The sequence below is a fragment of the Ochotona curzoniae genome, unplaced genomic scaffold (assembly GCF_017591425.1).
Source record: "Ochotona curzoniae isolate NIBS_2020 unplaced genomic scaffold, NIBS_Ocur_1.0 contig_3190, whole genome shotgun sequence".
NCBI classification, from domain to species: Eukaryota; Metazoa; Chordata; class Mammalia; order Lagomorpha; family Ochotonidae; genus Ochotona; species Ochotona curzoniae.
Genome location: NW_024465751.1, coordinates 20,684,737 through 20,756,825, shown reverse-complemented (window position 1 = coordinate 20,756,825; position 72,089 = coordinate 20,684,737). Strand labels below are relative to the sequence as shown.

The following is a 72,089-nucleotide window of genomic DNA, read 5'->3' as shown; positions in this document are numbered from 1 at the left end:
GACATTGGTGGAACTTAAACCTAGGTGCTTTCATTTCAAATCTGATCTGTCTTAGGATTACACTGATGCAGAATCATAATAAATAGAGTTGACTTTTCTTTATGCATTTCCAGAGCTAGGGATTGAAGACGATGCTGTTTCTTTCGGAGGTTTAAAATACATCCATAAAGGACATGAGAAACAGCCATTGTAATACACTGAGTAAGAAAACCAGTAAGATATTTGTTTTGCACAAAAATGCCAAGAAAATTCAATGGGGATATAGTCTTCAAATAATTATATGATCAAGCAATCCTACGTGTAGGCATTTCATAAAGGCAATAAAACAAAATATATCTATCTTGGAAGTTTATCTTAGAATATTCAAAGCAGTTTTATTCATAACAGACACAAATTAGAAACAACCCAAATACCCAACTGTTGAAGGGAAAGCAAGCTCATGGTACATTCATGCATCTTAACATCACTCAGTAATAAAAAGACATTGATTAGTGACATGACATCAAAATGAATCTAGAAATATCAGGCTACAAGCCTTATGATTGTATGACAGACCAGAAAAGGCAAGATTATACTGCCAGAAATCAGATCACATACATGGGATGAGAATGCAGGGAAGAAAATGACTGCAAAGAGGGTGGATGAAATTTTGGGGAGCTATGAAATAATTCTGTTTTATTCTGGGAGTGGTTAGGTAATTGTATATAAATTTGTCAAAACTCTTAGAATGACAACCTTGAGATATAAGCGTGTTCTCAGAAATTTGTCACTAATTAATTGGTTTATGTCTACTGCAGGTTAGCACTTCAAAGTTGATAACAAAGTAGCAAAAATATTTTAATAACATTCTATAGATATCTCCGTAGGGCCCTTCTCTACTAATTCTGAAAAGATCTTCACTGCCATTTTACTTATAGATTTATACTATAAGAAGTCAATGAGTATAAAAGAGGAGAAAACTTTACAAGTAATTTTTGAGGGCTGTAGATCCAACATAGTCACAAAATTGCATTGCTTGGGCGGGTACTAGGTACAGAGTAGCACTATGGAAAAATACAGAGGAGCAAAGTGCTTCACACCAAAGGAATGTTGACTGCTTATTAGATTGTGCATATATTTTTTTAGAATACAGTTAAGAGATACACTCAGAAATAAAAGCAGGAGAAAGACAAGTCTGCTGTTCTGAAATTCAGCATGATAAATGGGGTACTAGAGGCATTTAAATAGTGATTAGGAAGCTCTTAAGGACACACAATTTTCACTGAGGGGCATGCAAGCAATGCTTCAGAGAAGAGATTCTTGGGGTGATGGAGAACTCAATGTTCTTAATTTCACATTTTGAGAAGAAATAGACAAGAGAGATTTCTCTAAAATCAAACCTATAATTATTTCCATGTCCTCCCAAGTCCAATTATTTCCAAAGTCCTATACGTCAAAACATATGAAAGATTTCATACATACGCTTGCTATCTTTTCCTAATACTAAAGCACATTACACATCTAAAGATTTCTAATAATAAAAGAGCTCTTTCTTTTTAATATCAAGGTTACATGGATGCTTCATTTATTTTGAATTTTTTAAAACTTTTATTTACATTTCAGAGAACTGCATCCCACATTGAAGCATGGGTCTGAACCACAGCTACTTTTGTTTGCCTTCCAGCACTCTGCTATTACCTAAGAAGACAGAATGGCCCAAGTGTTTTCATCCCTGATACCCACACTACAAACCTGGATGAAGTTCCTGGCTCTTGGCTTTGGCCTGGCCTACTCCCACCTGTTATAGGCATTTAGGGAATACCCCAGTGGGAAGAAAATCATTATTTCTGTCTGCCTCTTATATCAGTCATCTTTTTTGTTAAACTATAATAACTTCCCATTACTGCTTTGTGTGTTACCTCTAGAAGAGTATTAGCATAATATGTATGCATTTGTAACTCTTAGTAAATTTTGTTGTTCACATTATTCTAAGTCTTTTCTACTGTCCCCAAATGCCCATACGCATTCTCATTTCTCTCCTCTTTTAGCTGAAGACTTTTCTTCCTACTTTACCAACAAAATGATGACTTCCAACCTGAATGCCCTCATTCTCCCTCTGTGCCTCCTGAACTACTAGAAGATGCTCTCTCCTCTAAGAAGTTATTTCAGTGGTTTAAATGAAAGTGATTGGCTTTTCAGTACATTGGACAAAAAGCTGCAAAGTTCCCTGATCCTTTAGTACACAAACTGAATGTTAATTTAAAAGGTGAGCTGAACTTAGAACTTGAATTTGATTATAAAACTTTAGATGACTCCTAGTGGATGACAGACAGTGTGCATGGTAAACAAAAACTCTGTACTTCACTTTAGCACTGAAAATTAAAGGGCAGAGTATCACACTTCATAGAACAAGTGGCAAACAAATTTTATCCCCTCTTACACTCCTAGGACTTTCCCAAAACCCCATTCAAAAACCCATCATTCATCTTTATCAAATCAAGTGAAATATAATCTACTCACTGAGTGTGTGTTTATTGCCTAAAACTTGATAGCTCTGCCAATTGTGAAAGCCACTCTTTTTAAGTTTTATTTTTATCACTGTTTACATAGTTGCAAGGGACGTATTCCCATATGGGCCTCCATTTAGGATGGGAAAGTCCAGGTATGGAGGAAGTGGGTGAAACAAGTGTTTCAGTTTTGTTTAGTTTAGTTTTCCTTGTTTGTTGTGGGGGAAGAGAAGAGAACCTACCCTTGCTGTCAAATTATATCAGCACCCAGGGATGGGGAGGCAGTCATCTGATGACGCCTTGGAGAACCCGATCTAGGGAACAAAGTTCTAAAGGCATTACTTGAGTGGTTTTGATAGTTCTAACACATAGCCAGTTCTATTGCACTACGGTTGATAAAATCTTTCCAAGGTCTATTGGCTAACTAGATCCACTTCAGTGTACATCCATAGAGCAAGCCACCTGTTGCAAAACTTGTCCAGGAGAGTTGTGCAACCTCTTTTGCTTTCCAGCTCCTGACAAATGTTTCAACTTCCTCTGCTGGCCTAGGTGAGCTGGCTGTGATGTCTTCCACGTGCATCTGGACATGCTGTCCACTGCACAAGTATCAGCAACTGAGAAGACTCAGTCCTGACACATACATTTCATGCTTGGACCACATATTTTGCTGCTCCCAGCCCCTGACCTTGCACCTCTCAGGGGATAATGCAGTTCAGCCTAATGTGACTTGCACGCAGTCCTGGCATTTTCCAGCTAGTGCTGTGGCCTAGCCCAGCTATCTTGCACCCATTTTAGCTCTACCTCATGCCAGCAGCTGTAGCAGACCAGTCCAGTTTGGCTTGCCACCAGACCAAGCCAAAATGCCTGCTGATGGGTAGTGAGGTCCTGCCTGTACCAGATCACCCCCAATATCAGCTCTCATGCTTACAAGAGGAAGCAGTGGCCCAGCAGGGAAGTCACTGAGGTTCCTCTACCAGGCCTATTTCCAGCCCTGGAACTTAGGCATGCTGATGGGTGCTTCAACCCAGCATGGCTGGCATGGCTAGCCTCCAGCCCTGACACACACCAGCAAATTCTGTGACCTAGCCTCACTGGCCCACATCCATTCCAATTCTCACCAGTGGGTGCTACAGCCTAAACCAGCCTGGCCTACCACCAAATCCCAACTCTCATGTGACCTGGCAGATGCCACAGCCTAGCCTGGCCTTTCCTACACTTATTCCAGTTCTTGCAAATGCAAGTGTGTGCTGGAACCTATCTGACACTAGCCTGGACCCAAACCGAGGCCACACATATGCCAATGGGTGCTGCAGCCTTGCTCAGTCCAGTCTTCACACAGCTCAAGCTCTATTACCTGTCAGTGAGAGTTGCAAACTAGCAGAAATTTCCACAGTTCCCCTACCAGGCCCATTCCCAGCCCTGGAACTTACACGTACTAGTGCATGCTTCAACCCAGCCTGGCATGGTCCACCTGCAATCTCAGCTTGTGCTTAAACCCAGCCTGGCATGGTCCACCTGCAATCTCAGCTCTCACTGGCAGATGCTGTAGCCCAGCCCAGCTGGGCATAGTCCACACACTGTCCTGGCTGTAAATGTACTTTAGCAGCTACTATGGCTGGGCCCAATCTAGCTCACACAAATGCTGACAAGTGCCATGTGTGGCCTGGCCAGCTCCCCAGGTCATGATCTTATGCTCCCCAGCTGGAGCTGTGGCCTTGGGGAACTCCCAAAGTTTTCCTACTAAGGCCGTGGGTGCTGTGGTCTACTTGTCATGTTCTGCCCTCAGTCCTAGCCTTTGCATGTGCGGTAGATGCTGTAGCCTGGCCCAGCCTGGCCTCCTCCCAGCCCTGGCTCCCGCAAGTGTCAGTGAGTTTCAGCCTAGCCTGGGTCAGCTCATCACCATATCCAACTCTTGAGCAGCTGATTCTTCAGCCTTACAGAGATGAGCCCACAAGTTCCTTAAAGAATCTGTCCCCAGATCTGGTTCTCTCGCCTTCTGGTGGGTCCTACAAATGTTTAACATAATATGTGAATTACAGTAGCTGAAAAAAACTAAGTGAACAGTTACTTGTTGGTTAAAAATTGAGAAATATTTTATCCTTATGTTTGTATCATGCATTTTTATTTGTATCATTACTTGTATTCCTATCATTTGAGTGCTTATTGTTAGTAATAAGTTATTCACAATCATATCCTCACAGATTGGACTACTGAAATTCAAAAACATATTTCAGAAGGTCAGCTACCTGATTTTCAAAATTGTCTCTTCCTCAAATTAAGTAAATAATATTTAGTTAAAAAAACTGCTAATCTCAAAATCAAACCAGTGCACTGTGGTTGAACTGCATAGTTTTAACTGCAGTTCAGGTTGCTATTCTTTCCTGTGATGTCATGTAAGTATTTACTCATTGATAATATACTGCCAACTATAACTTTTTTCATGAAAAATTTAGTTCTTGAAAGCACAGAACTATTTAACTGCTATCATTAACACTCTTCAAAAAGGAAATATTTTTATTTTCTCCTAGCATTTGTAGAATGAAAAAAAAATGCTAAAAGTTACTGGTACTAGGCCAATATTGTGGTGCAGCTAGTTAATCCACCACTGGCATCCCAAATGGGTGCCAGTTTGTCCCTTTGTTGCTCCACTTCTGATCCAGCTCCCTGTATTATGCCTGGGAAAGCAGTGGAGGAGAGTCCAATCATTTGGTTCCCTGTACCCACATGAGAAACGTAGAAGAAAGAAACTCCTGGATGATAGCTTTGTCCTGGTCAAGCCCCAACCATTGAGAACATCTGGGCAATGAACCAGCAGATGGAAGACTCTCTCTTGCTTTTTTTTTTTCTTGCTCTGTAAACCAGCCTTTCAAGTAATAAATCTTTTTAAAAACTCAATAGGATTATAGTATCAGTCTATTCATGAACTAAACTGAAAATCTAGTGAGCAGCTTACATTCTTTACTATTCATTTTTAAAAAAAACATACAAGTGGTCCCAGGCTGGTGGCTCAATTGGTTAATTCCATAGGGGCACTGGTTCATATCCCAGCTGCTCTACTTCCCATCTAACTCCCTGCTTATGGCCTGGGGAAACCAATGGAGGATGGACCAAAGCCTTGCGACTCTGTACCCGCATGGGAGACCTGGAAGAAGCTCCTGGTTCCTGGCTTCAGATTGTCTCAGCTCCGTTCCAGCTTTGGGGCAATTTGAGGAGCAAACCAGTGGAAGCAAGACATTTCTCTCTCTGTGTAAATCTGCTTTACAATAAAATATAAATCTTTAAAAAACAAAACACAATTGCTAATCTGATCCTTTATGTTCTATATTCAGTCTGAAATAGGTTAGATTAATAAGATAAATATCATACCAAGTTACTAAATTTTTCCTTCAGTAGACCAGGTAGTAATTAGAGTAGTCAACATATTAAAATAGATTTTCATGAATCTGATATTACATGTTACTCATTTTAAACTGTTGACAAATGAACCATACTTTTTTAATTCCAAAAATCTTAATGAGAGAAATGGGATAATGTAAAAACAAGGCATGATTTTTCATGAGAATTTACAGCATAGAAAGGTCTGTAATTTGAGATGTGTAATAATTAATTTGTATTTAAGAATATTTCTTTATTTACTATTTCACTGATAGCAAGAAAGGACTTAAGCTAATTTGTATACAGATTACTATTTTTAAAATCATCATTTTATATATTTGAAAGGCTTAGAGAGAAGAAACAGATACAGTTTGAGAGAATTCTCCCATGCCCAAAGCCCGCAACAGCCAGTGATGGGCCAGGCTGAAGCTAAGAGTGGAAACTCACTCAAGGTCTCCCCAGTGGGTGGCAGGAACGCAAGTACTTGAGATGTGACCTGTCAACTCTCAAGATGTCGATCAATGGGAGTTGGAATCAGGGGGACAGCAGAGACTTGAACTCAGCACCCTGATTTGGGACCAGGCATCCTAGCTGTGTTTAAACCACTGTGCCAATCACCTGCTCCATAGAAGGGCATATTTTTGCTTTTAAAATGAGTATTAAAAGAAACTGACCTAAACTAAAATTTTCAGGCTTCTTTTTTTCCTCCCCCTCTACCCCGACCCTTGAGGATAGCAAAGAAGTTACAACAGAAAGAAAAATAAAATTCAGGCGAAAGCACAGATCTCAAAGTCATAAGTCAGTTTCAGACACCTAATAGACACTACAAGGAGGCAGAATTTTTAGGGGAGTTTCCTATTATCAAGGGTCTAGATTATATCAACATTGATTTCATGTTTTCCATCTCCTAATTTTAATGGTTCTGCTCAACCAAAGGCCACAGTAATTTATCCCATGGGTTCTTAGAGGGAACTTTAAAACATAAACACTGTTTATGTGCTCTATGTTATCTGTTCTATTTGGTAATACACATTTTCTGACATCACATTATCCTCTGTTCCAATTCTAGTGAGAATGTCCTTATATTTGTATAGTGAGTATTTTGTCATTGAAATGAAGAATGTATGTGATTTGAGAAATAAAACATTAGCAACATGCTTACTCTACTTTAAGTCTAAAGGCTAGCCAAAATGAATTTTGCAGACTCTAGAGACGAGAATTATATCCAAATTAAAGTTGCCAGAAATGCTTTGCATCATAAAATAGCATCATAAAACACTTCAAGTATAATTTTACTTTTTCTTCTTAGATCAGATTAGGGTAACCCTCCCCAATCATGTTTTTTAAATTTAAATATATATATATATATATAGTAGTTTACTCCCTCAGATATTTAATAGTAAAGACAGAAAAACATTTTCTTTTCTTTATTTTTAATTGAAAAGGAAGACTTACAGAGAGAAGAAGAGACAGAGTAAGATTTTTCATCTGTTGATTCACTCCCCAAGTGGCTGGTTTGTGTCCCAGTTCTGACCCAGCTCCCTGGCAATGTGTGTGGGAAAGCATCGGCAGATGCCCCCTGCCTCCCAAGTGAGACTCAGAAGCTCCTGGTTTCAACCTGGCCCCCCCAGACTACTGTTAGCCACTGGGAACTGAAGGTGCGAATGTAAGATCTCTCTTTCCCCATTTCTCTGTAATTCTTTCAAATAATGAAATAAACATTTAGTTACTCTTTATCACAGACTGATAGTAAATCCTTACATTTATGTGGTGTGATAATTGCCATTTCAAGAAGAAATGATGTGAAAATACATCCCAGTGGTTACTCTCATGTCCTAACTTAGCAAAATAAAAGAACCTTTCTATTTTATTCTCCATGACTTTTGCTTTAAAATAGTGGTAGTCTATAAAGCTCTCAGATCAGTGAGCACTGATTTAACAGAGCTTCTGCCTTCCCACTAATACTTAATGAGTCTCTGATGAGTCTCTGGGCAGGCTGTGAGCACGACAGGCAGGTGTCAAACAGAGCTTAGAATCTAGTGATAAACAAAATGATTAATCATTGCAATAGGGCAAGTGATTTTGGGGAGAGGAAGTGCAGAGAGTTCTAAAGCAAATGAAATGGGCACCTGACCCCGATCTGGGAAGACAGGCAAGAAACTCTAGGAAAGAAATAATAATAATAACAACAACAACAATAATAATATAAGCAGGACATGCTGTTGTTGTGAACATTTTCCTTCAGGTATCTACAAAGGTACTTGGGAAAGAAAAGTTGCTTTTACAATATGTTAATAAAACAAACCATATTAGAGTCTACTGGATACTGATGAAATAACTGTGTCTTAGCCCAAGTCAGAGTGTTTAAGTAATAATTTCTAATATTTCTCTGTGTTGGAGTTCCTGGCTCCTGGCCTGGACCCAGTCCTGGCTCTTGTGGCTATTTTGGGGAGTGAGCCAGTGAACAGAAGTTTTTTTTTTTTTTTTTTTTACCTGTCTCTATCATCCTGTTTCTTTTTTAAAGTAGATAAGCAAATGAATGAATAAATAAAAAGTTCAAAAAAAAATTTCTCTGTGTTTCTCTAAACAAAGGGCAGTGGAATAACATATGCAAGGTGAGAGGTGATGTCTTTCACTATCTCCTCCTCCTTCCTCTTCTCCCCTCTTTTTTCCCTCCTTCCCTCACCCTCTCCTCCTTCCTTCCCCTATCCCTCCTAAAAGTGAAACCTTTCTTAGCCTCTTCCAGGCCCTAATCATTGTCTAGAAGATACTGCCAGGGGAGAAAACTAGGAAGGAGGATCCTCAGCCTTCTGGTCTTGGTTTTCAAAACTTATTCAAAGGTAGGCATTTCCATATGTCTGACCTTGCAATAAAAAAAAAAAAATCTTTAAAAAAAAAGGTAGGCATCTGTAGGTGCTTATGGATAAGTCACAGGTAAGACAATGATTAAAGAACGAAGCCCCAAGGTATGGAGCAACTATCCCTCCAACAGCTTTCACAGGAATGGGAAGTGAAGGTGGGAGGGCCAGAGGAACAGGAAAGACCCATGCAGAGCTGCCGGGCATGATGTGGGGACTGCCAGGGAGTGCAACCGTTACTGTGCTTAGTCAGTCCCAAGCACCTGTGAGTATCAAGGCCGGTGTGGGAACCCCAATTTCTCATGTAATGCAAAAGTAGTTAAAAGGGCCTCATGACCTAGAGACCCTTGGAGATGGGGTCAGTTTTGGCATCCAGCACTAGAAGGCCAAGTGTTCCTCAAAATGCCTTGAGACTGATCAGACACAAGTGATAAACAAATGGTGTGGTTGCCCTCATTAATAATGGAGAAAGTTGACAAACAGACATTACCTAGAATCACTAGTCTTCTCCAGAATGAATGATTAATGACGGAACTAGCACAGCATGTGGAAACATTAAAACAAGTGTGTCCTTGTTTTCAGACTGATTGGTGCAGTTATGTTATCATGTATGAGTTTTATTCCTCAAATTGGCAGCTCAAATCAATAATCATTTGTTATCTCAGTGTTCTGCGTGTCATAAACTTGTGAGCAGCTTAGCTAGGCAGTTATAGTGCAAGGTATATTTCATGAGTTTACAGCCAATATGTTAGCTTCATCTGCACCCTCTGATGGGTGTATAGAACCATAATGGAACATTTCTCATGTGGTTGGAAAATTACTAGACTGTTTAAGGAAGGTTTAGTTCCTTGCCATATGAACAGTGTGGGCTGCTTAATGTCTTCATGATATGAGAGTTAACTTTCCTGAGACATATTTAAATCAAGAGAATAAGGTAGCAGCCGTGCTATTTATGACCTAGCCTCAGAAGTTCAATTCATCACTCCTGAAAGATTCTGTTGATTACAGAGATCAAACCTATTTAGTGTAGGAGGGGTCACACAGGGTGTCCCAATTAGAAAGCGAAATTTACTGGGGCCCATTGTAAAGTTCCTCCCACAGTCTGACCTTGTGATTCATTAAGCATTTTGAGTATCAATCCACACAAATCAGCGTAGTCTGGAAAAAGGGAATTGCAGCAGAGCAGGGCAAACTTCAAACTGAGATTGAATTTTAGTACCTCAAATTGATGTTAAAATATAAAAGATGCAAATTTTATTCTTTCCCATCTCCTTATGTACTAAGATTCATAGCTTCCTGAATTAACTGCCAACATTTTTTCTTTTAGAAATTACCAAACCGTTTTTCTTGCTACATTCTTTGACAATCTCTCAGTAACTTGGCCACTCATTTCAGTCTAAGAAGCACTCTTCCTCTTTCCATTAGGCATTAAGGTCTTTATATGATTTCTTCTGGTAGTCCAGAACATGGACCTGTTATAATTCACTTTCCACAAGAGCACCTGCGCTGTGCAGCAAACACAATGTGGGACTGCCTTGGCATTCACCAGGGAGAAGTGAAAGCTGAACTTCGGGGTCTTCTGCATTCATATTTTAAACCTTCAATCAATTATCTATTGCTAGGGGAAATACCAATTAAATATTTGGTTTTGTATAAGTTTATTAACAGGCAATCATCAATGGTGGTATAGCAACTCAGCACTGAATTATCAAGGGACCTTTGGAGAAAGGGAATATCATAATTTTCTAGTACTTTATAGAGATTTTGAATTTTGGAATGATTGCAGAACTCTTGCCATTTTCAGAGTTATATTGTTATTCTTAGAAAGACATCCTAAATACTCTAAGTCACTTGAACACACCTGGAACTAAAGTAAAAAGAAAGAAATTGCTACTCAGCTATGATGATGAGCGCAGGACGTTTAGTGTCTTTGGCTATCAAAACCTTTAGGATTAACTCAGCTTTGGAGCTGAGGTCATTCCCTTCTTGGGATGGTCAATAATAGAGCATGTGGGTTTACCAGACCTGACCATTTTTGCCTAGTGGGAACATATTCTATGGGTAATTCACTAGGAGCTCCTCACTGATTTTGGATGTTGGTTTTTCAGAGCTAATGCATGGTCTGAGGTTCTTCCTGCTTGAACTTTCTGCATCTCTTTCACATATAACAGATATATAACAGATATTCAGCATGGCCTAAAGGCTCTTCTCAGGATCTCCTGATTCCTTCCCCTTTCCTCCACATAGTATGTTCCCAAAAAACTCCTTGCTTTGCTAACTCCAATGCAATATCTGCTTCCCAGACAACTAAAATGAAAAGTTACTACTTGTTAGGAACCTATTATGTGACAGATTGTATCACAGTGTATTTGGAGAAGCTACTTAATCTCTCCTGACCATTTCAAGAATTGAATGAAAAGATCTGGAAAGAGCAATTGGTGTTGTTCCTGGTACACAATATGTACTCAATAACTAGTACATAAATTACAGAGTATATCTGTGCCAGACTGATTACTATTATTATTTATAATGCTTGCTATAAAATCAGCAAGCACTGTCATATTCATTCATACATGAGGATACTAGGATTCAGTAAATAACTTGCTCAGTTTATTTAATTTACATTGCTAGAACATGTAACCTGGGATTAAAACTCAGCAAATTCTGTTGAAGAGAGCAATGTACATGTAGACTTGCAAAGACTCCATGGTTATTACGCAGAATATAAATCCCACAAACTTAGCATGGTTATATACAATTTGTAATTAATAGATTATCTTGGAAATTCTCATAATTTTTAAGTCTGTCATCTTATTTTCAAGAAAATATGACATTAAATCCGTAGACAGACATCAAAGCCAGACATGTATCTAAAAGAAAATAAGAATATGTCACCATTACTCATTGATGAGTTTCAATCAGTTATTATTTTCATGGAATGGTTCTCAATATGGGTTTGTTCAGTGATTTCAGATGATTAGAATATGTTTAAAATTACATAATTTTGCTATGAACTGAAATTAATTCACTCTAACATCCCCTTGGCCTCACATCAAATGCTAATTGTAAAGAATCAAAATAAATGTGTAACAAACATTATGAAGAGAAGGAAATTAAATTTTCTAAATGAGATGGCAGAAATCTGAACTAAGCAGCAGCTTTTGAAGCACAAATTGTTCTTTACAGTTTTATACAAAAATCTGAAAATGTTTACCATCGCATGTCACACACACGCAATGCTGTTTCCCTATGAGTGGTGATGATGGGGTTGGTGGAGTGGGCTTAGTGGATCAACACTGTTTTTAGATACAGAATGTCAGGAAATGAGTCTTTTTTCCAAATAAATCCATGGGGATGAATAAATAAGCTTTCTTATGTTCAAAAGAACATTTGATTTATGATTTGAAAAATGACAAGACCACTTAAGTACTAAGCTGCTACTGATCTCTAAGCTAATTTTAGCTAACAGTGGTCATCATGTGTACAGGAAGAAAAAGATGTCCAGTAATGTAAACTGCACTGCAGCTTGGTGGCCAGGTTATGGTGGCTTAGATTCACAAGTCTGAGAGAATGACTTAGTGTATTGTAGCTAGAATGCTGCCATTCAACCATTGGAGAGAAGGACTGCACAAAATAAAAATTACACCCACAAGTACACATGATTTGAGCACAGCATGTAAGAATTCATATTTCTTATTCTTATATGAATGTGCTATAACACATCTTTTAGGAATACATATCTCTTAAAACATTTTTCTAATCAGTCCTGGTCCTATTGTAGAATGCACAGTCCAGATGTACTTGAGGACTGCTAGATATTTAGTACACAAAAAATGTTTCTGGAATATAAGTCTTATGCATGGAGTATTAGCAGAACAGATGTTTCCAACACATTCTGCTTTCTAACACATAACTGTATGTGAAATGAATGCTTGACAAATTTTAAAATATGTATTACAGGTGACAGCAAATTTTGAATAACTAGAAATGCCAATATTTCAGCATCTGTTGGTCTGTCAAAGGGAACATGAGCTCTTCTGTTTTGAGGAGGAAGCATTAAGTCATATAATGCTTTCTTAAAATGATTAAATGTTCAACAGTTCCATAAAACAATTTCATGTTCATCTTCCTCTTGGTAAATGAAAATCTACAGAAAATTTCCTTCCGAATGTCATACAGCACAGTGAAAATTTATTGACTGTAAACAAGATTAAATATGCAATATTTTTACTCAAGTAAAAAAGGGATTGCAGTTATGATCCATTAATGAGAAACATGACCTAAAAGCTATGGTATACTTTGTTTGAGAGTTGTAGTGAAATCAATTTACTTCAACTTACAACTGTCACAGTGAACAGGGGTTGCACACACATAATGTGAGATAGTTTAATTCACTATGATTGAGACAGTGCACAATGGATAGTAGAGTCTAAATAGATCATGTACATGTTGTAAATGCCATATTTGATCAATTTAAGAGAATTATTAAGATAGTAAGTGAATAAAGTAAACTTTAAAAGAGATACACTCTAAAATGTTGTGTGGGTCAATCCAGCTTAGTAAATTATTGACCTGTGTCCTCTCAAAAAGAAAAGTGAGCTGTTTATTCTGATTAGCTATCATCGAAACTATTCAAACACAGCCTTGTAGGGGAAAACATCATTAGTACAACGTAGCTTTACAGAAAAGAAAGGATATCATAGATCATATTCCTGTGTCTTACTCAGGTGCTGGTGGGGTCACTTAATGAGATGCTTTTCATAGTGTCTAACACACCTTATCAGTAATGCATGGACTAGTATAACCTAAAATGTAGCAGTCTGGATATTTTCTGGGTATTTATAATCAATACAGGGCAATGTTTAAATGCATGAAAGGCAAAACTCTGAGACATTTTGTAAATGTACAATTACAGGAGATAAAAATAATGACTGGTTTATGGCTTTACCTACAGAAAATATCTTTTATTTATAGTTATAGTTAAATGTTACAAAATGTTAAAGAAAATATAGAATTCTTGTTACTGACATGCCAGTGTTTTGAGTCTACCTGGGAAAGGCACATTTTACTAGCAATCAGAATACTATAATCAATAAACAATTGCTTTCCCCTACTTTGAGTGGTGACAGAAAACTGGTGATAACATTTTCCTTGGGTGCATTTTATAATGTATTTAATTTCTCACCTTTGACCAAAACAACTAATTTCCATAAAAATGACCCATTCTGTTAACAAGTAGTAGCTAAAAGTTGGACAAATCATTTCACTTCAGGGCCTCAAATTAAGAAATGTCCATGAATTAAACTATGGATCACCGCTTATTAGTATGCTGCAACAATATTTTTTAGGAAACAAAATGGAATTGATTCAATTTGAAAATAGAAGAGGAAAATACTTATGGGAAAAGCTGGTTTAAAATTGTGGAATTTAGGGCCCGGCAGGAATGGCCAGCAGCTAAAGTCCTGGCCTTCCACGCGCCGGGATCCCATATGGGTGCCAGTTCTAATCCTGGCAGCTTCACTTCCCATGCAGCTCCCTGCTTGTGGCCTGGGAAAGCAGTGGAGGAAAGCCCAATGCTTTGGAATCCTGCACCCGTGTGGGAGACCTGGAGGAAGTTCCTGGATCCTGGCTCTGGATCAGCAAAGCACCAGCCGTTGCACTCACTAGGGGAGTGAATCATTGGATGGAAGATCTTCCTCTCTATCTCTCCTCCTTTCTGTATATCTGACTTTGTAACCAAAAAAAAAAAAAAATTGGCGGGATTACGATGTATTCCTTAGCATTAGTTGTAAGCAAAAAAAGTTTGGAAAAAATGTTCTAAAGAATCATAAGTACATTCTATATCTGTAATGAAAAATCTTCTCTCTTTTAGTCTAAGAATTACAAAAGTGGCTTCTTTTAACCTAGAGTCCAGTGGCCTATTCCGTGATATGTAAACGAAGCTAACCATAAGGTTAACAACATACTGCAGCAGGGGCTTGGGAGATACACAATGAGCGGCATAAGCCATGCAACTGCTAGATCCAGAATCATTAGGAAAGCAATGACTATAAAAACAACACATCCTATATTAACCAAACAAGAGTTCATACGTGTACACACATAAAATGTAAGCATTAACTATCACCACTAATGATTTTTTCTTTCCAGACAGAAGTTGCATTTGCAAAATGAACAAGTGAATGTGGAAACAAGAGAGAAGGGCAAAGCACTTCCCGGGAAAGAACTGGGAGATGGGGTGTCTCCTCATAGGAGAGACACCCCTTTTTATTTTATAATCACTAATAAAATGATTTTAATCTACTTTATTTCATGAACTAACTTTTATTGTGTAGCACGTATTTCTCCAGATGACATGTGGCGAGGTTGAAACGACAGATTCTCTCAAGAAACTTAACTGGTAGTAGAAGGTACAGAAAGCATGCAAGGGAAATAAAAAAAAAAAGCAAAAAAAGGTAAATAGTATCTGAAAGTCACAAATTAGGGAGTACTTTTCATTTGGACACATAAGAAAGCTTTACAAATCAGATATGTGACAAAAGATAATTACGAATCTAGAGAGGAAGATTCTAGGAAAAATGAACAGGTGGTAAACGCCAAACGCACAGCAGAAAAGAACTTGGCGCGCTATAGGCAAGAACGGCAAGGGTCTGGTGGAGAAATTAAGTGACGAAGGTGGATGGCAGTTGGTTTGAGCAGGGCCTTTAAAGCACAGGGAAGCATCTGCAGCAGTTTTCATTGCTATGGGGAGCCAGGTGAGAGCTTTAAACAAAGGGACTTCTGTGATCTGATTTTTTGAGAGCAGCAGGACTGCTGAATTCAAAGCAGACATTACACAGTAAGAATGAAACAAAGGTTGTTAAAAAGCATCTAGGTCATCCACTGGAAGATGGTTGCGAGTCAGATTACTTAAGCAGCAGTTGGGATACAAAGAAGTACATGAATTTGGGGGGTAGTTTTTGGAAGTGCAACGATAGAATTCTTTGAAAGGCCGGGTTTAGGCTGTGGAGGGACAACAGAGGGAATCAAGAATACTTTTTCTATAACTTACTTGCTTCAACTAAGTGAATTTAGAATTAGTTTCATCAACTGTGACAGGGAAGAGTGAGAGCAGGGGAGGAATGGCAGAAATCTGGAGTTTGTTTGGAATGTGCCACCTGGAGTGGCACTGCAGTCAGCCATCTAAGCGATGTCAAGCAGGCAGCACTCGGTGTGGAGACAACTGATGAACTCGGTAATGACCAGCATATACACAGAATTTTATAGACACGGGTCAGTGCCTTCAAGGAAGTGCCATAAAGCTGCTTCCTCTGCAGTATATTTTTGTTCTTGCATATATTTATTTGAAAGGCAAAGGTCATCTCCCACAGCCAGGATTGGGCCAGGTTAAAGCCTGGAGCCTGGAAATCTAGCTGCATTTCCCACCTGGGTAGTGGACCCTGAGTATTTCTGCCATCGCCTGCTTTCTCCCGTGTTGTGGTACAGGTGGTACTGGGGTAGGGAGGGAAGCTGGTACTGTTGGAAGTCAGGCACTTGAACATGGGATGCAGGTATCCGGAGCAACTTCATATTCTCGTGGCATCAAACGGTACATTCATGTTGCCAGCCTCCTTTTTGTCAGCGTGTCATTTGGACGTCCGGGGGTGACTGATAAGCACTGACACGCTGGCAAGGCTCATGCAAAGTCAAACCCGGAGCTGGAGGCTGACCGGGTAGTTATCAAGCCAGGAGCGTTAACTGGGGCGGTCAAAGCCTGCCCCATGAACAAGGGATATATACCCCGGGGATAAAGGCCAAAGGTAGTCTCCCACCTCTCTGCTCTAAAAATACTTCAAAAAAAAAAAAAAATCGTGGAGTTCACTCACGGAGGCAGATATTAAAAAGCAAACCGTGAGCGAATTCCTTTGAAAGACCAAAAACTGCTGTAGCGACAGGCTATGAAGGCAACCAAGTACTCACACTGGGTAGTACGGAAACGATACACACATCTAAAGGGAAAGGAAAAATCCAACATTTGTTAAAATAATAATAATAATAATAAAGGATAAGGTAAGCACTAAACACCTCAGCTTACACCTGGGAATCCTCACGCACCGGGTGAGTCGCGTCACGGCAAGCACGCTCCGCCCCCTCCGGCGGGCCGCGTGCACGTGCGCGCTGGACACCGCCCCCTCCAGCATCTGGACCAATAAAAAGGGGCTTCGTCATCCTTCACCGCCCGGTCTCCGGTCACGTGACGGCGTCTCCCCGCCCTCTCGCTCCGCCGCCTCTAGGTTTTGGGAAGATGGCGAAGATCTCAGAGCTTTACGATGTCACTTGGGAAGGTAACTTCGGGCGGGGCGGGTGTGGAAAGACCGAAAGTCCGACGACTTCCTCGGGAATACCCGCTGCCTTCCGGGGGCTGGACGCTTCGGTTCCTCGTCGGTACCGGCGCTCCCTTTGCGCGGGCCGAGCCGAGGTGGAGGTGCAGGCTGACTCCTTCCTTGGTCCGGACCCGAACTCAGTGGCGTTTGCCACCACGTTCGCTCAGCGGTGGACCGAGGGCGCCGCTTCCGCGCAGTCTCACCGCTCCAGGCGGCTTCCGTGTCTGAGGCGGGAGGGACCGGTGCCGGGGCTGTCGCGCGGAGGAGCGATAGGTGGTTGCTGAAGCCTCTTTGCAGTCAAGGAAATGCACGGACTTGTAAGGCCTTGCAACGACTGCCCAGTAAGGTTCACATCTCATGCAGAGAACCTGTGCAATACAGAAGGGCCGGGAACATTCTCCCATGTGCCGCTTTCCGTATTCTTCTCTTGAAATCCAGGCTTATAATTTCTCCCCTTTTCGTTTACTCTCTGGCCCACTCCCCTTTAAATTACATTTATGCATAGAACACAGCTTCCTTTTTACTCCCTGCCAATAATTCCTTTCCTGGAATAAAGCGAGCTGATTAACTCTGGGACATGAGTGACAGACTAAAGTGAGTCCTTTATGTTAAGAAGCAGACAAATCTTTGGGTGCAAGAACTTTATTCAGAAGCTTTACTGATAGGCATGCTTAAAGAGAATGAGTTTCATTAAGAAATAGAATTTGCGTAGTTGAAATGTATGTACCTGGCATAAATATGTCTGCATAAATATGTTACAGTACACTTCAGTAGCTAATTTGTGAATGCCCCACTAGGCTGTTTAAATGACGACTTGATAACTAATGGACTGAAATTTGTGTTTGGTTATACAGTTTAAATGGAGTGTTAGAAAGGTGTAAACAGGTGAAAGGCAAAATTTCTTTTTATTGAGCCTAATTCATAATTTATTAGTTTGGTGAACTGTAGCTCACCAAATCTTGGTGTTCTGATCTGTATTGGGGAAGTCTCTTAGAAGTACTAACTTCTTGGTGCTAGATCATGCATATATCAAGTTAAGTACCATACAGTCCTTGCCTTGAAGAGCTCATCATGCAATAAGAAGAACTGTATATGTTAAGTGTTTTTTTTTTAAAGAGATCTATTTACAAAGAGAAGGAGAGACAGCAAGAAAGATCTTCCATCCAGTGGTTTACTCCCCAAATGGTCACATAAGGCTGGAGCTGAGCCATTCTGAAGCCAGGAGCATCTTCTGGGTCTCCCAAACAGGTGCAGCGTCCCAAGGCTTGGGCCATCTGCGTTCCCAGGACACAGGCAGGGAGCTGAATTGGAGTGGAGCAGTCAGGTCACGAACCAGCATTCATATGAGATGCCAGTGTTTGCAAGCTGAGGGTTAGCCAATTGAACCATTGCACCCATCCTGTGTCCATTAGCTTTTAATGCTTTTTAAAATATCTGCAGTATTTCATAATCCATGGTGCTATTATGAAAATAGGTTGAGTTAGCACTAGTAACATAAATAGAATCATGAGTGATGAGTAGGTATGTAACCACCATCAGGCAAGATGCTTTGACTAAGTCAGTGGGACATTACCTTACTCTGTCATTCATGATGCAGTTAGATTTGGAAGAGAAAATGACATCTACTTTGCCAGTCTGTTGAGGAGCAGAAGAGCCTGTGTTACAGCAGATGTAAGCTGTTGAGTACTATATGAAAGGGGGTGATGCTTTCCTTAATGTGGTTATGCTCCTGCTGTGTGTTGTGGCCTTCGTGTCTTCAGCCTCAGTTGTAGCTGTTTCCTTCGCTGTGTGAGCTAGCTCTGCTGGTCTCTGTGGAGTTACCTGCGTTGCAGGCTCTTCCCTGGCTTGGTGCTCCTCACGTGCTGTTGCTTTGATCAGTAGTAAGCTTTGCTCCTGCCACGCTCTTGCCCTCATTAAATTTTATCTCCGAAAATTTTCGAAGATCACATACTTCAAAGAGCTCTTCGTGTCTACTCCTCCAACCCCTCACCAGAATGTTTATTGCACATTTAGTTGAAAGGCAGTGCTGATCCACCCCCCAAATGGCCACAGTGACCAGGTTTGGGCCATGCTGAGGACAGGAAAAAGAAACTTCATCATGGTCTGAGGGGACAGGGACAGGAAACTGCATCCATCATTGATGGCAGGACCCAGGGACTTAGCCATCATCTGTAGCCCTTGCAGGTTCCAGTGCAGGAAAATGGATTATAAACAGAGGAGCCAGTACTTTTTAAAAAAGTGTACATGTGTGTATATTTATTTATTTGTATCGGAAAGACAGATTAGCAGAGAGAAGGAGGTACAGAGAGAAAGATCTTCTATCTGCTTGTTCACTCCCCTAATAGCTGTAGCAACCTGAGCTGAACTGGTCTGAAGCCAGGAGCCAGTAGCCCCAGGTGCATCTTCCAGGGAGGTGAAGGGTCCCACATTTTTGGACCATCCTGTACTGCTTTCCCAGGTCACAGGCGAAGAGCTCTATGGGAAGTGGAGCAGCTGGGACATGAACCGACACCCATGTGAGATCCAGGCACTTGCGAGGGACAGGGGTAAAATGGGGAATATTAGCCAATGGCACCATTGTGCAGGTCATAAGCAGAACTGTTTATAGGCACTCCCATATGGGGTGGCAGTATTGAAAGCAGTGACTAACTTGCTGTGCCATAATGACTGAATATGTTGTTAGGTTAATAGTGAAAATGAAGAAATTGTCAGAAATAGTTGTGAATCTTTTTCTGGGGTTGAATAGTTTATTGGATAAACTTAAGTAACTCATTTAACTAGCACCATGGTTTTCTTATTTGTAAATTGAATGTTTAGACCTTTTCAGAGTTAAAGTTCTATTTGAAGTTACACTGAGACAAAGCATATTGGAAATTTTTATTTCAAAGGCTAGTGATAACATGTCTGTAAGACATAGTATGGCATTGGGAGGACTCTTCAGGATAGGGATTTCAGAGCTCTATCCTTAGGGATTCCATTGAACATTATCATGATTTTGTTAATCCAAGGGGTAACGTGATTCCTATGGTAAGAAAATTGATCACCGTTCTAAAAGATGTATGTTAGGCTATATTAAAAAGGGGGGATAGAATGTAGAGTATATATATTTAGCTGATTGAAGGTTTTGGATGTTATAGCAAATGTGTGATATAGGAGTTTGTAGGTAGAAAAGAGACTTGGAGTTGCAAGAAGAGTATAATCAGATTTCTTGAGAATGTGGCATTCAGGTAAGATGGACAGGAAACTCACCTAGGACTGAGTGTGACATGTGTGTTGGAGAGAATGGTTGTTCATGGTCACTGCTCCTTCCCCTCCTCAGTGCTTTAAGCAACCTCTGTTTGATTTCCATACTCTTGTTCCACTTTGGTCTCTGGGGACTGATGTGGGTGCCATATGCATCTGTACTACCTTTGCTATTGTGGGTCAGTCACTCTGAAAAACTCTTCCTTGGTTTCTTGCAGGTTCTCCATTTTCAGATTCTGCTGAATTCTCTATTTCATGATAGTTGTTTCCTTAGCCATTTCCTTTTTATCTCTTTTCTTCTCTCTTCTCTTTTTTTTCTTTCACTCATTTGTTCATTATAGATTTATTTATTTATTTGAAAGAGTTACAGAGGCTAGAACTCTTCCATCTGCTGGTTCACTCCCCAAATGGCCAGAGCTGGGCCAGTGTGAAGCCAAGGGCCAGGAGCTTTTTCCCCTGTCTCCCTTGTGGGTTCAGGGACCCCAACACTCCTCTGTTGCTATCCTCTGCTGCTTTTCCTAAACACATTAGCAGGGAGCTGGATTGGAAGTGGGATGCTGGCATCTCAAGTAGCAGGCTGAGAAGGCTGTTGCTAGGCCACAACACCTACTGCCAGGCCTTCTCTTAAGCTAGCATCAGTGGCTGTTAAGTTTGAGATGCGTAAACCCCTAATGAAATTAAATGTGTATATAAACTTGCATTTTCTGGGGAAAGTTGTCTTAAAGATCTCATCAGTTCTGACAAAAATAAAGTTTGAGTGGTTTCTGTGATCATTGTCATCCACACTGAGCTTTGACTGTATATTATTAACACATTAATTAAAGCTGTATGGGAATACTTTGCAACAGACACTGTTCCATTCTTGAGGAGACAATGCTGAATAAAAAAAAGGTGGTTCTGAACAGCAGATATGTGTTTCTGGTTATCTACAGGGCACTTCTACTAGATGTTCAACAATGAGCAAAACTTGAAATTGGGGTCATGATCTTTCTTCTGCTTAATGTCTCCAATTGCTGCATTCCCTAGACAAGCAGATGGCACTGTGTCTTGGAGTTGATTCTAACTGGCTGGTGTTTAAGGGAATGTGTACTGAACTAATTAACTCACCTGTCATATTTCAGTTTACACACAGAGCTCTCAGTCCTTCCTTGGATGAGAGGGTACATGCTCAGGATAAATGCTTGGTTGCTTAAAGAGTAAAAGCTTAGATTGTTGTTTTTGAAGTTCATTCTAGTGGTATCTGTAGTACTAATAATAAATAATGGAAATAGCTTAGAAGATATTTGGTATACATCATTTAATCCTTTTTTGACATGATTTTTATTCGTGTTTTGATGGTGGGGAAGTAAACTAGAGACGTGGCTTGCCCAGTGTAACACAACTGGTGAAAGAGGTGATGTTCTCACCATTGTCCTCTACTCAGTTACTGCTGGGCATGCTCATTTAACCAGGCTGTTGTACTGTTATTCTGGCACATGCCAAGTTAGAACTTAGATGTGCTCATTAAGACTGACTCCATTTTTCTGATGTGCTTAAAAACCGTCTTCCCACAGAAGCCCACTTTAACCACCGTTTCCAAAGACTCCTCTTTCTCAACAATCCCTTGACCTAATTAACCATTCTTTATTTTCCATAAGAATCATAATTTATCAGTTTATAATGGCTTATTATTGTCCTACCATATAATAATGGCAACAGTTTGAGTTCTAGGAGTTTATTTTGTCACTCTATCCCCAGGGCCCAGATCAGGCCTGGCGTATCTATATGAGATTAAGTAAACATTAGTTGAATATTTACTGCAAAGGCAGTGATTCCTTCATCGTACTGTACTGCCCAAAAGGTAATAGCAATCATTGATCTCTTAAGAATTTAAGTTTTGTAATGAGTGAATCTTTTTGGAAATACCTTGTAGTGGAGCCAGCACTGTAGCACAGTAGGCTAATCTCTGCCTGAGGCACTGACATCTGTGTAAGTGCCAGTTCAAGTCCTGGGTACTTCCACTTTTGATCCACTCCCTGTTAATGGCCTGGAAAAACAGTAAAGGATCCTTCAAATGCCTGGCTTCAGCCCATCCTAGTGCTGGCCAATGCAGCTATTTGAGTAATGAACCATCAGATGAAAGAGCGCTCTGTCCCTCCTTCTCTGTAACTGCCTTTCAGATAAAAATAAATCTGTGTTTAAATCAGGAACTATCTTGTAGTGATTTACTGATTGTCTTGGGATTGATTTTACTGATTGTTTTGTGATTGGGACTCTATCTTACCAATTCCAGCATGGCAGAATGAGAGTCTGGCTGTGGATTGTAGTTGTGGAAATAGAGTGGAAGGTATAAGCCAAAATATTTCAAAGGAGTGGTAGGACATAGACATTAAAGGGTTCCCCAACAACACCAAAATGAGAGTCTCAGCCTTAACACAGATAGAGTGAACAAAACATGGAAGGCTTATTTTTAGGAACAGATGACTTGGGTTTTCTGATGTGAATTTGAGTTTTCAGGTTTGATGTAATGGAGTAGCAAAGGCAAAAACATGTTTATAAGAGGTTATTTTTAATAATAATTTTGTAATGAGTGTGTTTAAGGCATTTCTGAAAATGTTAGTATATGACAAATAATTATATGTTGCAGTAACATTCAGAGTGTGTTAGGGTCAACCTTACAAGTTTAGTTCAAGGTGAAGTAAGTTAAATGCTGTTCATTTTACCAAAGTTATGTTTTCATACCTAACCAATGTTTATTGTTTTATATTCAGCTGTTAGGTTTTTATATCATAATATTTGTGACTGTGTTAAATTGTTGTTCTTGGAAGTTTTGGTTTAAAAAGGTCTGCCCTTTCTTACCATAGATTTTTTCCACAGTCAGAAATATGTTTTACAAATTAACTCATGCTCAAGTATACTCATAAATAAACATAAATGTCTGAGAGTGTGTATAAACTGAAACCAAAGCTTCTTTTAAAAGTATGCATAGTATGAGCAGTGAATTCTATCCATTCTATTTTTTTCCCTCTCCAAATGCTGAGGGAAATCCGCTAAATTGATTTCATACTCCACTAATGGATTGCAATACAACTTTGAAAAACATTTCTGCTGGAGTTCTTCATGCATTAAAATAAATTAAACCTTCCTTTTTTCAAATCAAATAACCTTTCAGAATGGCTGTTTTCAATATCCTGCAACCAATCTGACTAGACAAATTTGTGGGACTATGAATAATTTGAAATTTATCCCACAGGTACTGTGACCTTTTAGGAAAAGTGTTCTCTTTCATGAAAATTAATCTGTAAATGCTATTTCAGAAAATATAATAAAATGGAGAAAATATAGGATTGGAGAAAGGAGCTTTTGGACTGAAGAAATCAGCAATTAGTTGGCATATTTTTCCATCTTTGGGAGACAGATTGTTTTACCGCAGTAATACTAAATCCTTACAGAAAAATACTGAACAGAAACAGCAGTTGTAACCACTTTATTAACCTTTAAGCTCTAGATGATCCCATAAGGCTTGAACAGTAATTAATAAAATGTGCAGGTAAGCAATGAGCAGTTAAGTATGTATTAAGGTAATTTTGGCTTGGGGGAACATGCCATTTTCATGGATTTAAGGAAAGTAAAAAGTTTCAGGCTACTTTTGAGGAAGGAGTGAGGAAGGGGCCTTTATTTCTTGCTAGAGACTGAAATAGTTATCAGAGGTTTTCCTTAACATGAAAATAATTAAAATGTTTGAATTACTTTACATGTTTGCGAAGTGCTCTATGCCAATTATTTGATCTTAAACTGAAGGGCCAGGCAAATGAGGAAAATGTGTGAAGTTGAGTGAAACTGTAGTAGTTCCTGTGAAGAACTGGTGAGTGTGTGCCCCACATGAAGGGAATCAAAATGAGCTTACAAACTGAAAGGCTAAAACTGTCCAAGGCAAATGAGGAGTCTAGATTTTGGTTTGTGCATTTCTTACTATAGACCTGTATGGCCAAACGTTTAAGGCCGCTGCTTTTGCACAGTGGGTTGAGTCGTGCTTTTGGTTCTTGCATCCCATATTGGAGTGGCATTTTGATCAGTGTCCTACTAATGCACCTGTAAGCTGGCAGAAGTTTGCCAGCACACGGGCTGCTGCTATACCCATGGGAGGCTGTGGATGGAACCTGACTTCTGGCTGCAGCCTCACTTAGTCTGCACTTTGCAGCAGTTTGGGGTGTGGACAGACAAACTCTTGTCTCTCCCTCTGCCATTCAAATTAAGTGAATCTTAAAAAAGAAGAAATAGAACTGTTTAGTGACAGGTTCAAGGTTACTGTGCTGGTTACTGACAGAGTTGGAATATCAACCTAATTCCCCATGCTTTCTGTACCCTCTGCTACTCTATGCTCAGTTGTTAATTTTTTTTCTGTTAACAACCAGACCAGTAAACATTTGTTTGCCATCATTTTCTCAACTATTCTCTTCAATTGTAGAAATAAAAGTAACTGTAAACATTTTTTGTAGCAGGAGTGGGGAAGGTTTTTTTTTCTGCCAAGGACCATTTAGATATTTATAGCATTATTTGTGGGCCATACAGAAACATAAATTTAAAAATAAGCCTGCTGGACCCAACAAATGGCTCAGTGGCTAAATCCTTTTTTGCTCATACCGAGATCAATTTGGGCCCCAGTTCATATAGGTTTTAATTCCCATGCAGCTCCCTGCTTGTGGCCTGGAACAGCAGTAGAGGATGGCCAAAGCCTTGGGACCCTGCACTTGCGTGGGAGACCTGGGAGAAACTCTTGGCTTCAGATTGGTTCAGCACTGCCTATTGCAGCAACTTGAGAGGATGAACGGATGGAAGATCTTTCTATTTTGCCTTCTCTCTGTAAATCTGCCTTTCCAAGTAAAAGAAATCTTTTTTAAAAAAAATAATAAGGCTGCTAAGGATTGGTATTAGGACACAAGCTAAGCTTCCATCTGCAATGCTGGTATCTGTGTCAGAGCAGCAGCCCGAGTCCTGCTTGTTTTGTTTCTGATCCGGCTTTCTGCTGCTGTACCAAGGAAACTAACAGATGATGGTCAAAGGATTTGGGTCTCAAGCTCCCACATTGGAGATGCAAAAGCAATTCCTGACTTTGGCTTTGGCCTAGTCCAGCCCTGCAGCCTTTTTAGGAATGAATCAGTAAATGCAAGATTTCTCTTTCTCTCACTGTCCCTCTCTGTCCTGTTCACATACATAAAATAATATTAAAGACAAACTAGCCTGCGATAAATTTATAGAATTTTGGGTTGCACATGTGATTGTCTTGGCAGACCAAAGCGAATAATTTGATGGGCCTTATATCCATGAATGGAACTGAATGTAAACCACTCTTTACCTAAAAGAATGAGTGTGGTTCTGGTTTGATAAACTTTTTTTTTTTGTAAGTAAAATGATGGGTGATTGCGAATTTTGACTCTGGGACTGTAGTGTTTTGAATGTTGCTTTAAATGCAGTATGAAGAGCAGAGGCAAGAATGGTAGGTATGAGAGTCGTCAGCTTTTTGTTACAGCAATAAAATGGTGTACTAAGATGGTGTACTTTTAAAAGATTTATTTTGACTCTTGGTTTGGAGATTTATGATCCTCAGTGGGGCAGCCTGCTTTGGTATCCTGTGATGGAATTCTGGTTCACAAAGCATACTGTCTGTGTCTTGTAAAGATCACAATGTGAGATTACAGAAAGTTACCAGGGTCAGCAATTTCAGAGATTAGATAGATAATATTCTCTACTTTAATTCTAGTTAGCCAACTACACTGTGAAGAGAATAGTATTTTTCTAGATATGTTTGATTTGAATACTATAGCCTTATTTTTTTCTAATTTGTGTTTGCTAAGTGAAAAAAAAATTTTTTTCAACATTGATATTGTGTTAATCATTAAGTGAATGACAAGGTCATAACATTCTTTTTCTATTTATTTTGGTAGTTTAAACTTTATGTAAACTGTAACATTTGATGGTTTAATTGATTTGATAATTTTTTTTTTTTTTAGATTTTCTCTTTATTCTTCCTGTATCTGGGGGAAGGGGGGAGAAAAGGGGAAAAGCCACATCCAGCCTCCCAACCACCTCAGTACCTGGGGATGGGAAAGGGCCATCTAATGTCATCATCGCAGAGTCCCCAATGTGGGGCTTGCCCTGAGTGTTCTTCTCAAGTGATTTTGATAGTTCTGAAATGCTGTTGATCTTGCCGATCTGAGCAGGAGGAATCCTTCCAAAGTCCGTTGGCTGACATGGTCAACCTTAGAGTCTCCTTTCACCTAGATATTTGCTGTCAACACTTGGCTGTTGGCTGGGGTAGTTGAGCAGTTTGTTCTGCCCTCCTTCCTCTGCTGTGGTACCAGATGTTCTCTGCAGGCTCCAACAGATTGCTGTATCCTCTTATGTGCATCTGGGTATGCCATCCACTACTCCCTCTAAGCTACTGAGGAGGCCCAGCTCTGACACATGCACTCCATAGTCAGACCACAGATCCTGTTTTTCTCTCCATGGTTGGAGTTCTGAGTTCAACTGTTGAGTTGGGCGGATCTTCAAAGAAACCTTGTCTGAAATGATCCCATACCTGACTCTTGTGTGTTTGCCAATACAGGGTCCAGCACATTCTGTCAACCACATCAACCTACACACATACAGGTAGTTGCAATTTCTGGGTCTTTTCTATTTTCAACCCCATCTCTTATGTAAACCAGTGGGTGCTGCAGCCCCGTGCAACCATGCCCACCACACCTGTGGCCCTCATGTACACCAGCAGGAGCTGCAACCTAGTCCGAATGACCCCCAATAAGCTCCACTAGGCTCATCCCCAGCCCTGGTTCCTGTGCTTGCCAGTATGTGCAGCAGACTGGTCCAGTCTGTCCCACATCCCATTCAACTCTTCTATATGCCAGTTGGTGTTGAAACCTAACTCAACCCAACTGACCCCACTATCCAGCCCACACTCATAGCAATGGGTGCCACAGCTTGCCAGGCCTGCTCCCAGCTCTGGTTCTCATGCTCACCAGTGGGAGTTGCAGCCCATCAGAGAGGTGCCCACTGTTTTCCATACTAGGCTCATTCCCAGTCCTGAATCTTGCACTCTCCAGGTAGTGCTGCAGTAAACACTAACCAGCCTGTTATTACTCTGGCCTCTGCATGCACCAGTGAGTACAGTCAGTTAACCCAGCCTGGTTCTCCATTAACCCGGTACACATTCAGGCCAACAGGTGTTGTAGCCCTGCCTGACCTGTTTTGTTCCCAGTCCTAGCTCTTGCGCTCACCAGTAGGAGCAGTGACTCAGCAGAGAAGCCCTTTCAGGTCCCGCCCCCCCCGCACCCCCCCCCCCCATCCCCCTTACCCTCTGGTCTCATGTGTGCTGGTGGGTGCTGCAACTCAGTCTGGCCCGCCTCACCTCAGCCTTTACCAGTGGATGCTGCAGCCTGACTCAGCCCAGTCTGCCCCCCAGTTCCAGCTCTTGCTGGTGGGTCCTGCATCCTAGCCCTGCCTGTCCCCAGTCCTGGCCTTGATGTGAGCTGGCTGGTGTTGCTACCCAACCTGGCCTGCCCTGCACCCCTTCATGGTGGTTCTCAGATCTACCAAAGGGTATTATGCACCTTCCTGGCTTGTCCCCAGAGCTGTCCAACACATATGCTGGCAGGTGTTGTAACCTGACCTAGTCCGGGCTGTGCCCAGCCTTGGTTGGTGCTCACCTGCAGGGACTGCGTCCTGACAGAGGAGTTTGAGAATTTGTATTCAGTTATGTTTTTAAGGTGTCATATCTGAAAACCACTTGTTTTTACTCATGTTTTTGTAGTGATTACTTGATTTCTTGGATCTTCATCAACAATCATTTTTTGACTATTCACAGGAAACATGTGTTTAGGTTGGTTTTGGTAGATTTTGGATTATTTCCCAAATATAAGCTCTTTATTATTAAACTTTTATTCCCAAGTTTAAAGGAAAATGCATTGCTGCTCCACCTAGATATTTTTGGAGCCTCTCAGTGTTTTCATTGGTAAAGTAAATGTTTTCTTTCATCTGTAGTGTTAAAAATTTGTTCCCTCCATATTTTTTTTCCTCTTGTTTTGGGAGCGAGGAAGAGCGTTAAGCATCTTTACTATCAAATTTAATGGAAAGGAAAAAAAATAAATTTATGCTTCGTTATAATGTGAACATGTCAGAAAGTATTGCCCAGCCCAAGAAACAAATCCTTGTTATTCTTCCAGAAGTACCTTTCAGGTGGGCACCTCATTCCAGTTGTGGTGCTCTCACTTCCCCCATCAGCCTCACCCTGACTTTTATAGCAATTACCTGCTTACATTTTAAAACTGTTCTCAAATGATTACTCATGTCTGGCCTTGTATATGAAAGTAACTATTTGAGAAGTTCATGTGTGTTTTAGTGGGAAATGGCATTTCAGCACCTCAGTTTGGGTGCTACACTCTCAAGTTTGTCATGGCTGGGAATTATCATACGTATCTAAAGTCAGTGCTCCGGCCCTGCACTGCAGTGTAGCAGCCGAAGTCCTCACCTTGCACACATCGGGATCCCATATGGACACCAGTTCATGTCCTGGTGGTTCTGCTTCCCATCCAGCTGCCTGCTCGTGGCCTGGGAAAGCAGTCGAGGATGGCCCAAAGCCTTGGGACCCTGCACCCGTGTGGGAGGCCTGGAAGAGGCTCCTGGCTCCTGGCTTTAGATTGGCGCAGCTCTGGCCATTGTGGCTGCTTGGGGGATAAATCAGTGGATGGGAGATCTTTCTCTCTTGTCTCTCCTCTTCTCTGTATATCTGACTTTCCAGTAAATAAATAAATAAATCTTAAAATAATAATGATAAATTTAAATAAATAAGGTCGGTGCTGGAGAAGTTTGTACTGATACTTCAACACTGGATTATTTGCTTGACTTTTTTTTTATATTGCAACTTCAAAAATTTTTTTTTTAAAGATTTATTTTTTATTTTCTTTGTTGGAAAGGCGGATATACAGAGAGGAGAGACAGAGAGGAAGATCTTCCTTCCGATGATTCACTCCCCAGGCGGCCGCAACGGCTGGAGCTGAGCCACTCCAAAGCCAGGAGCCTCTTCCGGGTCTCCCACATGGGTGCAGGGTCCCAAAGCTTTGGGCCGTCTTCAACTGCTTTCCCAGGCTACAGGCAGGGAGCTGGAAGGGAAGCGGAGCTGCCGGGATTAGAACCGGCGCCCATATGGGATCCTGGGCGTGCAAGGTGAGGACCTTAACCACTTGCGCCACCGTGCCAGGCCCAATAAGTAAATCTAAAAAAAAAAGAAACTAAGCCTCCAAAGTCTTTGTTCTTTTTTTTTTTTTTTCCTGAATTGGCTTCCTTTAATTTTTTATTCCTTCCCAGATTATCTTCTGTTTTTATTTTCTATACCAGAATTACTGTTTTAGTGTGCAGATCAAATCATTTTGCTTTTCTTTTACTCAGTGTTTCTTGGTTGTTCTCTCCCATCTTTAAAAACAAGCTTTAAATTATTTTGTAAGAAATGAAAGACTTGTTAGAAACTCATTTGTCTTTTACATTCATTTTCTGATTTCTGCTTTCTCCTTAATTCCAAATTACCAAAAGTTGTTTTGATATTACATCCTGGTTTGCTTTTTCAGCCTTCATGGCAGGGTTACTTTCTGTTTGAAGTTAAAGGCAACCTGATTTGTTGGTTCATTAGGAAATTAATTATAGATTTACCATAGGTTAATTTCTGATGATTTTACAAATTGTACAGTCACTTTTGTAAATGAAATTCAGTTGGAGTCTATTTTTACCTAATTATAAATTTCGTTTTATTCTATTTTTGTGGCCTTCTACCTAAGTTTAATGACCATAAAAGGTGACAATCTTATGTGTTTCTTATACTTATTCCTCAGGTTACCAAACATTGTTCATTTTAATTGGCTTTTCAACAATTTTTTCATTCAGCTGTGCAGAGCTATTCAGCATCTGTGTGTATAGATGGAAGGTGATACTTAAATGAGTATGTCAGGTTTTCAATCTAAAGAGTAAGAAAGCATATATGTTGGACAGTTACACAGTCTACATTAACTGTGTGTCTTAAGTTCAGGCTGCTCTGACAAATGTTATCACTGACTAGATATTGTAATAAACGTTGGCTAGGAACTCTTGGATTACCTGCTAGCCGATTGAGTCTCTAACAGAACCTGCCTCTGTCACGTGACAGAGAACAGAGAGAAAATGGCAGCACTTCTGTGCCTGTTTTTAGTGACATTCATTAAGGTTTGATCTTCATAGCTTCTCTTCCTCCAGATGCCATCACATTGAATATTAGAATTTCAGCATAACAATTTGTGGGGAGATTAGCATTCAGTGCAATACAGTACAAGAGCTGGGCTGGATTAGATACTTTTATTCAAGTCATATTTCTGCCATTAGTGTTTTCTTGATTCCACTTATGCTGCTGTAGAATACCACAATCTAGGAAGTTTGTCATGAACTGAAATTTATTGGGGTCAGGTTTCTTTAGGGTGAGAATCCTACATTGGTTTCTTCTCGTCAGGTTTTGGACATCTGCCAGATTATGAGTGTGAGTATGTGTGTAAATTTTTTTTTCAGAAATGCGAGACAAAATGAGAAAATGGAGAGAAGAAAACTCACGAAATAGTGAACAAATTGTGGAAGTTGGAGAAGAATTGATTAATGAATATGCGTCTAAACTTGGAGATGACAGTAAGTTCTTTATTTCATTTAGGCTGATTGCATGCCTTATTAATGATTTATGATTGCATTTGTTTTAAAGCTATCTTTTGAGCTTTTTTGTACTTTTCACATCTGTGAATTTTTCTATGAAATTTCTGTATTTTGAAAAGATTAAAAATTGTGGGTAGTAGTAAAGTTGCTAAATGGCATTTTTTGTCAAGTTCATAAGGCTGTCAACCATTCAGCCACTCTGTTTCGTAAAGACATTCTGATCTGGTCGAAATGTATTTCATAAAGCATCTTTTACAACAGTAAAGATAAGAAATAATCAAAATTTTTACTTTAAAGGATGTTTGACTATTTTATTTCACTGACAGCCTGTGGGGATACTTTCTTTAATTGTGGAAATTACGTGATAAAATAATTTTATTTTTAAGTAATATTCTTAAAATATCAGAAGCTAGATGAATTCATTAATGTAATTTGTTCAGTGAATGTTAAATTAAATTCAGCTTGTTCCCCCCCTTTATGTGTCTAGTTTGGATCATATATGAACAGGTGATGATTGCGGCCTTAGACCATGGTCGGGATGAGTTGGCCTTGGTAGGTATTTAAATTTTATCCCATATTTAATTAGATTCATGAGTTATATATAAGAAGTTAAGTCTTAGGATGTGGTTTGGATTAAATGTTGTTTGTAACTGGCTTTGAATGCTTTTCTTAAGAGTAATTGTAACTGAATAGATAATTTGGAGTATAATATCTTAAGTCATACTTTCTTTCTAAAGTTTATTTCTTTGAAAGTCCCAGATTGATTTTATATTCACTGTTTCTTTTCCATAATGACCACAGTGACTTGAGTAGGGCCAGGCCAAAGCTAGAAGCTTCTTCTAGGTCTCCGCTGTGGGAAACACTGGCTCAAACACTTGGGCCTTCTTCCACATTTTCCCCTGGCCAGTGATAGGAAATTGGATCAGAAGTGAAGCAGCTGAGACAGGAATTACTATCCGTATGGTCCATATGGTCAGTTTTGGAGCAGCTGTAACTCAAACTGGCGCTCATGGGATATGTGTCTCACAGGCAGATAATTAGCTTGCTACACCACCACAATGGCTTCCAGAAAGTTTTAAGACAGAGTAATATGACAGCTTTTGAAGAGTTGTTAATGGATGTCCCAGTCTGCTGATTTTCTCAGTTAAGTGCATGATTGATTTTTGAAAAAGAATTATCATCACTGTAATTTCCTATTTTCCTTTTACTCCATTATTCATCAGCGATTACTTTGGGTTCATGATATTTGGTGGCACTAGTGAAGTTATTCAAGAAGATACACTGAAGACTGTATGTTATTTCATATTTATTTAGTATGTTATTTAGTATATATAAAATGTAATTACTCTGCGTGCTTTAAAAAACATTTGTTTTTTCAGTTTTGTCTTCAGGAGTTAAGAAGACAGTTCCCTGGCAGTCACAGAGTCAAGCGATTAACAGGCATGAGATTTGAAGCCATGGAAAGGTAATCAGATCTTTGGAACTCTGTGACCTACTTAAGTCATTATGGCACGTCATTAATTGACTGTACAAGGTCCTTTGCTCTTGAGCTCTCCAATTTGTTAGTTAAACTCATGGCCAAACTTGCCAGCTATTCTTAGAAAGCAGAACTTAATGTAAGAGTATAATACATTTGCTGTCTCTAACCTAATGAAATAGGATTGTGCTTTGAACTAAACTCAACTTCAAATCATGGTTCTAGCATCAACTAAGCCACAGATGGACAATTTACTTATTTTTGTTCTCTGTTTGTTACTCTTCATAAAAATATTTCCATCTTCTCAGTGTTTGTTCCCACTCATTTATGTGTAAATATACTTCAAAATGAAGCAAGTGGGAGGCGTCTTGATCCTTAGCACTAGGGAATTAGTCTTAACCTAGCAAAAGAAAAGAGGAAAGCTAATCTGTTCTCATTCAAGCATGTGTAGAGACCTGCATGGCCCATCTCATTGTTCCATTGTTAAACTCTGAAGTCTTTTTTTACATGTACAGGGAGCAGATTCAGGAGAGTATTGTAGTTGGAACGTAAGATGTGATCGGTTCTAAACATTTTATACATTTGTAGGAAATAGATTTAGGAGTTATTATAGTTGGAGTGTAAGTTGTGATGGAGTTCTTTATGGGTGAACCTGAGATACAGTACTGGTTGTGTTAAGATTTTTATGTGCTATACTAAAGAGTTTGATTCGAAGGTCCAAGGAAAATAGAAATTTAAGGGTAATGAGTGAATTTATCTCTAAGATGACTAATAATGAGTGTGGAATGAATTGTCTCCAAAAAAAATAAAACACCTTGAGAGCTATTGTACTAGTCTATACAAGAGATTAAGGTGTCTTAACTCTGTGTTTTTTTATGCCGCTGATTCAATCTCTGCCTCAGTTATAAGTTTATTTAGATTTTCTGTTGCCTTATGTCTTAATTTTGGTAGATGATATGAGTCCAGGAGTCTATCCATTTCTTGGAAGTCCTCTAGTTTGTTGGCGTACAGTTGCTTGTAGTAATTTTTTATTATTCTCTGTATGGCTGTGGTATCTGTTGTTATGTTCCCCTTTTCATCTTTGGTACTATTAATTCTTATGTTCTGCTGTGCTTTTTTTTTTTGTTAGTTGAATTAGTGAGCTGTCCTGTCCTGTTTATTTTCTTGAACTTAACTCTTTTTTTGAAAGCTTGTTTACCTGAAAGTCAGAGTGACAGAGACAGAGGACAGCTCTGCTGTTCACTTGTTTATTCTCCAAATACTGGAAGCAGCTAGGGCTGGGCCAAGCAGGAGCCAGGAGCCAGGAGCCTGGAACTCATTCTTGTTCTCCTATATTGGTAGCAGGGTCCAAAGACCTTGGGCCATCTGCTGCTGCTTTCCCAGATACATTGGCAGGGAACTTGATTAGAAGCAGAGTGGCCCAGACTTGAATCAGCCACAGCACTGTGGGATGCTGGTGTCGTAAGCACCTGTTGTCATACGACCTGCCCCTTGGATAAAGGTCTCTTATGGTATTACAAAAAAAAATTAAGACAAATGTGAGAAATTAAGACATGCAAAAAATGTTCATTCTCTCTCTCTCTAAAAATCTGACTTTCTGTGACAATAAATACATCTTAACAAAAATTTAAAAATAATAATAAATAAGGAGGAGGATGAAAGGGGCATGCTGAGAAGAGGGAGAGTAGGATGGGAAATATGTTCCTAAATCTGTGTTATAAAATAGGTGATGTTCGTTCCCTACAAAAATAAATTTAAAACAGTAATTCTGTCCTGCTAAAAAGCTCTGTGTGATTTTATAGTCAGTGTCAGGCACCTAACGGTCTGATTTCTGTTTTTGGGTTTTGTATGTTTGGTAACTGCTCAGTAATGGTTCATTGTATAAATATATATAAGTATATTTTACTGCAGTCTTTTTTAAAGGATATTTGACTTGTTTCTACTTTCGAGCTGTTTTAAGTAAAGCTGCTGTAATTTTCTTTAACCAACCCTTTAGTTGAATCTACTTATCTTATTTTGCATTCATATTCTTAATGTTTCCTTTTTTTAAATAGATATGATGATGCTATACAGCTGTATGATCGAATTTTACAAGAAGACCCGACTAACACTGTAAGTTTGCGGATTGTATTTAAGATTATCAAAAGCTAAATTTAAAAGGAAAAACTAATTCATTCAAGAAATAATGGAAAGATACATTTGGAATGAGACTTTATTGTTTTATTTTAAGTAGTTCATGGTGAACCACATTTCGTGTTAAATAAATTTGAAACTTTCCGGTAAAATTTAACTTCTAGAAGCAGAAGCTCTCTTATTAGAAAAAAACTGGGTAGAAATTTGATAAGGTTGACTATGTATTTGTATAAAACCCTTAAAAATTTGTGATTTTGTATTATGTCAAAGCTTATGAAAATTTTCATCAAGTTTATATGTTTATGTTTTACTTGCCTTCATGAAAAATTAAGGAAATAATCTTAGTAATTAATATGTGAAATAGTGAAGGTATTCTGGCTTTGCATTTTCCACCTCATGAATAAGAAGATACTCACCTGTGTAGCTGTGAGCTCCATGTTTTCCTTGAGGTAGCCACTTGTACCCTGATTTTGAGTAAGAATGTTCTAAGTATGTCCATATAAACTCTTGTATTTTGAAAAAAAAAAATCCCATAGTGCGATCTTTTTTTTTTTAACTTGAGAACATATCAGTTTAAAATTAGTAATTCCATTTTGTACAATGAAAATTTAGAGAAAATTTACATGTTTTAATAATTTTAATGGAGAATACCATTATTGCCATGCACACATGTGTCTGAAATAAAACAGAAATTTTTGAATTTTTAAGTAAAAGATTGAGGCTTTTGTTGTAGTTGGAAACATTGTGTATTAACACATAGTAATGACTCATGAAAAGTTTCCCTCATTTTACACCTGTTTTTCTGTTGATATGACTTGAATTTTAATTTGCTAAAGTGCTTAATACTTGAAACAATGGTAAGTTATTTTAAGTAATTATGTTAGCATGGGGATTTTTTTTAAATGTGTAATTTGTAAAGCCTGTTAATTCAGTTATTGGTCATAAATCTCTGTGATTTCCCTGTTGGTACTCTAGTGATTTTCGTGTGTTTCTTATAGTAGACATCCTACATAAATAATGAATTTCTATTTTTATTACTTATTATTATCTCATTTTAAGAGAGTTTTCTCTGCAAGTTTTTAGGTTCTTATTTTCAAAGAATTCTTGCAATACAGAAAATCCAAGGGAAAGTTTTGGCAGGTGAAAGTCTACCTGTTATAAAAAATTCTTCTGTTTGTCTGACTTTACTAGAAATAAAATTTAAAAGTTGTTGCAAAATTATGTAGTCGTAAGTACCAAAGATATTAGTGAAAAAGAATTCTCATGAAATGCACCACTTTCTTTTCATCAAAGTGCTCCCATGCACTCTTTCAAACGTTAAGAGTGTAAGGTTTCCAAAATACTCATTTGCTGCTTAACCATGTATTGGCAAAAAGGTCAGGATTATAAATAGCTTTTGTTTTGTTGAGCTATTACTAAAAATTAAATGCTAATAATTTAGTTTTTGTTTTGCTTTTTGCTTCTGTCTCACAGTAAGTAGGGTATGTGCTTAGTAAGTTCATTCCACTTCAGGGTGTATAATAACACATAGTTAAATATTGTTCTCTAACTTCCTCATTTGTGACTGTTGTAACTTTAGAGACCAGAGAATGGGATTCATGTGGTCATAATACTCCTTAAGTACAGTAGTTCTCATTACTGTGGATGCAATTTCAGAACTGAGACTGAATTCGGAATACCTCCATATTGTTAGTTCACAGTACTAGTCAGGGCAAAAATTGAATTATTTGAGTTGGTGAAGCAGAAAATCTACTCTTTAGGAGGGCAGAGTACAGATATCATTAAGAGTTGATATGATTTAAAAATTTTGATCTAAAAATGTAGCATGATCATTTTAAAGAGTTTACATGATCTAAATACATTTTCTATTCTTTAGAATAACACTTTAGCTTTCTACAAAGCAAAGGTTGTGATATGAGGAAAGAGGTGGAAAAAAAGGTAATAAATTGAAAATTATGATGGTAAAAAGTAACATTTATAAACCATCACTGAACCAAAGCATTTTATATGTGTCATCTTGTTATGCATCACCACATTTTTTTCTAGATACTATCTTTATGGGCAAACAGAATCATGAAGAATCTGAGGGATTTACCCAAAATTATGTCACTATTAAGTAGGCAGCTCTGAATAGGAGGCTTAGTGTATTTCATAGCTTAGGGCTGTTAATCATGAATAAAGATACAGTTGTAACGAATGGAATTCAGACTAGGTAGTGTGAAATACATGACAATTAGTTGTTGCACTTCCAGAAATTTCATCATTTTACTAATCTTTCCATTGTCAGTTTCTCATTTTTACTTATTTCTTTAAATCTTCTAAATATATTTTCTATTTACGAAATACTGTACAGGGGGAGCTTTGATAAACAAATTGGGCTTTATTACAGGCTTTTTGTGTGTGTGTGTTTTGGGTGAAGTTCAACAGCCAAAAGAAACCTTTTTGGATCTTATGATGATTATTTGGTTACAAGTTCAAAGTTAAAGTTTAACGTAACTTTTGGAAGATAGGGTGCTTCTGATTATTCACAGTCTGTTCTGTATGTAAATAAGAAATTGATAACTGAATAGGAAATGTCCAGAAAGCAAAAGACCGGCAGGAAGGGAAACGGTTTTCAAGTCCTAGAATTTGCTGTGTTGCCTAAACTGATTCTGTGTGTGTTGAAGAGATGTAATTATCACTCTCTGCTGCTCAGATCCTTCCCAGCCGTACAGCTCATGCCTATAAGTACATTTCAAAAAGTTAATGGAAAAAGAATTGCAATAAATATGTTTTAGTGCAGAAAATTTTGAAGCTCAACTATAGCTTTCTTCTTTAAAGATTTATTTTGGGCCCAGCACGGAAGCATAGCAGCTGAAGTCCTCGCCTTCCAAACGCCAGATCCCATATGGGTGCCGGTTCTAATCCCAGCAGGCCAACTTCCCATCCAGCTCCCTGCCTGTGGCCTAGGAAAGCAGTAGAGGACGGCCCAAAGCCTTGGGACCCTGCATCCACGTGGGAGACCCAGAAGAGGCTCTGGTCTCCTGGCTTCAGATCAGCTCAGCTGTGGCTGTTGGCACCCACATAGGGGATGAACTATGGAATGGAAAATCTTCCCCTCTGTCTCTCCTCTTCTCTGTATATCTAACTTTCCAATACAAATAAATTCATTTTTTTTAATGATTGATTTTTATTTTTATTGGAAAGGCGGATGTACAGAGAGGAGAAACAGAGAGGAAGATCTTCCGTCTGATGATTCACTCCCCAAGTGAGCGCAATGGCCGATGCTATGCCGGTCCGAAGCCAGGAGCCTCTTCCGGGTCTCCCAAACAGGTGCAGGGTCCCAAAGCTTTGGGCCATCCTCGACTGCTTTCCCAGGCCACAGGCAGGGAGCTGGATGGGAAGCGGGGCTGCTGGGATTAGAACCAGTGCCCATATGGGATCCTGGGCGTGCAAGGTGAGGACCTTAACCACTGTGCAACCGTGCCGGGCCCAATACAAATAAATCTTAAAAATATATATATTTATTTTGTTTATTTGAAAGGCAGAGTTAGAAGTATCTACTGATTTTACTTTCCAGATAGCTGCATTGGCCAGGGATGAGCCAGGCCCAAACCAGAAGGTACAGCCTCCGCTAGGTTTCTACACTGGTGCGGGAGCCTACTGCTTTCCTTAGCTGCTGCTCCCTTAAAAGGGCGGCAGGCAGCGCTCCAGCTGGCACTCAGTGGGACACTAGTAGTATTGCCATTGGCTTAACCCACTGCATCACTGTGCTGCTCCCAAACATAGTTTTTTCATAATATGCATTTTCTATGAAGTTTTGAAGATCTCTTACACATTTTTACCTTCAGGTTTTTTTTTTAATCTAGATGAATTTATATTTTTACTACATTTTTTATAAACTTGTTGAAATATGCTTACACTTCAGTGTCCAATACTGTCCTGTGAGAGTATACAGAAACTGAGAGATCTTCCCATCTTTGTCTTAACTCATTGAGCCAGTGACTTTGCATTATAGTTGTATATGTAATGTAAGATGTATTAGATATTTCAGCCAGCAGCTTGGACTCTGCCCCTGTCTCCAAACTGAATGCCCGGTGCTTTCGCAGGCACATTAGGAGGAAGCTGGATTGAAAAAATGGAGTGGCAGGGACTCTAGCCTGGTGCCAATAAAGGATGCTGACAGCTTAGATGGCAGCTTAACCTAGTGCACCACCATACCTGCCCCTGCTTTTAAGATTTTAAATGATGTATATTGGAATTGATTGCATTTATATTAAGTGCTTTTTATAACAGACGTTTCAACTCCAAGTATTCAAATTACAAATATAGGACAGTTGCTAAGAAATAGCAACTTGTAAATATTGATCCACACCAGAAATACAGAAAAGATTATGGAAACACTAACTTTTTTTTAAACAGGAGATAAAGCATGAGGGGAGTGCAAAATGAAAGTTTATAAATATTCATGACTTAACCTTCGTTCCGCCTATTCCTGTTTTTAACTAATTTGACATATAACTGACATAGTATAAAGTGAATGTATGTAAGATATTTAGTTTAAGTTTTGATCTTTGTATGTACCTTTGAAACTGCCATGAACAAGATAGTAAACAAAAGCCATCATCCTCAAAAGTTCTTGGCTCCCGTTTGTTTTTGAATTCTTTGCCTACAACTATTCTTGTGCTCTCTGCAGTGACACAGTTAAGGTCCTTAGGATTACAACATTGTTTAGACTAAGGCCGATTATTCCTCTTCCCTGAGGCCATTTTTTCCCTGGGTTCTTTATTCAGCTCACCCTAATAGAATACTTTCAGTCTGAGTGGTGGAAGAGGTGCTATTCAGTCCCATGTGAGTGCTTGGCACTCTTACTGCTAATCTTTTTGTTGATTCCTTCCTTGTCCTTGGGTAGTTTGCTATAGCGTGCAGTGTACTGGTGAGCCCAGAGCCGAGCACTCAAGGGGGAATCTGTCAAGCTGCACAGTCATTATTTCATGTATTTCTCTCTTCTCTAATATTCTGGCAAACTCTAGCATCATTAATTTTCCAACTCTCAGCTCGTTCCCTTAAAATGTGGGACACGTTTGGGCTCAACCTGAGTTTCCCTGCCTGTACAGCACCCCTGAAACTGAAGACAATGATCAAAACAATAAAAATCAAGCTAACATGTTTTTGTTTCATTGCCTGATACCCTATACCTTATAAATGGTGATTGCATATTTTTAATCCAGTTCTTAGATTGTTTTAGGCAGAAGTGTAAATCTGGTCCTTGTTAATCTGTTTGGCTAAAAATGAAGTTCTTGCTTAATGCTAGTTAAAACAATCATGATAAATAAAGAAGCATCTTGGGCCAAATTGTGGTGCTATATTATTTTTCTTTAAAAGAAATAAATTGGAAAATCCTGTTTAACAAAGAAGTGTATGACTTAATAATCTAATTTTATCTCTATGATAGTGATTGCTAAGTAGATTTTTCTCGAAGCTGTCGTGTATATTTTCATTAGGAGAACTGGTTTTGCGTAGCCAAGCAGTTACCATTTAGAAGTTGGTTTTAAACTTTAGAGTATAAGAAGATAGAGAATCAAGATGGCAGAATAGGGTAAGGACACATTTCAACAAATGGAGAATCACTGGCCAGAGTGAAGCAAAGAGGGCACATTCCAGGAAATAAGCGGAGAAGAGGCTGGTGGCACAGGGGCACCTGGGAACTAATAGACACAGGAGAGCAGTAGAGATAACAGTGTGGTGTTGCTGTGACCGGATACCCAAGTGGCAGTAGATGAGTGGTGAACTGAGCTCCACTGACAGAGCTCCACCAGCAGCCAGGTGCGAAGGGGAGTTCAGCAGGAGCTCTGAGGGTGAACACAGACAAAAGAGCTGCTTCTTGCATTCAACCAGTAGCAGAGACAGAGCAGTATACCCCAAACAGGTGGTGCAGGAACAAGGTGGATTTCACAGCCCAGCGCCCCATCAGGTGCTGTTTTGTGTAGGGAGTCAAAGGCTGTGGGATGGATGGGACTGTGCATGCACTAAGCTGGAAGTGAATTCATTTTGAGCTCAGTGTATTGCACTAAGGTGGCATCCTACAGGTTCCATGCAAAATAAGTCTGGGTAGCCCCTAGACCTAATGGCCAACAGATCAGGAACCCTAGTAGTGGCACACCAGGGGCCATTTTGTACAGTGGTGCAAAAGCTGCTGGGACAACGGTGAGCTATACTTGCACTGAACTGGGAGCTAACTCAATTACAGCTCAATGTGTTGCACTGGTCCCACAAGGAAAATAATACCAGCTGTGACATCGTACTGGTCAAAATACATCTGAGTGGCCCTCAGACCTAACAGCCAGCAAGTTCCAGCAAGATCAGCATCACCAACAACCTAATTATTTAGGATACCTGAAATTTCCCTAATTCTGGGAACTGCTCCAACCAGGAGTGGGAGAAAGGTTGCATAGACAATGATGCAGCCTCAGCAGGGGATTGCAAGAGGTGGAGACTGGTGAGCCAGGAGCTGGGGCAATGGAGACCATGGTGGAGGCATAATACAAGAATCCAGACTGGAAACTTACTGGAGGGGGTGGTATAAGTGATTGCATACAAAGAACTGCGTACCAAACATAATCAGTAAAATTGACCTGTAGACCTGTGAGTGACCCAGCTTAGAAACCTGCCCTGAAGAGAGGAATCTGCTAACCAGAACTGCAATGACCAGGAGCAGAAGAGAGACACAATGAATATTACTAAAAACCCTCCTGCAGGGGAACAAAAGGCTTTGCTAACGGCAGAGTTAACTGAAGAATACTTAGAAGAAATGGGGGATAAGCTTATAATAAAGCTTATCAACAATGAGAAGCACATACAGGAGCTCAAGGAATTTAAGGAATGTGTCACACAGGAAATACTAACACAAACAAAATCAAGCTGAATTATTGGAAATGAAGGATACAGTGGGGCAAATTAAAAATTCAATGGAAAGTCTCAGTAATAGAACAAATGAAGCAGAAGAATCTCAGAATTGAAAGATATTTTTCTTGTCACAATGAGGAAATAAAAAACTGGAAGCGAAGCTGGGTCAAGCTAAAAAAAAATTCAAGAATTTAGAGACACTATTAAAAAGGCCAATATTGAGTATGGATGTTCCAAAAGGCGCAGAAAGAGAAGCTAGGAAAATTTCCCTATTATGGAGAAAGAATTGGGAAACAACATCTAGGAGGGGCACAGAACTCCCGTTAGGATTGAACAAAAGCAATCTTCACCATGACACACAATAGTCAAAGCTCTGTTTAGTCAGACATAAGGAAAAGATCCTTAAATGTGCTCGTGAAAAAAAGTCAGTGAACATACAGAGGAATCTGAATCAGACTCACAACTGACCTCTCACAAGAAACTCTGTAGGCCAGAAGAGAATGGAGCGACATATTCTAGATTCTAAGAGGAAATATTTGTCAGCCTAGAATAATGTACCCAACAGAACTTTCCTTTGTCTTTGAAAATGAAAGAAAATTTCTTCCACAGTAAAGAAAAGCTCAGAAAATGTGCCTCTTCCATAGATGATACTTAAGATGTTTTCTTGACAGACAAGTAATAGCACCCACCAAAACCAAAGACAGATGTAAAGAGCATTCCAATGAAAGTAATAAAGAGATTAAATTAAATGAACGACCCATTGCTAAAGTGACAGGACCAAATTACCACTCATTCATATTAACCCTAAATGTGAAGGACTTAAACTCATCAGTCAAACGTCATAGATTAGTAAACTGGATTATAAAAATAGAACCCATCTATCTGTTGCCTATAGGAGACCCATCTCGCCATCAAAGATCAGTGGAAACTATATCATTGATTTTGATGCTTTTGATTTTATTTTCATTTCTTAAACAGTTTTTTTTGTTTCATTTTAAATTCTTAACTGATTCAAAGATTATGCAATAGCATCATTTTCTGCAAGATAATGGTTCATGGTTTTCATTTCCTCAGCAACACATTGGTCCTCCAGTGGCATATTATTTAACTTCATGGCATTGTAAATTTCTATTTTACTTCCTTTTGTTGATTTTGTTTTGTGGCTTTTCATTTAAGGTTTTGTATAGTAATTGTGTAATGGAGTCTGTCATATTCAGATGTAAGGATACAAGATAGAATGCAATTCTACTTCTAGATCAAAGATGGACTCCCAGTAAAACTGTTGAATCTATCTTGACAGTAAGATGGTGGTTCTGTCATTGTCCATGCCCACAGTGATGGACTTAGGGCTGCTATACCACAGAATTAATATAGGGGAGCTCAGTGGGGTGGAGGCATCTTGGGGAGGGGGATAGGGAATTTCCACAGCCAGTGAAAATATATCATAATAATTTAAATGAAGAAAAAATATTAGAAGATGTAACACCGAATCTTAGATTTAACATATCCAACAACATATTACTCACCCCATAGAGATTTGTGAATAAGCTTCATCTATCCTAAGATTTTTGTTTTTGAATTTTTCATTTTTTAACTTGGATTTATTGTGGTGTTTTTATTGTTTTACATGCTGAATTTCAGAAAAAAGTTAATTGTACCTAGTCTGTGACAGACATTACACTAGACCTTTGGTGTATATGAGCTAAATAATCAAACATGTAATTTTCTTAAGATGTTTTCATTATGAAAATATTATCGTTATTGTATTTTTTTCAGCCTTACTTGTTACGAGTCTCTTATTTATCTGAAATTCACTGGTATTTTTTCAGAACCAAAGCAGGGTCCTACCTTAAAGTATTTAGCTCTTAATATTGTAGAGGCTTTATCCAGTTTACTTGCTCTGCATTTTTTAGTGTTTGTGAGTTTTTTTAAAATAATTTTTTAAATTGGAAAGTCAGATAGGCAGAGCAGAGAGATAGAAAGACCTTCTGTCTGATGATTCACTCCCCAAGCAGCCACAGCGGCCTCAGCTGAGCTGATCTGAAGCCAGGGGCTGGAGCTTCTTCCATGTCTCCCACGCGGGTGCAGGTTCCCAAGGCTTTTGGGCCATCCTCCACTGCTTTCCCAGGCCTCAGTCATTTAGCTGGATGGGAACCGGTGCCCATATGGGATCCTGGCACTTCCAAGGCAAGGACTTATCCACTAGGCTACTGTGCCAGGTCCTCATGTGTGTGTGTTTTATCAGATTGATAATTTTGACAAGCTTAACTTTGTACTTATAGTATACTTTATTGCTTATCCTTCTGTTAGAATTAAACCAGGGTGGATAGGATGCAAATTTAGTAATTTATACATGTTGCTTGGCCCCTTTCTAGAAATTTCTCTATAAAGTCGCACTTATCTCCAGTGCCAATTTTGTCTATGACTTTATTCATGAATTAGTTCTTCCTATTATGCATTGTCCCAAATATAGCTTCTTCTTTTGCTCTCTTAATGTCTACTTGCCTTTTCTGTTTTATTCCAGCTGTCACATCTGGGTCCTTATTTATTTCCAATACTTCCCCTTTCTCTGCACCACAGTTTGTGTTGGAACTCTTTCTTTGCTTGTACAACAACCAAGAATCTCTGTCATTGCCTTTACTGCTTTAATGTTTTGCTAAAGTAATGCATCTTTCTCACGAGACTTTGCCTTCGCTCCTGTGAGGAATTGTCTGCTTTTAAACTTATGCTTTCATTGCTGAGCACAGTACTTGGCAAACAATACATTTCTGATAGGTATTTGATTATATGAGTAAATAAATGGTTTTGGTTGTTATATTTATCATTTTTAAAACTTTAACATGTAAGCTTTATTTCTCTGAGGACCTATAATAATCTTTTGAACGACAAGCATAATTTTTCCCCTTAAAATTGTGTAAAAAGTTTCAGAAGCATTTGAATATAATGACATTCAGCTGGTCATGGTGAGCTTTCTTTCCCTAATCTCTACTCTCCTTCTGCCTCTTAGGATACAGATCTTGGGAATGAGGCAGAGTAAAGAACTTTAGGTTGGATAAAGATTAGGATTCCCTGCTGGCTTGTAATTATCAGAATCTGGCTGGTTATTTATGTGGGTGAAACGATGCATACAATATACACACCCAAAGTAAAGCATATGTGGTTGTTAGAGCAGTGTTTGAATCCCCCAGTGGGATGTCATGGGGTATGTTTATAAACTCCCACTAAGCATTGGTTCTACAATGGAATTTCACTGGCATTGAGATAATAATTTGCACAGCCAAATTACCTTCTTTACAAAAACCCGGGGAATCATGAGGGCCTAATCCTTTATTAATATCAACCCATAGGCTGCAAGAAAGCGTAAGATTGCCATTCGAAAAGCCCAAGGGAAAAATGTGGAGGCCATTCGGGAATTGAATGAGTATCTGGAACAGTGAGTGTTTTCCAAGAGGATTTGGTTTTGTTATTCTGATAAATCTTTTTTTAATTAAAATGGAATTTGCATTTGATTTTTCTGTTTGCCTTCATGCTGTTCACTTACAGACTATCCACACACTTACTTTCCCCTCCTTTCCCTTTCCACCAGGTTTGTTGGAGATCAAGAAGCCTGGCATGAACTGGCAGAACTTTATATCAATGAACATGAGTGAGTTGTTGAAAATGTGTATAATTTTGTTAGAAGTGCAGTTTTCATCACTGAAAGTTGAGAAAGTATAGTGGTTTCCAGGGGATTGGCGAGGAGGTGTGAAGTACATGTTACTTTAAATAAGAAAAAGTTATCAATTAAATGGAAAATTATAGATTAAAAAGTTGCCATTCATATAATGTGTATTGATTTATTTAGGCAATTCATATTTCCCTAAAATATTTTTGCCCCAGAAACGAGTTTTTCCTTAAGATAGCATTCTTTGGAATTACAAAGTCCTGCACTAAGCTAAGGTTATTTTTAGTGAATGAAAATTGTTAATTTTTAGCCTTCAAATTATTCTTATATACCAAGAGTATTATACTCCCTGCTGCTTAAGAATTCTGTCAGTTATATGCATTTATTAGCTCAGCACCAAGGGAATTGACTCTTCCAAAAGTAGAATTCTGTTGCCTGGGTAAAAAAACCAGGAAAAGTCAAGAATGCTGAATGCTCTAGGAACATGCTTATTGGATATTTAATGTTTTTGTTATTGCTGTAGTGACAGGAGGAAATCCCATTGTGAGAGGATTAGTGCAGCGTCTCAGCACAAGTTTTCAAATATCACAGCATTAACACGAGCTTCATGCAGAGGCATAATTTTTTTCCTTTAGTCTTTGTGAGTCTTAAGTTTATCATCACGTTTCTGTCCTTTTTGAGAGAGAAATTCTCACACATATTCTTGTATATGAATTTGTTAGCTTCATTCTCATACTACACACAACTGGCCCAGAAAATTAAGTCAAATGAAGACATTTGTCTGTTGCCTTTTCCCAGGTTTACAAATATACTGTGGGAGGAAAGATAAGGCAGTTATTTCCGTAATTTTAGCAACAGTGAGAGCTACAATAAACGGAATAGTTGTCAGATAATGAATGTATGCTAAATTCTGAGTTCTTTATTTCTCTGCATTATTCTATCAGAACTTCTTTATGCTAGGAAATTATTTCTAGAATCATATTTAATACAAATGCATATATGTTTGTATAGAGACATATGCATGATTTTCTCATGCAGGTGACACTGTATATTGATACTGAAATAATGTAGAACTGAATATTCAGAATGCAGCTTAAAATTAGATTTGTTTTGTTCCTAAAAGAGGTGAAAAACATTTTAAAATATTTCAAATGAAAACAAGTCTTTGGTTTTTTTGTTCAGCTAAAGAAATGCTTAATGTAGAAAATTTAGGGCCCGGCACGGTGGCACAGTGGTTAAGGTCCTCGCCTTGCACACCCGGGATCTCATATGGGCACTGGTTCTATCCCGGCAGCCCCGCTTCCCTTCCAGCTCCCTGCCTGTGGCCCGGGAAAGCAGTCGAGGATGGCCCAAAGCTTTGGGACCCTGCACCCGCGTGGGAAACCCGATAGAGGCTCCTGGCTTCGGATTGGCACAGCACCGGCCATTGTGCTCACTTGGGGAGTGAGTCATCGGACGGAAGATCTTCCTCTCTGTCTCTCCTCTCTGTATATCTGCCTTTCCAATAATAAAAAAAATAATAATAATAAAAATAAAAAAAAAGAAAAGAAAATTTGGGAAGTGAAAGTGCATAAGTTATTGCAATTTAAAAATTCTGAATTGGAGTTTCTATTTGATTTTTATGCTACTATACCACTTAAAACTCCAAACTTCTGGAACGGCTGCTTCCTAATTTATCAAAAATCAATCACTATAAACATATATCAAGATCTTATTATAAGTCTTTTTGTTATTTATATATCCTCACTATACCTTAAGTGTTTTTAGCCAGTTTTCTAGAAGGCATTCATAATTTTATATTTTCAATGTAATGCTGTAGTATAAAGCTTTTTTTTTTTAAAGGTTTATTTATTTTTATTACAAAGTCAGATATACAGAGGAGGAGAGACAGAGAGAAAGATCATCCGTCTGGTGACTCACTCCTCAAGAGACCACAGCGGCCAGTGCTGTGCCCGTCTGAAGCCAGGAGCCAGAAACTTCTTTCGGGTATCCCGTGCGGGTGCAGGGTCCCAAAGCTTTGGGCCGTCCTCAGCTGGTTTCCCAGGCCACAGGCAGGGAGCTGGATGGGAAGCGGGGCTGCCGGGATTAGAACAGGCACCCATCTGGGATCCTGACGCATTCAAGGCGAGGACCTTAGCTGCTAGGCCATGCTGCTGGGCCCAGTATAATGCTCTTTGTGAATGATATTAACTTAACCTTGTTACATTTCTTTTTAAAACTTTATGTTTATCTTATAACTATATTTTTAGGAAGTCCGTTATCTTTGCTCATCTCTAATCTTTTTAATCATCAGATTTAGATTGAATTTTACTTTTTTTCTTTTTCTTAAGATTTTTCTTTCTTAAGATTTATTTATTTTTGTTGGAAAGGCCAAATTACAGAGAGAAGGAAATACAGTGAAGAAGATCTATCTGCTAGTCACTCCCTGAGTTGCCACAGCAGCCAGAACTGAACCAATCTGAAGCCAGGAGCCAGGAGTTTCTTCTGGGTCTGCCATGTAGGTTCAGAATCCTAAAGCATTGGGCCATCCTCAGCTGCTTTCCCAGGCCACAAACAGGGAACTTGTAGGGAAGTGGAGCTACTGGGACATGAACTAGCAGGCATATGGGATCCTGGAACTTGCAAGGGAAAGATCTAGCCAGTTGAGCTAGTTTACTCGTTTTTCAGTGGTATTTGTCACATCCATGGCTATATTGATAGAATTTTTTTAAAGATTTATTTGTTTGCATGGGGCCCTATATTTTGCTTAAATCTATCATTAAAATTTACATATATTAAGAATATATTTGTAATTTATTTTCAGGGAGTTTATTGAAATAGGGTTGAATGTACATTCAGGAACAATAAACTGAAAAAAATCCTAAGAAATCAAAAAGTAGATCACAAGATACCCCAAATAATTTCTTTTGAAAAAAAATGATAATTATGGTCATCCTACCCTGTTATCCAATCATAAAACTTGTTTTTTTTTGTTTGTTTGCTTTGCTCTTCTAGCTGATTAGTTTGAAAATTGAACGTTTATATTTTCCTACCTGAACAGAGAAGCAATATTCATGTTTAAAATGAATGGAAATAAATACCTCCAGGTTTTTTTGTTTGTTTTTTGAAACTGTGAAGATGAATTCAGTTGACATCATTTAGATAAGAGTTTTTGGTGACAGTTTTGGTTAAATATTAGAAGTGTGATTTTAGCATCAGTTTTGTGAACACAGTGTTAAAAATGAAATAGGTGTATTTGAATTCAATATATTTTTGCATATGAACAGTTACAAGCTGTTTTAAGTATGATATGTCACAGAAAGCACTGTTGATATAAAACTACACTTTTTACTCCAGTTGAATTTCCATAAAACTTGTTCATATAAGCCAGGGATGGGAATCATCTGAACCACGGTGGCATAGGGCCCATAAAATCGTCTGGACTGACCCTGTCAAAGCAGCTGCCAGTGGGACTTAAAAGTCAACAGATCTGAGTCTGGTATGGTAGACTATCAGCTAACGTCCTCGCCTTGAATGCAGTGGGATCCCATATGGGCAACAGATCGTGTCCTGGCAGCCCTGCTTCTCATCCAGCTCCCTGTTTGTGGCCTGGGAAAACAGTTGAGGATGACCCAAAAGCCTTGGGACACTGCTGTCATGTGCGAGACCTGGAAGAGGTTCCTGGCTCCTGGCTTTGGATCAGCACAGCTCTAGCTGTTGTGGTTGCTTGGAGAGTGAAGCAGGGGACAAAAGATCTCCCTGTCTGTCTCCTCCTCTCAGTATATCTGACTTTCTAATAAAAATAAATAAATCTTAAAAAAAAAGTCAACAGATTTGTATCAGGCTAATAATAATTTTGTTGAATAGTGTATATGGGCTGCAGATTATGTTTTGAATATCCAAATGGCCTTTTTTTTTTTTAAAGATTTATTTTTATTATTATTTTTTCATTGGAAAGGCGGATATACAGAGAGGAGAGACAGAGAGGAAGATCTTCCGTCTGATGATTCACTCCCCAAGTGAGCGCAACGGGCCGATACTATGCCAATCCGAAGCCAGGAGCCTCTTCCGGGTCTCCCACCCGGGTGCAGGTTCCCAAAGCTGTGGGCCGTCCTTGGCTGCTTTCCCAGGCCACAAGCAGGGAGCTGGAAGGGAAGCGGGGCTGCCGGGATTAGAACCGGCGTCCATATGGGATCCCGGGCGTGCAAAGCGAGGACCTTTAACCACTTGCGCCACCGTGCCGGGCCCCCAAATGGCCTTTTAGCAGAAAAAAAATTCTTCATCCTAGCTACAAGTGTAGTCTTCATGAAAAGGGGAATATAGAATTCTGTCACATAGTTTTCTTTTTCCCAGTTTTTATTACTTTTAAGATTGATTTTGATTTACAAATTCTAGTTTACTCGTTTTTCAGTGGTATTTGTCACATCCATGGCTATATTGATAGAATTTTTTTAAAGATTTATTTGTTTGCATGGGGCCCTATATTTTGCTTAAATCTATCATTAAAATTTACATATATTAAGAATATATTTGTAATTTATTTTCAGGGAGTTTATTGAAATAGGGTTGAATGTACATTCAGGAACAATAAACTGAAAAAAATCCTAAGAAATCAAAAAGTAGATCACAAGATACCCCAAATAATTTCTTTTGAAAAAAAATGATAATTATGGTCATCCTACCCTGTTATCCAATCATAAAACTTGTTTTTTTTGTTTGTTTGCTTTGCTCTTCTAGCTGATTAGTTTGAAAATTGAACGTTTATATTTTCCTACCTGAACAGAGAAGCAATATTCATGTTTAAAATGAATGGAAATAAATACCTCCAGGTTTTTTTGTTTGTTTTTTGAAACTGTGAAGATGAATTCAGTTGACATCATTTAGATAAGAGTTTTTGGTGACAGTTTTGGTTAAATATTAGAAGTGTGATTTTAGCATCAGTTTTGTGAACACAGTGTTAAAAATGAAATAGGTGTATTTGAATTCAATATATTTTTGCATATGAACAGTTACAAGCTGTTTTAAGTATGATATGTCACAGAAAGCACTGTTGATATAAAACTACACTTTTTACTCCAGTTGAATTTCCATAAAACTTGTTCATATAAGCCAGGGATGGGAATCATCTGAACCACGGTGGCATAGGGCCCATAAAATCGTCTGGACTGACCCTGTCAAAGCAGCTGCCAGTGGGACTTAAAAGTCAACAGATCTGAGTCTGGTATGGTAGACTATCAGCTAACGTCCTCGCCTTGAATGCAGTGGGATCCCATATGGGCAACAGATCGTGTCCTGGCAGCCCTGCTTCTCATCCAGCTCCCTGTTTGTGGCCTGGGAAAACAGTTGAGGATGACCCAAAAGCCTTGGGACACTGCTGTCATGTGCGAGACCTGGAAGAGGTTCCTGGCTCCTGGCTTTGGATAGGCACAGCTCTAGCTGTTGTGGTTGCTTGGAGAGTGAAGCAGGGGACAAAAGATCTCCCTGTCTGTTTCCTCCTCTCAGTATATCTGACTTTCTAATAAAAATAAATAAATCTTAAAAAAAAGTCAACAGATTTGTATCAGGCTAATAATAATTTTGTTGAATAGTGTATATGGGCTGCAGATTATGTTTTGAATATCCAAATGGCCTTTTTTTTTTTTAAAGATTTATTTTTATTATTATTTTTTCATTGGAAAGGCGGATATACAGAGAGGAGAGACAGAGAGGAAGATCTTCCGTCTGATGATTCACTCCCCAAGTGAGCGCAACGGGCCGATACTATGCCAATCCGAAGCCAGGAGCCTCTTCCGGGTCTCCCACGCGGGTGCAGGGTCCCAAAGCTGTGGGCCGTCCTTGGCTGCTTTCCCAGGCCACAAGCAGGGAGCTGGAAGGGAAGCGGGGCTGCCGGGATTAGAACCGGCGTCCATATGGGATCCCGGGCGTGCAAAGCGAGGACCTTTAACCACTTGCGCCACCGTGCCGGGCCCCCAAATGGCCTTTTAGCAGAAAAAAAATTCTTCATCCTAGCTACAAGTGTAGTCTTCATGAAAAGGGGAATATAGAATTCTGTCACATAGTTTTCTTTTTCCCAGTTTTTATTACTTTTAAGATTGATTTTGATTTACAAATTCTAGTTTACTCGTTTTTCAGTGGTATTTGTCACATCCATGGCTATATTGATAGAATTTTTTTAAAGATTTATTTGTTTGCATGGGGCCCTATATTTTGCTTAAATCTATCATTAAAATTTACATATATTAAGAATATATTTGTAATTTATTTTCAGGGAGTTTATTGAAATAGGGTTGAATGTACATTCAGGAACAATAAACTGAAAAAAATCCTAAGAAATCAAAAAGTAGATCACAAGATACCCCAAATAATTTCTTTTGAAAAAAAATGATAATTATGGTCATCCTACCCTGTTATCCAATCATAAAACTTGTTTTTTTTGTTTGTTTGCTTTGCTCTTCTAGCTGATTAGTTTGAAAATTGAACGTTTATATTTTCCTACCTGAACAGAGAAGCAATATTCATGTTTAAAATGAATGGAAATAAATACCTCCAGGTTTTTTTGTTTGTTTTTTGAAACTGTGAAGATGAATTCAGTTGACATCATTTAGATAAGAGTTTTTGGTGACAGTTTTGGTTAAATATTAGAAGTGTGATTTTAGCATCAGTTTTGTGAACACAGTGTTAAAAATGAAATAGGTGTATTTGAATTCAATATATTTTTGCATATGAACAGTTACAAGCTGTTTTAAGTATGATATGTCACAGAAAGCACTGTTGATATAAAACTACACTTTTTACTCCAGTTGAATTTCCATAAAACTTGTTCATATAAGCCAGGGATGGGAATCATCTGAACCACGGTGGCATAGGGCCCATAAAATCGTCTGGACTGACCCTGTCAAAGCAGCTGCCAGTGGGACTTAAAAGTCAACAGATCTGAGTCTGGTATGGTAGACTATCAGCTAACGTCCTCGCCTTGAATGCAGTGGGATCCCATATGGGCAACAGATCGTGTCCTGGCAGCCCTGCTTCTCATCCAGCTCCCTGTTTGTGGCCTGGGAAAACAGTTGAGGATGACCCAAAAGCCTTGGGACACTGCTGTCATGTGCGAGACCTGGAAGAGGTTCCTGGCTCCTGGCTTTGGATAGGCACAGCTCTAGCTGTTGTGGTTGCTTGGAGAGTGAAGCAGGGGACAAAAGATCTCCCTGTCTGTTTCCTCCTCTCAGTATATCTGACTTTCTAATAAAAATAAATAAATCTTAAAAAAAAGTCAACAGATTTGTATCAGGCTAATAATAATTTTGTTGAATAGTGTATATGGGCTGCAGATTATGTTTTGAATATCCAAATGGCCTTTTTTTTTTTTAAAGATTTATTTTTATTATTATTTTTTCATTGGAAAGGCGGATATACAGAGAGGAGAGACAGAGAGGAAGATCTTCCGTCTGATGATTCACTCCCCAAGTGAGCGCAACGGGCCGATACTATGCCAATCCGAAGCCAGGAGCCTCTTCCGGGTCTCCCACGCGGGTGCAGGGTCCCAAAGCTGTGGGCCGTCCTTGGCTGCTTTCCCAGGCCACAAGCAGGGAGCTGGAAGGGAAGCGGGGCTGCCGGGATTAGAACCGGCGTCCATATGGGATCCCGGGCGTGCAAAGCGAGGACCTTTAACCACTTGCGCCACCGTGCCGGGCCCCCAAATGGCCTTTTAGCAGAAAAAAAATTCTTCATCCTAGCTACAAATGTAGTCTTCATGAAAAGGGGAATATAGAATTCTGTCACATAGTTTTCTTTTTCCCAGTTTTTATTACTTTTAAGATTGATTTTGATTTACAAATTCTAGTTTACTCGTTTTTCAGTGGTATTTGTCACATCCATGGCTATATTGATAGAATTTTTTTAAAGATTTATTTGTTTGAAAGATTTACAGGGAGAGAAAGATCTTCCTTCTGCTGGCTTACTCTCCAGATGGCCACAAGACTGGAGCTGAGCCAATCTGAAGCCAGGAGCCAGGAGCTTCCTCTGGGTCTGCCACATGGCTACAGGGGCCCAAGGACTCAAGTTCTCCTGTGCTGTTTCTCTAGGTGTATTAGCAGTGAGGTCGTTTGGAAGTGGAGAGGCAAGGACTTGAACTGGTACCCATGTGAAATGCCAGCATAGCAGGCAGAGGTTTAACTTGCTGCACCATATGCCAGCCCGTACTGATACTTATTGGAAATAAAATCCATTCAATGTTTTTTTGTTTTTTTTTTTTACAAAAACATTTAATTTTTAACTCAATTTTTAAGTAATACTATATCTTGAATTCAGAAACATGTAATAGTATATATTTGTTTAGATTGTGATAATAGTTTCTTTGTGTAGGTCCATCCTGGTTTTTTAAAAAAAATTCTTTATAAAAGCTCCATATAAGAAAAAACGTAAGGCTAGAAAAGCAAAATAGGAACAAACACTGTAACCTGTGGTTGTAATACTTAATTGTGGAACAGGAGAAGGAAACTTAATTCTAATATTGACTTTAAGATAGTGAGAATAGTTATTCTCTTTTAAATAGGTTTAAATTCCTTCAAAAGTTATATTTATGTTTAGTTGTGAGACAGAATGCACAGAGGCGTCTTCCATCTGATAGCTCCCTGACTAAATACCCCGATGCCCAAATGAGGCCCATGCCGGGAACCTGCACTTACAGGGGATCTACCACGGCGATGACGGAGACACAGGTGGACTTGTCCAGTGCTTCCTACAAGGCTGTGCAGGAAGCTGACAGTGGAAGCAGGGCTCACTCAGGAACCAGGCCCCTCTGGGCTTCGCAGCTGCAGAATAGCACTGATTTCCGACTTGGTGAAGTTTTGTAGGACTGAATGAATTAATGCATTTAACATTTAGGACAGCATAGGACACATATGATTATTTAAAGAACATTAGTTATTATTAATTTGTTTATATGTAAGTTTCTGACAGGCATTATTATAAAAGGTAGGTACTTTAACATATTTGTGTAAAAAGCAAAAATAAGTTTAGGTAGCCTGTTTCTGTTGAGTAATAACATCACCACCTCACTAGAAATAAACTTGTAAACACCAGTTGTCTTTAGGATATACCGTAAATAATGAATATATTCAGAATAAAATAATGAAATATATTCAGAAGGTTTTAGACATTAAAAATCTACAAAGGTGAATTTTGACCATGGTTTTACAAATTTTCATTTTTCTAGAGTCACTTTCTGGCAGTTCTTTCTGAAGGTGCTCAGCAAGATTTTTGCTTCTGTGTTGCATGATTTAGTAGTACTAGAATTAATGATTGTTTTTCACGACTTTGAAATTTAATTGTAGGTTCATTTAACAGTAAAGTATTTTACTATAAAATAGAATGATGATAAATCTTTCTAATGGTAAGTGGGTATCTGAAGGTTTTTTTAAAATAGTGAATATTTAATATAATGCCTATTCCATATTCTAGCAATTTGGACATTTTATTAAATAATCTGAACTTCCAAAAGTTATTTCATATAAACTTAATCTAATATACTAAAATTTACTTTATACTATTATTTGCACATCAGAATAATAACCTACATCTTTTTTATTTTTTATTTTTTCTGTTCTAATTTGACATGTAGAGAAAATTGGGCGGATGCAGTAATTCAGTGTAGGTTTGTCTCCTACATGGATGTCAGGATCCCAGGTGTGGCAGCCGCCTAGGGTCTGCGTTGGCAGGAAGCTAGAATCAGACGCAGAGCTAGAAACCCAGAAATTACATGTTAGCACATAACCATTTTAACAGCACCTTAACCACTTGACCAAATGCCTGTCCTGATCTCTTTTTAAAATGTAATACCTATGAAGTAGGTATTTTTTAGGTGGCATTAGGATTTAAATTAATTCTTTGCATTAAGTTTATGTTCTTGGTGTTTATGAGTTCAGGATAAGAACTTTTTTTGGTTCTTTTAAGACTTGCTTTATTTGAAGGCAGAGTTTGGCCTTGTGTGGTGTCTTTGGAGAATAATCCTCCTGCTGGCACCTGCATCCCACAAGACCCCTGCTTATGGAAACACACCAGAGAATGGCCTACGGCTCCCTGTACGCAGGTGGGAGATCCTGAGGAAACTCCCAGCTTTGGACTGGTTCAGCTCTAGCCCTTGCGGCCATTTGGTAACGTGACCCAGAAGATGAAAAGACCTGTTTCTTTTTCTCTGTGTGTAATTCTGACTTCCCAGGTAAATAAATATTAAAAAAAAAAAAGAAAAAAAAAAAGAAAGAAATAGCTGGGCCTCAAGCTGGTGTCCAAATGAGATGCTTGCCCTGTAAGTGGAAACATATTCTACTATGCCATGATGCTTGCCTTCCAAAAGTTTTAATTATAACTAATAAAATATGTCACTTGAGTAAAATTTAAAGATTTGGTTATTTGAAACAGTTATAGAGACGAAGACATTTTCCATGTGCTGGTTTCACTCCCAGATTGTTGCAGCCCAGGGTGCACCAGGCTGAAGAAGGAGCCAGGACCTTGTTCCCAGTCCCCACGTGCTGTTAAAGGGCCCAGACACCAGAGCCATCTTCTGTCGCCTTTCCCTGGCTATTAGCAGAGTGCTGGATCAGAAGTGGTGCCTGTATTGGAGTCCAGTGTTGCAGGCAGCAGCTTTACTCGCTGTGCCAAAAGGCTGGCTCCCAGATTATTTTTAAATTGATTTAAGACATAAGTAAAATAAAATTTAACTTAAAATTAATTTTTCCTGTTGATATTTTTTCAGCTATGCAAAAGCAGCCTTTTGTTTAGAAGAGCTTATGATGACGAACCCACACAACCACTTATACTGTCAGCAGTATGCTGAAGTAAGTGTTTTTAGAAATAAGATTACTTGTAATTTCATTTTTGTTGCTGTTATGATATTATGATGCTAAGAACATTCCCTTCATGTTAGGCAAGTAAAATAAATATTTAAAACATCTAAGTTGAATATACATTTGTGGGAATGAAAGTTGTGAATTTTTAGTGTTAAGATGAAAACACTGGCAAACATCCAGTTTTAGAAGTGAAACTCTTTGCTTTTATGTGGTGTTTTTATGTAGTAGTTATATAAAATGTTAAGTAAAACTATTTTCTCCTTAAATCATTACTTATTTCACAATTGCTTTTCCGTAATGGCTTCTAAGACATTTAAGATGATTATGATTTTAAAGTTGTTTTCTGGAGCATTCATATTAAAATTAATATTTCTTAAGAGGTTTTAAATTGGTTACTATGAAGAATAAAGGTACAAGAAATGTATGTATCACATTATACAGAATAGAATAATTTGGGGGCTGGGTCATGTTTTAAGTTTTAGATCATGCCTAATATGTTTGAGGTGAATTCTTTAAAAATTCTGCGTTTTTTTTAGAGTTTGTATTTCAGTTATTTAAATGTCTGTGATGTGATGATACATGCTGTATTTCAAAGTAGTAAAATAAACAGTTTTCAGCACCCTGCATTTTTAAACAGGTTAAATATACCCAAGGTGGACTTGAAAACCTGGAACTTTCAAGAAAGTATTTTGCACAGGCGTTGAAACTGAACAATAGAAATATGAGAGCTTTGTTTGGGCTTTACATGGTGAGTTGAGGAACATGTTTAATGTTACAAGATTTTTCCTTGCCAAGCATTGCTTTTGTTGTTTGTTTTATTCACGGATGATGGATCTAATTTTTTTTTTTTTCGTGTGGTCAAGTTAGAAAAATAGGTTGTAAGGTAGTTTTAGTTTTGGATGTTAAACATCCTAGCTGTTTTACATTTCATTGTAAGTTATGCTCTACCATATTAGAATTGAAATCTGTTTTGCAAAATTAAGTTGTAACAATACAAACCCATGTTATGAATTTCTTAATGGTTCTGTTCTTGGATTTACGGCAACATTATATATATATTTTTTTTACTTAAATTGTATGACTCTTCTCAAATTATGCCATTAAAGGATATATTAGAACTAAAACTTCTGATATGTCAAAGAAAAACATTTTATTAGATAAAAAAAAAACTGTTTGGAAATTCTTTGTAGGAAGTAATTGTCTTTTTTATGTATGCCGAAGGATGAGCTTATGAAAGTCAGTTAATAGGAGCTGTCAGAATAAAGAATTACTGAACCTTACATGTGTACAGATATGTGTGTAATTACACATAATGAGAGGTGCTCATTTTATGCACATATGTATAATGAGTACTTCTCATTTAGTGTTTTAGAAACTGCTCCGTGCTCATAATATTCCTAGGATAGAATAGTTTGAAATGCTGGTGTATGTTTTAGGTTTTAGATACACAACACATCTACAATGTAATGAGCACCTCTGTAATAGAACAGTTGCTGACATTTTGATTTAGTTCAGTCTGTTCTGGACTTTCTGGAGAGTCTTTTTGTTGCAGCTTAGTGAAAAATAATTGGTTGAATGAGGAAAGGAAGAAATATAAATGAAATAGTTTTTAGGAAGGACTGACAAGAATAGTAGAAAATGATTCGGAGAAGTTTCAAGAAAACTTTCCAGGATTCTGCCACAGCTGATTGGTTGCAGTAACTTTGAGTTCTGTTGAACTTGTCAAGTCCTCACATCAGATGTTTTAGTGGATGCTCCTGTTCTGACCACGTCATAGATGAAAAAGCTGAGATAGAGAAACGTAACTTGGAGACAGAGTCCCTTTCTGACTGACGTGAATCCACCCCAGGCATGTCACTCATAAAACCTTTCTAGAACCACTTAATTTACTAAAATACCTACCAAAAAGGGACATGAAAGACCTAGAAAATCAGATGAACAGATCTTTATAAGAATAAAGACATTTTAGTATAAGTCAAAAGTTATAGCTTTTCCCTTCTGGCAAATGCAAACACAGAGTAAAAAAGTAGTGTGAATTTTTTTTTTTGTAATTCAGATTTTCTTCCATAGGTCAAAAGTTAAGAAAATTAAGCATTCATCCATTTAAATACCTTTTTAAAAAGTAGAGATGTATTAAATTATTATACCTTCTATTAATTTATAATCTTAAGTTTAAATGTCTGATATAATTTAGTAGTAAGATATGACACTGGTTATCCCACAGTGCCAAGGCAGGTTTTCATTCATACAGTGCTTTTCTATTGCTGCTTTATTAAGCAATAGGAAATTTTATCTCTAGGAGCAACAGTCCATATATTGAAATCATTTTAGATGTTATTTAAAATGTATTTTCATCCATTATGATCAATAAATAAAGCCAGTTCCAAAAGTACAAATATTATATGTTCCCTCTGAAATAAGGCAACTTCCATGCGAAATATAAGATAGATATATAGGTAAACATATATACATATATGTTGTCATAGATGAACTGTTTAATGGAGACTAGCATACTGGGGAATGAAGATGTTGCAGTATGCATCTCTATTCCGGAATGAAGGAGAACTCCTGATGAAACTGTTACATGTACCTTGACCATAGATACTATAGTATCTGCCATGGTAGATACAATGCTACCTGTAATGCTGTGATACAGTGACCAGCAGAATGAAGGACTGTGACTATTGTTGAAGAGCTGTACTACTGTAGTAATACAGGGAAAGCAGTGTGAGGGGTGGGGAGGCAATCACTGTGCCTATGCAACTGTATCAGAGAAAAATAAGTTAAAAAAATCTTCCCATTTTGATTGTACTATAAAATAATTTTCATTATTAAGTGAAATTCGATTTTATTTTTATCTTAAAAATGCTTTGGTATTTGTTATCATCCCATAGTGATTGTTACTTTTGTATGGTTTTTATTAACTTGACTAAAAGAAAAAGGAATTTTGTTTTTAATATTTCTTTTTTTTTTTTAAATGTTTTTAGTCAGCAAGTCATATTGCTTCTAATGCCAAAGCAAGTGCAAAAATGAAGAAGGACAACATGAAATATGCTAGTTGGGCAGCTAGTCAAATAAACAGAGCTTATCAGGTTAGTATTCAAAATTTTGATATTATGTAAGTCAGCTTGTGCATTTTTTAGTTATTTTTGCCTATAAAGACTATATAACGATTTTATGCCTTGATCCTTTATCAGATGTGTTTTAATTGCTTATGTAGTAGATTTGGGGCCATGGTTTTTGTTTGTTTTTCCGCTAAGAGTCAGTATTACCTGATCTGGACATCTCAGTGGTGCTGCTTTTGTCACCTTGAGGCCCTGCATTTATTCATTTCTGGTGTCCTCTTTTATACAGTGTTAGTTTTATGAGATTTACCTGTATATATGTCTATATTTTATTCATATTTACTGTATTAAATAGTTTATTGAATAAATACAGTTTATCTGGTTAGTTGCTGGCAGGCAATCTAAGTGTTTCCTAGTTGGGCTTTTGCAAATAATGCTACACTGAATTTTATGTGTAGGGCTTATCATGTACATATGCTTCCAACGATTATTCACCTTGAAGTGGAAATACTGGGTAACAGAATATATGTATAACCTTTGCTGAGTGAAGGCAGTTTTCCAAATCTGTTTACCTCCATAACCATGTTTGAAAGATGTATAGTTAACATATTCACCAAGGTTTGGTTATTTCATTGTTGAAATCTTAGCTGCTGTACTGTGTTTTTATGTTTGTGTGTGTGTGTGTGTATGTGCTTATTTTATATCTCCCTTATGATTTGTCAGATTGTACACTTCGGCAGGTGTCTTAGCCATTTAGATATCCTTTTTTTATGAAGTCTCTTACTCCAGCTAGTTTGATGCATTTAAGCTTTCTGGTTATGAGTCTTTTTTTTTTTTAAGATTTATTTTTTGCATAGGAAAGGCTGATTCACAGAGAGGAGAGATAGAAAGATCTTTCATTTGCTGGTTTACTGTCCAAATGGCTGCCAAGACCAGAGCTGAACCAAACCAGGAACCCCATCCAGGTGTCCCTGCGTGTGCAGGGTTCTAAGACTTTGGGCTGTCCTCCACTGCTTTTCCCAGGCTGTAAATAGGCAGCTGGATGGGGAGTGGAGCAGCCAGTTCATGAACATTGTCCCTATGGGATGCTGGTGGGTGACTAGCTAGTTGAACTATCACACTGGTCCCTATGAGTGTTTTTTTGAGTATATGTGTTACAAATATCTCTTATGTCCTTATTTTTGTTCTCACATAATTTTGAACAATAGAGTTTTGATGTTAAATGTGTTAAGACTTATCATTCATTGTCTTTATGTCCATGATTTTTGTATTCTGAATAAATCTTACTATTCCATAGACTTTGTGTGTCTCCCCATTTTATTTATTTATTTAAGATTTATTTGAATGAAAGCCAGAGTTAGAGAAAGAGAGAGAGCAAGTGAGGGGGAAGGGACTAAGAGAGAGAATCTTGCAACTGCTGGTTCATTTTCCAAACGGCTGTGGTGGCTGGGCTGGGTAGCTCTGGACCCAAGAGCCTGCTCTCTTTTTCCTTTGCAGGTGTAGGAGCCCAAACACTTGCATCATCCTCTGCTGCTATTGCAAATGCAGTGGCCAAAGGCAGCCATTTTCCCCACTGGGACACAGCACCTGCCTCTCCTATGTTTATTCTTATATTTTCCACAGATAGATCCACAGGCCACTTTGACTAGGTCTTTTGTATGTAATGTTTGAAAAAATCAGTTTCTTCTCATGTAGATATCTGCCTTTTCTATTGATCTTTGTGTTTTATCTCTGCCCCATTTTATGAAAGCTAGATCATTCTAGTAAAGAGAACACAGGTGCTATGCTAGATCTGTATTGTCTGGGTCAAAATTTACCTCTGACGTTTATATGCTATATAACATTGGATTGATTACAGATATATATTAACCCAGAATAATAAAAGTATTTTGTGGATTAAAGCATATAAAACTTAACTTTTTGCCAAATTATAATAGGGTATATTAAATTGTGCTTATAATTGTGCACTTTCATTTTGCTTTCTGCATGCTCTGATTATTGCAATAACAGCAATAATTATAATAGCCTACCTTTACGAGAGAATTTATTTAACATTTGCTGTGTTACAAATGATGATTGTAAGGAGTGGAGAGATTAAATAACTTATTCAAGGTAGCACAGATGTGTATTGACAGCAGATTTCCAGCCCAGGCAGTCTGACTCCAGTGTTGCTACTGTTGTGGGTTACAATGTACAGCCTAGATAGAAAGCTAACATGTATCAATGTATCTGGAGCTATTGTAGAGTAGTATCTAACTTCCTCCCAAAATTAGCATCTTACTCCTATTTGTTTCTGTTCATTTGAGACCTGAAGCTCTCATTACTAATTAAATTGAGGAGGGGTTTGGTTTGATTTTTTTTTTTTTTCTTGCTGTCCCTTCAGTGATGGTAGGCCCTGCTAACTTGTGTTCTCCAGTTTTGAGTTTTGCTCTGATAACTCTGAAAATGTGGTTTGCCTTTTTGTTACTCTATAGGAAAAGATAATATAAGGAAGTTTTTTTTTCATTCCTTGCTCATTTTGGATAACTAGGTAGCACAATTCTCAATGGTTATGTGAAATATCTGTGCAATAGCTTGGAATATTCCTTAACTGAAAAATCACCTGTCATGCAATGTTTATTTTTTTTATCTCTTGACAGCGATAATAGATTTTTAATACAATGTCTCAGTGCACTTGAAGCTTGCTTCACATCCTTTCTGTCCTCTTCCTATAGGTCAGGTTCCATAACCCTTTACAGGTATTCACGTTTGCTAGTTTTATGAATGGCAACTTACCTATCATTGTGTAATCAGTTTAGTAATTGTGCTTTCTGAAATATCTGGATGATCGATGACCTCACATAAATAATGGACCACTTGACACTGTTTAGCTGGTAGTACTGTGCCTTGTGTCTTTCATTCAGCAAGTAGTATGGGATTATTCACACGCTGATTGTCAAGAGTTCTAGAAGTGTCAGATAGATAGTTCAAATGTGTACGCATTTTTAATCCTGATTGGGTCACACTTTGCCTAGTATTCCATTAGTTAAAACATGTTTCATGGTCAACCCAGAATCAAGAAATACAAAACTTCTCAATGAGAAGAAAAAAATTTAATTATCTGCAGTGTATTATACTATATACTGTGTAAATACTGTTTTAGTTCATTTTGCCTTTTTATCTGTTTTATTGAGGTATTATCTAAGTATAATAAAGCACACATATTTTCAGTTTATAGCTTGAGTTTTAATTACTTCAGGTAGCATAGCACTTCCATTACCTCAGAGTTACCCTGCTTTCTTTTGACAGTTCCATCTTATCCACAGCAGGCAAACACTGGCTGAACTTTTAAGCACAAAAATTAGTTTTGCCAATACTGGAATTTGGTATAAGTGAGATCATAGGTTATGAGCGTTTTTGTGTCTGGCTTCTGTCAGCATAATGTTTCTGTTACATAGACATCCAGAGATTCATTTCATTTATGGTCTGTTACTTTGTCTACCCATATGCTTTGCTGCAAGTTCCATAGAAGATTTTCTCCTGATATATCCCAGTGTATTGCAATGAATGAACCATTGACCTGTAAATTTGATAAGCTAGTGAAAGTTTTATTCAAACAAATTAAGCACTTGGAAACAGAAATTCAAAGTTATGAATAATGTGCAAAAGTATTAGTTTACTTGTTTTAAAGTAGATAAATTTCAGATCCAGTTAAACTACATGACTCATTCATATAAGCATTTAAAAGTATAAAGTAAGTATTCTCATTAAGTTTCTATAGATTTTTATTTGGAGAAAATCAGAATTTAAAAACTGCTTTTGTTTCTACATAATGAACAAGAACATGGTTACCACTTGGTTTTCAGTTAGGTCATTGGTTTAGTGTGTTCAACAGAGGCAGGCATGTTTGGTTAATGCTCATGAGAAACGTTAATGTGAACATACAATAATGTTCCAGATAAATGCTTCTTAGGTACACTGTTAAATTTGTCTGTCCCAGTGAGCCGCATGTTATTTATGATTGCAGATGTGATTCTGTTACTATCCTTTTGGGAAATAGAAAATTAAGTCTTGATTTTAAGGAAAAAATATGATTTTGGCTTAATCAGTTAAATTGCCCATAATTCTGGAATAGACAAAATAATTGCATGTCAAGAAAAATTTGAAGTGAAAGATTTATATTTCCAGCTTGCTTTTTATTTGTTCTGACACCAATAGGTTAGTTTGATTTACCTTAAATTTCATTGGTTTTCAATAATACTGACACATCTTAGGTGATTTTTAAGAATTAATTCATTTTAAAAAGTCATCTTTCTCGTTATTATGTTAAAGTACAAACTAAGAGAAATGCTGTATTTGAAATTACGTGCTTGAACTTTAGCTTGTAACATTTTTCCATTTTTTATTTTGCTATTTAAAAAGTTTTGATGAAAGTTACTGTGTGATATCCTATTTTGTACCCTCCCCCAAAGCCATCCACATGTTGCTCAGAGTTATACCCTTTGCATATCTGATTAGGACCAGACCTGTTTACATTGGGTGGGCAATGGTAAAAGAAAAGGCTTTCTGTTCTTGGTAAATCCTTGTGATCATGAATTTATCAATTGAATAAAAGAAGTGAAAGACATATTCCACATTCTTTATTCACCAAGAGAAATTATAAAATAGTTATCAATTTGGGTACCATATTTTGTGATTCTGACATGAATTCCTAAAATTAGTGATGCCTTATTAAACGCAAGATGACTTTAATTTTAAAGCTTTCCTTTTCCATGGCATTTCTCTAAGAAACCCCATTATTTACTCTATGAAATCAAGAATTCACCACAGAAGCTAATGTTTTAGGAAGTAGAGGAATCAAAATGTTAGACTGTAGCCAGAGGTCAGAGGCAGGTTACCAGTTCCTGCAGCCTGTGCTGGGTGATGGTACCTTGGCCTGCGCACTTCATCTTTCCCAATAGGTCATGGGAAGTGTGCCAAATTAAGTTAATTACAAAAGAGGAGAAACACATCATAAATCAAGTATCTAGTACTTAAGGCAGCGTTGCTGTTTGAAGGAATCATCAGTCACTTGAAAATGCATCCAGTGGTTAGATGTGATGTGAAAATTACTAGATGTTGTTTTAACCAGAATGTTAACCAGGGAAGAAAGCAGGTAATTTATATATAAAAACTTTCTCTCTTCTACACAAGGGACACATATTGTCTGTTAAATGTGATGTGTAAAGTCGAGACTGATAAATGGTAGGAACTATCCAGTTAGAAAACTCATTTTGAAATCAGCAGGGGTTATTCAACATGTAACCCCCAGTGATAATGTTTACTATGTTGGAGTAACTGTACTGTGAATTTACTTTTAATTAAACAAAGATAGTACTTGCTGCGTTATTTTTTTGTTTTATTATAAAGTCCGATTTCAGTGTAGTTTTTGCAACACAGTTTAAGTTCACGTTTTAATTGGAGTTTTACTTTACATGTTTTTACTGTACAAATGCATTATTTTTATCAACTGATCTGGAAAATGATGTGTGTATATATAAATATACACACACACAATGTCCTACTATAACTAATTTTAGGAATTAACAGCTTTAAAATAGTTAATAGAACGTACTTTAACTCACATTGTACCTTTGTCTGAAATTGTAAAGGTCCACTTAGAAGTCAAATACACGATATTCATGTCTAAATATAATTTATTGGTTAGATATTACATTGATTTAGAATGCCACAATGTCTCTACACTTCAGCTGCCTTCTACCCCAGATTTTGTTCTTGTTGGAGATAAAAAATGTGTGATTTCATGCTAGTTATATGATAATTAATGCTGTTTCGTTAACAATATAATGATAAGATTGGGATTTTGAAGCTGCCACTAAAACCTAATTAAGCTTTTTTTCTTTTCTGTTCTGTTCTTTTTTTTTTTAAATTAGTTTGCAGGTCGAAGTAAGAAGGAAACCAAATACTCTGTAAAGGCAGTTGAAGACATGTTGGAAACGTTGCAGATCACCCAGTCTTAAGGTTTCCAAACTCTTTGACATTAGATTTCACAACAGCACAGTTGAACTCACTGGCCTGTGACTTATTTACTAAATGCCCAGTGCTATTTATATCTGATTTTCTCTTAAGAAGGCAGTTACAAAGAATGTGTTTATATAAACCTAAAAATGCCTTTTCCTGCTAAGCAGAAAGATGGAGGAACTCCATAGAAGGAAGATTTAAGACTTAACTAATTGTACACCAATCTCTTCATATCACATATATATAATCATTGCTTTTAAGTCACAACCTGATGCAGAAATAACCTTGTTAAATAAACCATCATGATTTATTAAACTTGAATATGAAAATTGTAGCTTCTTTTTGTTATGCTCATAGTCAATAGTTTTAAAACTCAATTTCTAGTTAACCCTTCACGAAAACTACGAAATACGCCTCATCTGTAGGTGACAAAGTTAGGTTATTTTAACTTTGTTAATGTTGTCAGCTTGAATTTTTGCTTTACCTTTTGGTGGGCTATATAGTTCAGTTAGATGCTATAATGTTATTCTGAGAAACTTTGGTTAAAATATGTCATTCCACAAGGTTTAGCAATATTTCTTGGTAAATTTTTGTTTTCATCTAAAGCATCATTGAGATTTTTTTTACCCATGAAATGCCTGAAAGATAATGTGTACTATAATACTTAAATTTAACCTTTCTACAGTTATATTTAAAAATTTTGTGACCGTAAATTACATAACAGGTAAATTAAGGATCATAGAAAATACAGGTGAGAAGAACTGCAGTGGCTGTTTTTATTTTGAGGGAAAAATGAGGAAATCTAAACTGTCTTTAGAAAAAAAAAATAGTATGGCTTTATTATCTTAATCATAGGAAAAGTTATGATTACCAAGTATTTTTTCATAGTAAATATTGTGTTATTTTCAACAGTATTTTTGCATGTTTCAGGAATGTTAAAAAAATTTTTGGAAGCTAGATACTTTAGGCACAAGTCCATTTTTCAAGTAGACAATTATGTATTCAGGACACATTTATTAGTAATAAATTGCAACTCATGTATCTTTAAATTTTACTTGTTTATGTTAACCACATATAGGTTCTGTATTATAGACTTGTTCCTGCTATTTTTGGGCAAGCAGAGATTGTGGAGAAGTTGCCAACCTAATCTTTATGAAGAAAAAATTTCTCAATGTCAGCTTCTTTTAACCTTTTAACTAACTCTTACTGTCAGTAAATATTTAATCATATTTAATCTAATCTTAAGTGTTATGAAATCTCTTATTTTGTTCTGCCAGGAATAATGAGCCAGTGTTTAATTATCTTCCATTAAAAAAAACTCCTCTCACAGGAAGAGAAGTGTTTCTCGTACCTGTCATTGTTACGACAGATGTGGACTCTTCCTGAGCATGATGTTAGTAACTCTCAGTGATCATCCGTTTTAACGCCATTTGAGCTGTAAAGGACATAGTGCTTGCACATTGTCCTACCACTCTTTCTCTAATCCCTGCTCACCAGTCTATAGATTACTGTTTTATTAGCAATTATTTTAGTGTTTCTGATGGCTGTGAGCCAGTGTTGCATTGTTGGTATTACCTGTTTCTTCTTTGTTAACATTATCCCATTTTGTTCAGATGGTAACAAAAATCCCCTCTTCTCAAAGCCTTTAGGATCTTAGCACAGCTCCAGAAGTTAAAGCTCAATTGATCCAAAACAGAAATGTTTTTTTCATCCTTTTGTTCTGTGATTAGTCAATAAAATAAAGTTTGGTAGCCACACTTGCAATGCTTCAAATATGGCCAGTACAGCTGAAAAGTTCAATTTTTGATTTTATAAAATTTAAACAAACCCACAGGTGATTCATGCTACCATATTAGACAGTATAGATTTAAGATGTTGGGATGACATAGTTACATGCTAAGGAAATGAAGAGAGGCCTCCTTGAAAGGACCTTCCTTTCCAGGTTCTCAAAGTGACAGTTTTTTACCTGTTTTCTTCCACTGAACTGAGTGTCAGTAAGAGACCTAGAAGTCTATCAGTTGTCTTACAACTGTGGATAAGAAATCTGAGAATGAAGGTTCATTTCAAAGATGGAGCTGAAGCATCAGGCTGGCTGAAGCCTGATTCTAATGCTTTTGCTCTGAACACCTGAATCAACATGAGAAGTTGCCAGCCTCTGTACTTATCAGTACATGGCAAAATTAACCCTTCATATTTAAGATACTGTAATTGGAGTTCTTGTTGCTTTAGCCATGCATGCTTCTGAATTATATAACCAGAATTCAACCTTTTTTTAACCCTTCAAAACTCTTCTCTTATATTTAATCAGGAGTGCTATGTAAGAATGTAATGTGAGGCAAAAAGATAGATGCATCAAACAAAAGTAGTATCTGCTTTACAAAACCTTAGCATTCTAAACCAACAGAATTAAAAAGTGTCATATTTATAGAGCTTTAAGCTTAGAATAATACTGACTTAAGAGCAGAGGAGAAAGTAGGAGAAAAAAGTAAAAATGTAAGGCTAGTGTTTCAGATGCTAGGGAGCATGCAGTTTAATTTTGAACAGTAAATATTTCAAAGAATTGTTTTTTTTTAATCCACAGCCCACTCACTAGTTATCAGATTAGCTCATGTGACTTCATTTTGTAGAACCATGTGGTTTTAGAAGGGATTTTGGAGATGATTTGGTTGTACTCAATCTTAAAGTGAAGAATCTCAGACTCATGGAGGTCAGTCTTTTCTGTGATCGCAGAGACAATGTCAGGGATTTTATGTCAGTACTCTTTCTAGCATGTTCTAATATGTCTGTCTGTCTTGTCTGTATAGGGTGGCTAAAATGAGGGCCAGATATATGCAAGGATTGTGGTTTAGTAACAGAACAAGGGGTGGCATTCAGATTTCCTGATTTGTAAAACATTTTTTAAACACTATGAGAACCATTTTAGAAATCTTAGCTCTACTGACTGCCTCTTTTGTTTTGGTTCTTTGTATCTGTCCTTGTCATCCTTAGTAGGATGCCTATTGATTAATATAGGCTGAATCTTGGGTTCCCAAAATCTATATGTTAACATCCTAACCCCCAATATCTAAGACTATGATCAGACTGTGTATTTAATGAAGTTAAAATAAGATATTTATTTATATAAAGTGGTAATGAAGTTAAAATAAGGTATTTATTTATATTAAAAGCATGATGGGCCACCATTGTTGTACTGCAGGTTACAGGCTGCAATGGCACCATCATCTCATGGGCACTGGTTCATGTCCCCATTGCTTCACATCCCATTCCACTCTGCCAGTGGGCATGGGAAAGCAACAGAAGATGGCCCAAGTATTTGGACCCCTACCACTGGATGCAACTCCTGAGTACTGGCTCCTGGCTTCGCCTAGCCCAGCTCTGGGCAGTGGAGAGAGGACCATGGGATAGAAGATCTTGATTTCCTTGTTCCCTTATTATGTAGCTCTTTCAAAGAAATAAATCTGTCTTAAGAATGAAAGGGAGGGAAAGAGGGAGTGAGAGGAAGGAAGAAAGGAAGGAGAGAGAAAAGCAGTAAAAGGACATAGGCACAAAGTGGAAGACCATGTAAGAGCTCAGAAAGCAGCTGGACTTCTGTCAGCCAATGAGAGAGCCCTCCAGAGAAACCAGCCTGAACACCGTAAGGAGATCATATTTCTACAAGACTTGTCCGTGGTACACTCCAAGCAGCAGACGAACGACTGTACCAAATGTCCATGCCAAACTTTGTTATCAGAATTTATATCTTATTTTTGCCATCCCCTTTTTAAAAATTGCCTTATTGTGGCATTCTCCCTGCCTACCATTCCACTGAAATGGTTTATTGTCACTAGCCATCTTTTTGAAACCATGGCCATGTCCTATTACTTTTGTGCTCTGATTATTACCTCAGGTCTGTGCATTTCTATTTCTATTGCTACCACTCAAGTTCAGGCTACCATTATGTCACTTTTTAAAAAAAGATTTATTCTTATCTGAAATATGCTCATTCATCTGCTGTATGGCCATAGTAACCAGAATTTACTGATTCTGATTTTTATCTGAATCCACTGTTTCATCCACCATAACATTACAGTAATCAGAACTGAACTGATCCAAAGCCGTGAGCCAGTAGCTTCTTCTGGGTCTCTTACTAGGTGCAGGATCATAAGGGGGCTGGCCATCCTCTGATGCTTTCCCAAGCCATAAGCAGGGAACTGGATCAGAAGTGGACGAGCCCAGACTAGAACCATTGTCTTTATGGGATGCCAGAACCACACGGTGGAGAATTAGCAGGTTATGCTATCGTGCCAGTCCCATCTGTTACACAATTTCTGAACTGCTGCCATAGTCTTTCAGCCAGATTTATTCCATCACTTTACCCAATCCATTCTTGACTGCAGTCAGAATGTGACTACAGACTGATGTCCTGTTTTGTTTCTCCTTCTACCCCATTAAAACTCTGTTATTCTCCATTTCTTGGGTCTTAACATGGCCCTTAAGATTGGAGAGAGTGTCAGAACCAACAGCAAGATTCAAATTCCCACTTTTCTAAATGTTTGCCTTTGCTTTCCATCTCTAAATTCTGCCACATTTAAGTGTCATGAAGTTGTTAGACTAATGCCTGCAAACTTTTTGTATTCTTGCCTCTGTTTAGAGCAAAGGTTTTTTGACTCCTCTTCTGGAACACTAAAGCCAGAATTGTTACACAGTTGTGGTTGTTTTTTTGTTTTTTTGTTTTGTTTACCTGCTTGTAATTCTTATTGTTTCATTCTGAAACACTTTAATTCAAAACAAGTTGCAAAAATATTGCAGCAATTCTGCTAAGTATAGCTTCTCCTGGTTCTGTTATGTAAACATAGCATTGTCATACCAGAAAATTGACGTTGCAACATTACTGTCAACTCAGGTACAGGCCTTTACACAGATATTACAGTTTTTACCTGTGTTTTGTTTCCTGTGTGCCAATTGTGTTCATATATGTGGATTTATATTACTGTAACCACAGTCAAGATACAGAACAGTATATCACCACAAAGAAGCTTTTTTTCACTACTTCATAGTAATTATGCCCTCATAGAATCTCAGGGCCTGATCATGTATTGGTCTGTTCTCCACAGCTATTATTTTGTCACTTTAAGAATGTAATATAAATAGAACATAAAATGTGTAGTTCTTTGAGAAATGTTTTCACTCAACATATTGGCCTTTAGATCCTTAGTGTTTGTATCAGAAGTTTGTTCCTTGTTATTGCCAAGTAATGTTCCATCTTATGAATGTCCCACATTTTGTTAATTCACTCATCTTTGAAGGGCAGTTGTGTTGTGTCCACGTTTTGTCTGTTGGAAATCAAGCTCCTGTGAACACTAATGTCGTGACTCTTCTATGAACTTTTTTTTTTTACTTACGTGGAATAAATAATATTGTATGGTGAATGCACGAGTTAACATTTTCAGAAACTTCAAAATATTTAAAGATTAGATAACACTAGTTCTGTGTGACTTCTATCAGAAAATAGACGGGATACCTTCCAGCCTATAGTATGAGGCCAGCATTATCCTGATGATAATACTTTCATGAGTATAAATACAAAATATAGCAGATTGAAAATGTAACAAAGAATTCCTAGCCACTCCCACATTGAGTTTATTTTGGAAATCTGATTCAATATTGAAAAATCAGTCATTGCAACAGGAGGAGGATTTTTGAAAAATATCATTATATCAGTGTGGAAAAGTTTCTTTACAAAAGTAAATGTCCATTTATGATTGTGAACAAAATCCTGCAATTAAAGAGAATTTTCTCAGCTTGAACAGCACACATGAAATCTGATGAAAGGTGAGAAGTATTTTGTTTAACACTGGAAACAAGGCAAGGATATATACCCACACCATTTCTATTCAGCGTAGTAAGTAACACTGTAACTGGAGCAATAAAATCAGAAGAAATGAAGGATACAGAGATGGATAAGGAAGAAATAAAACTGCACACTTACCAATACCATTTAAAAATCTGAAGAAGTCTACAAGAATTTAGTTGAACTAGCAGGTGAGTTTATAGCATATAGTATATATTTGAGTGAATTTTGAAATCTTATACACATTTAGTTGTAACTTGTTTAACAACTTACTTCCAGCAGTAGCTTACCTCTACCTCCGCTTTCAGTTAATTCTCTGGTAAAAGAAGTTATAATTGAGAATTTTCATCAACTCTGAAGACAAGAGCTTAGCCAGTTAAGTCGCCATCTGCAGCACTGGCATCCCATATAGGTACCAGCTCTAGTCTGTTTTCAACTCAGCTCCCTGGTAGTGTACCTGCGAAAGTGGAAGACACCCATATATCCAGGTGGGACACCCAGCTGAAGTTTCTGGGTTCTTTCTGCCCCAGCCTTTGCCATTGTGGCCATTTGGGGGAGTGAATCATCAGATGGAAGATTTCTGTGTGTTGCTCCCTCTCTTTTAACTAACTTTGAAGTAAGCAAGTCTGTCTCTCTCTTTTTTTTTTAAGGTACATCAAGATCTAGTTAGTGCTTCTCAAAGTGTTTTCACATGGGAAGTCATTAGAAGTACACATTCCTAGGCCCTACCTCTGTCCCACCAAATGAGAAATGACGTGAGAGCCAGCAATTTGTATTTTATTAAGGGTGGTATTCTCAGTGCCTACTGAACTGAGAACCACTGATACAGAGCAAATTAAATTAGTTGAAAATAACCATTGGGAGAAGCAAATGATTCCATGAAGATTTGTCCGTTCTTTTTTCCCATGTTTTGGACATTCTTTATGTTAATGCTGTTTTCCTCTGTTATATGAGTTTTTCATTTTTCTTTTCTATTTCTTCTTCAATCCTACTAATTTCTAAATTCTGTAATAAGAAAATGAGCTACACTTTTTTATATGTTAAATATCAGTAATTTTTAAGAGTTCATGAGTAAAACTATTACTCTTCTATTTCTCAGAATTCAAGCCTCATTCTTTTTGTATTAGCTTTCCCCAACATCTTTCTGTTGTTGATTTTGATTTCTTAAGGGCACGAGGATGAGTGAGAGAAATTA

General features: G+C 37.9%; 1 protein-coding gene across 1 annotated transcript; it reads left to right on the top strand.

Annotated features, from left to right (window-relative positions):
* Positions 1-16,981: 16,981 nt before the first annotated feature.
* On the top strand, positions 16,982-66,638 carry EMC2 (ER membrane protein complex subunit 2). The gene is made up of 11 exons (XM_040979409.1): positions 16,982-17,043; positions 30,886-30,999; positions 31,508-31,572; positions 32,400-32,485; positions 34,552-34,609; positions 44,863-44,948; positions 45,102-45,161; positions 55,906-55,987; positions 56,637-56,747; positions 58,987-59,091; positions 64,977-66,638. Exons 1-11 carry the CDS (start codon positions 17,004-17,006, stop codon positions 65,061-65,063), a joined length of 894 nt encoding a protein of 297 aa, XP_040835343.1. The 5' UTR covers positions 16,982-17,003; the 3' UTR covers positions 65,064-66,638.
* Positions 66,639-72,089: the final 5,451 nt, after the last annotated feature.

Coding starts and splice junctions, on each gene's coding strand:
- EMC2 (XM_040979409.1), top strand. CDS start 17,004: ATGGCGAAGATCTCAGAGCTTTACGATGTCACTTGGGAAG. Junction 34,610..44,862: donor AAGAAGACCCGACTAACACT/GTAAGTTTGCGG, acceptor ATCAACCCATAG/GCTGCAAGAAAGCGTAAGAT. Junction 59,092..64,976: donor AAATAAACAGAGCTTATCAG/GTTAGTATTCAA, acceptor TTTTTAAATTAG/TTTGCAGGTCGAAGTAAGAA.